The 71,885-nt window shown below is 37.3% G+C and overlaps 4 protein-coding genes and 2 long non-coding RNA genes across 11 annotated transcripts in view; 5 read left to right on the top strand and 1 right to left on the bottom strand.

The window, feature by feature from the left end:
• Positions 1 to 12,036: 12,036 nt before the first annotated feature.
• Positions 12,037 to 19,244, top strand: LOC110909778 (4-hydroxy-tetrahydrodipicolinate reductase 2, chloroplastic). Its single transcript, XM_022154544.2, has 9 exons — positions 12,037 to 12,189; positions 14,471 to 14,704; positions 15,303 to 15,540; positions 16,968 to 17,101; positions 17,535 to 17,609; positions 17,683 to 17,784; positions 18,384 to 18,493; positions 18,583 to 18,670; positions 18,936 to 19,244. The coding sequence occupies exons 2-9, from the start codon at positions 14,486 to 14,488 to the stop codon at positions 19,002 to 19,004; spliced, it is 1,035 nt and encodes a 344-aa protein (XP_022010236.1). The 5' UTR covers positions 12,037 to 12,189; positions 14,471 to 14,485; the 3' UTR covers positions 19,005 to 19,244.
• Positions 19,245 to 21,539: 2,295 nt separating this feature from the next.
• On the top strand, positions 21,540 to 26,463 carry LOC110909766. The gene is made up of 5 exons (XM_022154540.2): positions 21,540 to 21,852; positions 22,134 to 22,237; positions 24,461 to 24,605; positions 24,683 to 24,823; positions 25,713 to 26,463. The coding sequence occupies exons 1-5, from the start codon at positions 21,745 to 21,747 to the stop codon at positions 26,325 to 26,327; spliced, it is 1,113 nt and encodes a 370-aa protein (XP_022010232.2). The 5' UTR covers positions 21,540 to 21,744; the 3' UTR covers positions 26,328 to 26,463.
• A 3,848-nt stretch (positions 26,464 to 30,311) lies between these two features.
• LOC110909729 (methyltransferase-like protein 22) lies at positions 30,312 to 40,369 on the top strand. 5 transcript variants are annotated; one of them, XM_022154525.2, is made up of 9 exons: positions 30,313 to 30,538; positions 33,642 to 33,752; positions 34,613 to 34,686; positions 35,147 to 35,249; positions 35,778 to 35,828; positions 36,649 to 36,796; positions 37,546 to 37,684; positions 38,253 to 38,358; positions 39,851 to 40,369. In XM_022154525.2, exons 1-9 carry the CDS (start codon positions 30,364 to 30,366, stop codon positions 40,006 to 40,008), a joined length of 1,065 nt encoding a protein of 354 aa, XP_022010217.1. In that variant the 5' UTR covers positions 30,313 to 30,363; the 3' UTR covers positions 40,009 to 40,369. The 5 variants fall into 5 exon arrangements, with proteins under 5 accessions (XP_035834857.1, XP_022010217.1, XP_022010219.1 ...); XM_022154527.2 differs by having other exon boundaries at positions 30,314 to 30,538; positions 34,613 to 34,674; positions 39,842 to 40,369; XM_022154524.1 differs by having other exon boundaries at positions 30,315 to 30,538; positions 39,842 to 40,369.
• A 1,289-nt stretch (positions 40,370 to 41,658) lies between these two features.
• Positions 41,659 to 47,100, top strand: LOC110885441 (protein ROLLING AND ERECT LEAF 2). Its single transcript, XM_022133130.1, has 4 exons — positions 41,659 to 42,181; positions 42,685 to 42,824; positions 43,534 to 43,757; positions 46,617 to 47,100. Exons 1-4 carry the CDS (start codon positions 41,659 to 41,661, stop codon positions 47,098 to 47,100), a joined length of 1,371 nt encoding a protein of 456 aa, XP_021988822.1.
• Positions 47,101 to 52,667: 5,567 nt separating this feature from the next.
• Positions 52,668 to 55,345, top strand: LOC110901863. Its single transcript, XR_002571014.2, has 2 exons — positions 52,668 to 52,919; positions 54,775 to 55,345. It is a non-coding gene; the product is annotated as an uncharacterized LOC110901863 (long non-coding RNA).
• Positions 55,346 to 68,587: 13,242 nt separating this feature from the next.
• The window catches only part of LOC110901859, a 4,244-nt gene continuing 946 nt past the window's right edge, over positions 68,588 to 71,885 (bottom strand). For both annotated transcript variants that reach the window (XR_002571013.2, XR_004870308.1), the window contains 4 exons: positions 71,289 to 71,885; positions 70,930 to 71,021; positions 69,632 to 69,719; positions 68,588 to 68,643 (listed from right to left, as the gene is read on the bottom strand). The exon at positions 71,289 to 71,885 is cut by the window's right edge. This is a non-coding gene — a long non-coding RNA (uncharacterized LOC110901859). The remainder of the gene's footprint in view (positions 68,644 to 69,631; positions 69,720 to 70,929; positions 71,022 to 71,288) is intronic.

A 71,885-nucleotide genomic window follows, 5' to 3' on the forward strand; every position in this document is an offset into this window, starting at 1 on the left:
ATAACAACATTGTTTCAACAAATAACATAACAACAAAAGATAGATAAATTTAGGTGTGTATCTAGCCACCCTAAACTTGTTTCATCAATCATCCATACTTCAATAATCAACCTGCAACATGTATTAAAATAGAGTTTCAATGCAAAAGCAAAGAGCGAGTATACAAGTTTGTTTACATAGCATAATAGAATAAAAACTCATATCCAACATGAACATAATAAAATAGTTTCAGCCATGCTAGTTTACGCAGTCCAAGTGATAGCCCAAGTTTCCAATGCGTTAAAGTACCTAACCCAAAGTTTCACGGGAGGTTAATATGTCTCCTCCTAACAATACCCCTCGACTACAAATGGGGGAGGTGCATTACCCCTATAGCGCTACTATTGTTAAGGCGGAACTACACACAGGGATTAATCGTTCACATAGCACAAAATAGTCTCAAGTATCACAAGTTTCATGTTTCATGTTTAAATGGATAGAGCATGTTTCAAATAAGTTTCAAGTGTCAAGTGTGTTTAATATAGAATACATGTTGCACCCAAAGTGTTTAAAAGTAAAAATGGGTTCGAGTATACTCACGGTGGTTGTAAGCTTTCCCACTTGAAATCCCGCGAGCGAGTTTGGTGGATGGATTAAGTTGGAGCACCTAGTATTTCTACACAAGGAAACGTAGGTGTGTGAGTTTGGCGTATAACGGAAGATTATAAATTTGGAGTTTAACATAACATAAAGTATGATATCAAAATAATCATCTTTAACTTATACTCTTATATGACACTACGTAACCACTAGGGTTATATTGTATTTCATGTGTAGTAAGCCCATTAGAATCATATTTGGAGTGTTAAGTCTTAGATGTCATTCTACTACTTTAACATATAAACACAAGTTTAATATTAAAGGTTCGAATGTGTGTGTGTATATATTTAAGTATTACATATTATTAAGTTCAATATTTCAAGTAGGAGGTAGAAGATTAAGATCTTCGTTTAGGCACCTCGAGTCAATCATGAATGTCATGTATGGGGTAGGAAGAACATGCTCCCATTTAGGGACCCCTTGAATGTTCACCACTTCTCTTGATGTAAAGACAACCAAGGAGGGTCACGAACTAGGGTTAATACAAGTATGTAAATAATCTAAGCTAAAAGAAATCATCAAATCATGTGAGGATTTTATGTTGGAACAACCCAAGTTGTTCCACAATCACTCATTCATCAAAGTCTAAGCTTGACATGACTTGTGGGTTAAATACCCTAACAAAACAGAAAGTTTATGAGCAATTCCAGGTCTGATTTCTCCAAGGAGAAGTCAAGGAATCAAACTCCATGATTAACCAAGCAAGTAGGAAGAAGAATCAAGTAATTTCGTTAAGAAATGAGCAAGTTATACCAAGTTTAGTGCAAGAGTGTGAATCTGTCTGAAAATGCAGATTCTTGCTGGAACTTGAGAGTGTTTTTGAGAGATTTGAGTGTGATGAAAGTGTCCAAGTGCTTGGAGGACCTTGGGTACTTATAGGGAAGTGATTAGGGTTGATTAGAGGGGTTTACAAGTGCCAAAACTCGGTTTAAACAAGGAAATCCCGCTCAAACACGAAGTTGGTCGCGACTGTCCACATTTCTGCAGACCTGGGGGTCCATGCGGCCCGCCTGGGATGTCCAGGCAAGTTAACGCGGGCCGCGAGCCCTTTGGGGTTTCTGATAAGTTTCATTTTTTTTACATTATTAGCCCCTGTAGTTGTGTAATTGATGTTTTAAGGTGTTTTAAGGACCATTCTTGCCACAAAAGCATATTTTAAGGTAAACCCAAGTACGAGGAGTATAAACCAAGTATAATTATGCGTATAAGTATCAATTCAAGTGTCGTTCTCGTTCAAAACACGATCCATGCATAAGTTTAGATTAATTACAAGTTTCGCACATAGTTTCCAAGAATCACGATTAAACATATATTGATTCACCAAATCGAACATACGAGCATACATAGAATGCGTATAACATATATGTAACAAAATATAAGCTTCATTAATGATCCAAGTCTCGGTTTGACAATGATTACAAAGAAGGGAACGATTACAAGAATACGAAGTTTCCAAAAATAGAAATACGAACAAAACTTTCTATAAATGGAAAGTACAAAAGAGCCGGGCGTTACAGTCTCCCCTCCTTTAGGAAATTTCGTCCCGAAATTTAGGAAGACGCAGGGAAAAGATGAGGATACTTTGACTTCATATCCTTTTTGAGTTCCCAAGTAAATTCGACGCCACGTTTTCCTTCCCATCTAACCTTGACGATAGGAATTTTACTGCGCCTTAATAACTTGACTTCTTGCTCTACGATTTCCACCGGCTTTTCCACAAAATGCATAGTATCGTTGATTTGAAGATCTTCGAGAGGAACTTGAAGCCCTTCATCAGCGAGACATTTCTTTAGGTTAGAGACGTGGAACGTTGGATGAACGTTGTTGAGCTCTTGAGGTAAATCGAGTCGATAAGCCACTTTACCAATCCTTTCGAGTATCTTGAAAGGACCAACATAGCGAGGGGCAAGTTTTCCCTTTTTACCAAAACGAACCACTCCTTTCCAAGGAGACACCTTGAGAAGGACGTGGTCACCAACGTTGAATTCTATAGGTTTGCGTCCCTTGTCAGCGTAGCTCTTTTGACGACTTCGAGCCTTGAGTAGATTGTCACGGATTTGAAGAATCTTATCCGTTGCTTCTTGTATGATCTCAGGGCCAGTAAAATGTCTGTCACCAATCTCGTGCCAGCTTAAGGGAGATCGGCATTTGCGACCATACAATGCCTCGAAAGGAGCCATTTGGACACTGGAGTGATAGCTATTGTTGTACGAGAACTCGATCAAAGGTAAATGCACATCCCAACTACCACCAAAGTCGATGACACACGAACGGAGCATGTCCTCTAGGGTTTGGATAGTACGTTCAGTCTGTCCATCCGTTTGGGGATGAAAGGCCGTACTAAGATTCAAATGAGTACCCATAGCGGACTGAAAAGTTTGCCAGAGACGCGAAGTGAAGCGACCATCACGATCAGAAATGATGTCAAGAGGAACACCATGATGGCGTATGACTTCATTGGTATAGACACGAGCAAGTCGTTCAACCTTGAAATCCTCGCGAATGGGAATGAATTGTGCGGACTTAGTCAAACGATCAATGACTACCCAAATGCTATCGTAACCAGAAGGTGTACGTGGGAGTTTAGTTATAAAGTCCATCGCAATGCTATCCCATTTCCAAACGGGAATTTCGGGTTGTTCGAGTAGGCCAGACGGTCGTTGATGCTCGGCTTTGACTTTTGAACAGGTAAGACACTTGGAAACGTACACAGCAATGTCTCTCTTCATACCAGGCCACCAATAGGATGTACGTAGATTATGGTACATCTTGTCAGCGCCAGAGTGAATTGAGTACCTAGATTTGTGTGCTTCGTTCATGATAAGGTCACGAAGATTGTCACGATCTGGTATCCAAACGCGATCGCAACAATAGAGGAGACCATCAGGTTTTGAAACGAGTTGACTTTCAGATGCTCCACGTATTTCTACAGCCATGGAACCTTCATTGATAGAGGAGTACTGCGCTTCACGAATACGATTGTGAAGATCGCTCGAGATATGAAAACAACGGATGACATCCACATGAGCCTTACGACTAAGTGCATCGGCCACGACATTCGCCTTACCAGGATGGTAGCGAATCTCACAGTCGTAGTCGTTGAGCAATTCCACCCAACATCGCTGACGCATATTGAGTTCCTTTTGGTCAAAGATGTGTTGTAGGCTCTTATGGTCAGTGAAAACCACACACTTAGTACCATATAGGTAGTGTCGCCAAATCTTCAACGCAAAAACAACAGCGCCAAGCTCGAGGTCATGGGTAGTATAATTCTTCTCATGTATTTTGAGTGGTCGAGAGGCGTAAGCGATGACCTTGTCTCGTTGCATGAGCACACAACCAAGGCCACGATTTGAGGCATCACAATACACCACGAAATCATCATTCCCATCAGGGAGAGCGAGGATAGGAGCGTTGCAAAGCAAGTCCTTGAGAGTTTGAAAAGATTCCTCTTGCTCAGGACCCCAAGCAAAAGGTTTCTCTTTTTGAGTCAACGAAGTGAGAGGAACGGCGATCTTTGAAAAGTTTGAGATGAATCGACGGTAATAACCCGCCAATCCTAAGAAAGAACGGATTTCAGAAGGAGATTTAGGCGCGGTCCAATTCTTCACGGCTTCGATTTTTGAAGGGTCGACATGGATTCCTTTTTCACTAACAACGTGCCCAAGGAATTGAACTTCTTTGATCCAAAACTCGCATTTAGAAAACTTAGCATATAAACGTTCAACACGCAAAATTTCGAGTATAAGGCGGAGATGACGCTCATGATCGGCTCGAGATTTAGAATAAATGAGGATATCATCAATGAAGACGATCACGAAGCGATCCAAGTAAGGCTTACAAATACGATTCATGAGATCCATGAACACAGCGGGTGCGTTGGTCAAGCCAAAAGGCATGACCACGAACTCGTAATGTCCATAGCGTGTGCGAAAAGCGGTTTTGGGGACGTCCTCTTCGAGGACTCGAAGTTGGTTATAACCAGAACGAAGATCGATTTTGGAGAAACACGTAGCGCCTTGAAGTTGATCAAAGAGGTCGTCGATACGCGGAAGGGGATAACAATTCTTAACGGTGAGTTTGTTGAGCTCACGATAGTCGATACACATGCGGAAAGAACCATCTTTCTTTTTAACGAAAAGCACAGGAGCACCCCAAGGAGAGGTACTTGGACGGATGAAACCCTTATCGAGGAGTTCTTGAAGCTGAGAAGACAATTCTTGCATCTCAGAAGGTGCAAGACGATAAGGAGCCTTGGCAACAGGAGTCGCACCAGGTACGAGGTCAATACGAAAATCAACAGATCGAGGAGGAAGAGGACCGGGTAAATCTTCAGGAAAGACGTCAGGGAAGTCGCGCACCACTAGAACATCACTTAAACTTTTTCCCTTGCCCTTTTCTTCCACAACGTGGGCTAAAAAGGCAAAGTACTGTTTGCGTAAGTACTTGTTCGCTTGTGTGCAGGACATCAACTTTAGTCCCTTTGAAGGTCGGTCTCCATAAACGTGCAAAACGTCACCGGATAGAAGAGGTAAGCGAACGAATTTCTCGTGACAAGCGATTTCAGCATGATTCTTTTGAAGCCAATCTATGCCTATGATGACGTCGAAACTACCCAATTGCATGGGTATAAGATCAATAGAGAAAGCATGCTCGTTAAGAGTAAGACGACAATCGAGGAGAATGGAATCGACTAAGATAGACTTGCCATTGGCGACTTCAACGGAAAACGACTTAGGTAGCTTAGAGCGTGTGCAATTTAACAATGATTCGAATTCTAAGGACACAAAGCTTTTGTCCGCACCAGTATCAAATAGTATCGAAGCATAAAGATGGTTAATAAGAAACGTACCGTTAACGACATCATTGTCGTTGCGCGCTTGATTCGCGTTCAGATTGAAGGGGCGTCCACGAGGAGGTTGTTGCTGCTCTTGATTCCATTGTGGGCATTGAGGACGAAGATGATTAACATCCCCACATTTGAAACAAGCTCTAGCGGGTCTTGCGTTTTGAGGAGCAGGTAGGGCTTGTTGCGCTTGCTGGGCTTGCTGAGCTTGCTGAGCTGGTGGTGCTTGTTGTGCTTGTTGGCGACAAAAATTGATAGTATGACCATAACGGTTGCAATTGCCGCAACGACGGCACCTAGCATTGACGGGATGATGGTAGTTACAAGTGGCACACTTGGGGTGAATCCCAGTGTACGACCTTTGGGTGTTATCAGGAGCAACAGGGTCCGGGTTAACAGGCGGCACAATCGAGTTACAAACGGGGTTGGATTGCTTTCGCTTCTTTCCCCTATTGTTATTCGATTGTTGGGTGATTTGATGGGCTGGCTTCGAAGGAACGAGGTTTGCGGCTTGCTTATCGCGAACACGGTTGTTGTTCAAGGACGCGGCCAAATGGTAAATGTCTTCGATGCTATCGAGTTTGGCTGCCTCGATCGTATCACGCATGCTAGGGGGTAAACCATTGATGTACTTGCTTTTCTTGCGATCAGGGGTCGAGACAAGGTGAGGGACAATGAAACAGAGTTGTTTGAAACAGGTGGTGTAGGCTAGGTTGTCATCACCAATCTGCTTTAATACCCAAAATTCTTCCTCCAACTTTCGTTGCTCATGCGGAGGACAAAACTCATCCATCATCAGGGCCTTAGTCTCTTCCCATGTCAAAGCATATGCCAGCTCGTTCGAACGGATGTTTCTTTCATTCGTCCACCACTCGAGAGCTCGGGCTTGGAATACCCCAGTCGCGTTGCGCGTCTTAAGCTCATCGGGGCACTCGCTATTGATGAATGTGACCTCTATGCTGTCAAACCACTCGAGCATGGCGGTCACCCCATCATTGCCAGTGAATGGCTTTGGATTGCACGATGAAAAGTGCTTGAAGTTGAACGAGACGGGCTTGCGTGCTTCAACCTTAGAGTCGACGGAAGAGTGAGGAGTTTCAGAGGCTCGAATCTCGGAAATGACCTTTGGAATGACGCGAGCAAATTGATCGCCCATGAAAGCCATCATCTTCTTTGTGGAGCGAGACTTTGACTTCTTAGACGCGTTGGAGTGACGAGAAGACATCTAAGATTCAAAAGAACGAATAGGTGAGACTTGGTCATAATGTTTGTTTAAGAAAAAGAAATTGATCACATAGCATAAAGGTTCACATAGCATAAAAGGTTTAAGTTGATTCACATAGCATGAAAGTTTAAATTTGATTCACATAACATAAAATTTTAAACGTTTCATATAGCATAGTCATGAATTCCACATAGCATAACATGAATAAACGAAAGCATTGTAAATTTAGTTTGTTCACGAGGGATTATTATTGTTTGTGATTGCGATAACGTGCGAAATGATTAAAACGACATTTGGAAATGAATGAACGTTCAAGTATAAAATCACATGTAAATTGAGATACATAAAAGAGAGGCTCAATAAAACATTGGATTGTTTCGGGTAGAGAAACGTCGACTATTCCAAAGTGGGTCGAAAGTTCTTTCGAATTAGAGATATTGTGCTTTTGCCTATAAGTAAGATACTCTCGTCGAGAAGCGATTAACGGTATCTTACCCTTCCGGTTACTACACATCTCTAAATGATTGAAACATTCGGGACTTTGGCGAAAATAAAAATCGAGGAATGGGCCTTAATCGACGAGATGCGGGTTTCACCCCTAACTTGACGATTTCGTACCCTAAATGTGGTTGGTACTCGTCGATCAAAATAAAATTTTGACACCTTGACGAGGGTCCACTAGAGTTGAAATGGAAATTACCATTAAGTTGTAGATGTCACTCCTAGTTTAATGGTGGACTTTCGTGCAAAAATAGATTAAAGGTAGAATGAGAGTCGTTTACCAAATTGTGGGTTTCACGCCTATTTTGGTAAATTCTTCTCGTTGGTGTTACAAGAGTGTAAAAATAGCATAAGTGTATTAGTGTTAGCCTTAGGAAAGGCACATAATTTTAATAGAAAGTATAGATAGGAAGCATGCATGGTAGAGCACAAAAGTTTTAAACAACAAATAAGAGGCAAAATTCCTAGAACTATAGATTAGGGCAAAAGCATGGCAATTTTCCTAATTCCCTATAGTTATGGCTCTGATACCAATCTGTCGCACCCCAACCGATGGCGGAAACATCGGGATGAGACGAACTGTGTAAAGATTGCTAGAGACGTCATAACACTATGTGACAATATTTAATTAAATTCAAATTTCATTTCAAAACTAAATGTTATACAATATTCAAAAGGAAATAACAACATTGTTTCAACAAATAACATAACAACAAAAGATAGATAAATTTAGGTGTGTATCTAGCCACCCTAAACTTGTTTCATCAATCATCCATACTTCAATAATCAACCTGCAACATGTATTAAAATAGAGTTTCAATGCAAAAGCAAAGAGCGAGTATACAAGTTTGTTTACATAGCATAATAGAATAAAAACTCATATCCAACATGAACATAATAAAATAGTTTCAGCCATGCTAGTTTACGCAGTCCAAGTGATAGCCCAAGTTTCCAATGCGTTAAAGTACCTAACCCAAAGTTTCACGGGAGGTTAATATGTCTCCTCCTAACAATACCCCTCGACTACAAATGGGGGAGGTGCATTACCCCTATAGCGCTACTATTGTTAAGGCGGAACTACACACAGGGATTAATCGTTCACATAGCACAAAATAGTCTCAAGTATCACAAGTTTCATGTTTCATGTTTAAATGGATAGAGCATGTTTCAAATAAGTTTCAAGTGTCAAGTGTGTTTAATATAGAATACATGTTGCACCCAAAGTGTTTAAAAGTAAAAATGGGTTCGAGTATACTCACGGTGGTTGCAAGCTTTCCCACTTGAAATCCCGCGAGCGAGTTTGGTGGATGGATTAAGTTGGAGCACCTAGTATTTCTACACAAGGAAACGTAGGTGTGTGAGTTTGGCGTATAACGGAAGATTATAAATTTGGAGTTTAACATAACATAAAGTATGATATCAAAATAATCATCTTTAACTTATACTCTTATATGACACTACGTAACCACTAGGGTTATATTGTATTTCATGTGTAGTAAGCCCATTAGAATCATATTTGGAGTGTTAAGTCTTAGATGTCATTCTACTACTTTAACATATAAACACAAGTTTAATATTAAAGGTTCGAATGTGTGTGTGTATATATTTAAGTATTACATATTATTAAGTTCAATATTTCAAGTAGGAGGTAGAAGATTAAGATCTTCGTTTAGGCACCTCGAGTCAATCATGAATGTCATGTATGGGGTAGGAAGAACATGCTCCCATTTAGGGACCCCTTGAATGTTCACCACTTCTCTTGATGTAAAGACAACCAAGGAGGGTCACGAACTAGGGTTAATACAAGTATGTAAATAATCTAAGCTAAAAGAAATCATCAAATCATGTGAGGATTTTATGTTGGAACAACCCAAGTTGTTCCACAATCACTCATTCATCAAAGTCTAAGCTTGACATGACTTGTGGGTTAAATACCCTAACAAAACAGAAAGTTTATGAGGTTTAATCCTCTGATTTAAGTGTCTCAACCATGTTTTTAAGCTTAACCAACCATAAGAGGGGTGTAAGCATTAGGACATTGGTGTGAGATGTGTTAGACACAAGTTGGATGAAGTTTAAACAAGTATGTAACAAAACAGAAAGTTTTTGGTCAATTTCAGAGCAATTCCAGGTCTGATTTCTCCAAGGAGAAGTCAAGGAATCAAACTCCATGATTAACCAAGCAAGTAGGAAGAAGAATCAAGTAATTTCGTTAAGAAATGAGCAAGTTATACCAAGTTTAGTACAAGAGTGTGAATCTGTCTGAAATGCAGATTCTTGCTGGAACTTGAGAGTGTTTTTGAGAGATTTGAGTGTGATGAAAGTGTCCAAGTGCTTGGAGGACCTTGGGTACTTATAGGGAAGTGATTAGGGTTGATTAGAGGGGTTTACAAGTGCCAAAACTCGGTTTAAACAAGGAAATCCCGCTCAAACACGAAGTTGGTCGCGACTGTCCACATTTCTGCAGACCTGGGGGTCCATGCGGCCCGCCTGGGATGTCCAGGCAAGTTAACGCGGGCCGCGAGCCCTTTGGGGTTTCTGATAAGTTTCATTTTTTTTACATTATTAGCCCCTGTAGTTGTGTAATTGATGTTTTAAGGTGTTTTAAGGACCATTCTTGCCAATAAAGCATATTTTAAGGTAAACCCAAGTACGAGGAGTATAAACCAAGTATAATTATGCGTATAAGTATCAATTCAAGTGTCGTTCTCGTTCAAAACACGATCCATGCATAAGTTTAGATTAATTACAAGTTTCGCACATAGTTTCCAAGAATCACGATTAAACATATATTGATTCACCAAATCGAACATACGAGCATACATAGAATGCGTATAACATAGATGTAACAAAATATAAGCTTCATTAATGATCCAAGTCTCGGTTTGACAATGATTACAAAGAAGGGAACGATTACAAGAATACGAAGTTTCCAAAAATAGAAATACGAACAAAACTTTCTATAAATGGAAAGTACAAAAGAGCCGGGCGTTACAGTCTCCCCCCCTTTAGGAAATTTCGTCCCGAAATTTAGGAAGACGCAGGGAAAAGATGAGGATACTTTGACTTCATATCCTTTTTGAGTTCCCAAGTAAATTCGGCGCCACGTTTTCCTTCCCATCTAACCTTGACGATAGGAATTTTACTGCGCCTTAATAACTTGACTTCTTGCTCTACGATTTCCACCGGCTTTTCCACAAAATGCATAGTATCGTTGATTTGAAGATCTTCGAGAGGAACTTGAAGCCCTTCATCAGCGAGACATTTCTTTAGGTTAGAGACGTGGAACGTTGGATGAACGTTGTTGAGCTCTTGAGGTAAATCGAGTCGATAAGCCACTTTACCAATCCTTTCGAGTATCTTGAAAGGACCAACATAGCGAGGGGCAAGTTTTCCTTTTTTACCAAAACGAACCACTCCTTTCCAAGGAGACACCTTGAGAAGGACGTGGTCACCAACGTTGAATTCCATAGGTTTGCGTCCCTTGTCAGCGTAGCTCTTTTGACGACTTCGAGCCTTGAGTAGATTGTCACGGATTTGAAGAATCTTATCCGTTGCTTCTTGTATGATCTCAGGGCCAGTAAAATGTTTGTCACCAATCTCGTGCCAGCTTTAGGGAGATCGGCATTTGCGACCATACAATGCCTCGAAAGGAGCCATTTGGATACTGGAGTGATAGCTATTGTTGTACGAGAACTCGATCAAAGGTAAATGCACATCCCAACTACCACCAAAGTCGATGACACACGAACGGAGCATGTCCTCTAGGGTTTGGATAGTACGTTCAGTCTGTCCATCCGTTTGGGGATGAAAGGCCGTACTAAGATTCAAATGAGTACCCATAACGGACTGAAAAGTTTGCCAGAGACGCGAAGTGAAGCGACCATCACGATCAGAAATGATGTCAAGAGGAACACCATGATGGCGTATGACTTCATTGGTATAGACACGAGCAAGTCGTTCAACCTTGAAATCCTCGCGAATGGGAATGAATTGTGCGGACTTAGTCAAACGATCAATGACTACCCAAATGCTATCGTAACCAGAAGGTGTACGTGGGAGTTTAGTTATAAAGTCCATCGCAATGCTATCCCATTTCCAAACGGGAATTTCGGGTTGTTCGAGTAGGCCAGACGGTCGTTGATGCTCGGCTTTGACTTTTGAACAGGTAAGACACTTGGAAACGTACACAGCAATGTCTCTCTTCATACCAGGCCACCAATAGGATGTACGTAGATTATGGTACATCTTGTCAGCGCCAGGGTGAATTGAGTACCTAGATTTGTGTGCTTCGTTCATGATAAGGTCACGAATATCATTACCAGTACCGTAACGATCTGAGCTGTTCGATACCATTTGAATAACATCGTTGTCGATACCGGTGTTCATATTTTTCATTTTCAATTTATGTAAAACATCTATTGATTCTATACCGATACTGGAACTATAACAAACCTAACCTAACCGATACCGATCGAATGTTCGCGACAACGTGCCGCGGCAACGCGCCAGGAAACAAACTAGTTAATACTAGTTTAAAACAGTGATGAGCTGTTAAAAAAACCGAATCCGAATCCTAAACCGAAGTGTAGATAGTTTTGAACCAGCTCATGGCTTTATAGCCTAGTGGCATCTGGGGGTGAGATAAGGCTTTGGGACCAATAGGTCCTGAGTTTGATTCTCACAAGGGGGGTTTTCCCACATTTATTGGGTTTCCTCCTGAATTGGTGTATAGGCATTATGCCTAGTGGAGATGGATATGATCCCGGTGGTCCGTCAGTGATCCAAATTTGCCGTAAAAAAAAAAAAAATTTTGAACCAAAGTAAAACTAGAAACCCTTGCACAAACCCCAAAAGACTTCACTCTATCGTACACACTTCATCCACTATCCCGCCGGCGTCGCCTTTCCCATCTCCATTCCGCCACAACCGCCGCTCCTCGCCGCCGCCGCCGCCGTCTCCATCCACAACTCAATAGGTATTCTCAAGCTTGCTTCATGATGCATTTTCCTTTTATTGTTTTTCGTTCGAATGAATCAATTGTCACTGTTATTTGCACCTCAATAGACGTAGCTTGCATTTAAAATAATCACTTTCTGCTTGTGTGAAAAACTGCTACAAAAACTTCATCAGTTTGCCTATTGATACCTTATGTTATAAAAAATATAAACCCTAGAACTCTACTTCAAGTCAGCTCGTGGATCGGCTCAATGGCTCGACTTGTGGCTTGGCTCAATGGCTTGTATGTATGTGTGTGTATTTTTTTAGAAATGCTTGTTATAATTTTTTTTTAACTAGGAGTGCGACCCGCCGCAATGCGAAAAATTTGTGGAAAATGAAAACTATAAAGGATCAAAGTTGAAAGTAAAAAAAGTTATGAGAATAGATTACGAAAGATAAAAAGTTTTGGGATAAAAGTAAAAAAAAACAAATAGTTTTGGGTTAAAAGTAATTTATGTACTTTTGGTTGAAAAGTAAAAAAAAAAATCAATTTTTTTTGGAAAACCCCCAAAGCCAACGTTACGACAACCATATGCATAACTATTTTTTCTTTGAAACCTCCCAAAGCACACCCCGCGTTGCGGCGGGGCGTAAAACGGTGTGTCAAATAGTACTAATGTCACACAACCGTCATCGACCGCCAACACTGACTCGACCTAGGATATGCGTGTTGCGACGAACCTGTTAAACATGGAAAAATAGAGGTAAAAACGTTGAACCACACATGCACGTTGCGTCATATTAACTCGAAAAATTTAGGATTATACGTAAAACGAAAATTTGCGAAAGATGAAAAGTATAATTGACAAAAGTTGCGAAGTTAAATTGCAAATAATGAAAAGTTTTGGGTTAAAGTTAAAAAAGAAATTATGTAGGGTTAAAATTGGAAAAGGTAAATACCTTTTGGTTAAAAGTAAAAAATGATTTTTTTTTGAAAAACTCACAAAGCATAATGTACAAGTTGTTATGCATAAAAAAGTTGCAAACTTATATATGGAATAATTTTTGTTTTTTTTAATGTTACCAGTATTTGTAAAAAATATTTAAAAAAATTAACGAGCCGGATCGATTGAGCTCGAGCTGGCTCGAAGTTTTTACGAGCCAAGCTCGACTTTTCAGCTCGAAAAAATAATCGAGCCGAGATGGCTCAATTAAGTTCGAGCTTGGTAGATAAACCATTGTGCTTTGAAATTTTATTAGACAATATTTAGAACAAACTGGTGGCGTGAACCGGCCATAAGTAAAATCTAAAATGTACCTGTATAAAAGAAGTCACAACATTACAGCGAAAAATGTTTGCGTTTTCAACCCAAGTGTTGTCGACCTACCCGGAATTTTTTGTGTCCGGTTCTATCACGTACGTTGCTTTCGTTATTAAAAATACTATAATATTATTATAGATAATATTTAACTCGTTAACTTTTAAATACTAAAATATAGGGGTAAGTTAATGTACAAAGTATAAAAAGTAATTACGCATAAAAGAACTCAAAATTACGCATGAAAGAAATAACAAATGAAAATTAAGCTTCCTTTTTAAACTTTGTGCGTTAACAACCCTTTGTATGTAAACCTTTTACCTAATATATAATATGGGTTAAGTTCCCGTAAAAATAAAATAAACGTACGAATTGGGGGAAAAAGCAAAAAGTGGCGGTGGCAATATGGTAATTATCAACAACTTCAAAATTACTCTAGTAGAGTAATTTTGAGCTTCTGTAGAGTAATTTTGTAAATGTTCATGTAGAGTAATTTTGGTCGTGTAGGGTAATTATCAAAATTACACTACCCCCCCCCCCCCCCACAACTAAAAGCTAAAAACTAAACCATAAAGGTAAACCCCATAACTAAATGCTAACAAAATTACTCTACAAGACATTTTCCAAAATTACTCTACAGAAGTCAAAATTACTCTACAGATGCTCAAAATCACTCTACTAGAGGTCTAGAGTAATTTTGAAGTTGCTGATAATTACCAGATTGCCACCGCCACTTTTTTGCTTTTTCCCCCAATTCGTACGTTTATTTTATTTTTATTTGATTTTTATCCTATATAATATATACTCATCATCACTAGTCAGATTTGTTCAATTATTTCTCTAATTTCTTCAATACTCAAACCCATTGCTCAACTTGCATCATGAAATCGCATCGCTCGATACAATCTCATCGCCGCATCATGTGATGCGCGTATTTTAAAACCAAGCTTTTAGGTTATTGATTTGTGTTAACCGTTGTATATCCTGTTTTGTAAATAGGGAAAGACGAAAGGCATGGCGTTTGTTCTCGAAGTTCCAGTGACTCTACTTGAACGTCGACATAATCTTGTTTCATTTTCAAGGAGTAGACCTAGAAGAGCATCAGCATATGCTAGTTTTAGTACAACACCACAAAGGCGCGCATTTTCAATATCAGCTACACTAAACACACCGGTTCAGAGCGTTGATGACAAGCATCTAGCTCGTGCTACTGATATTGCTCTCCCGATCATGGTACAGACTTAGGGGTGCTAAATGAGTCGTGTTTGCGGGTTCAACCCGACCCGAACCAGAAAATTTTAGACAAACCCGAACCCGAAATTTGTGTCATACGTATGAACCCAAACACGACCCGATTATTCACGGGTTGACCTGAACACCACATGTTCAACCCGGGTTTTTTTTATTTTTATTTTTTCCACAAATTAATACATTAAAAATTTAAAATTAAAATTTACTACAAAAAAAAAAAAAACACAAATGTATATAATACAATTACAATTAAATTTTAAAATCTTGTCCCAATTTCTCTTTTTAAGTTATAATTATGGTATAAAATACACACCCGATTAAGTTTATGACAAAAAACATATTGTAAAAAATACAAATGGGTTAAACGGGTCAACCCGCCAACCTGACCGGGAACCCGTTTAGCTAAACGGGTTCGCGGGTTCAACCTGAAACTGACCCGAACCCGTTTAGACTAAACCCAAACCCGCGAATTTCGTGTTAGGTTCGTGTCGTGTCAGAAATTCACACCCCTAAATACAGTGTAGCATTGAATAGCTAATTTGCTATTATACTGTTGTTATTTACTTGTGAACCTGTTTAGGTGAATAGTTGTATGGGGAAAATGGGGCAAGCGGTTATTGAAGCGGGACTATCTGCAGGGCTTCATGTTGTTCCAGCATCATTCGGCATCGAAAGTGATGCGGGGAAAACAATTCAAGTCGGAGGGAAAGATATTCAAGTGTACGGTCCCTCTCAAAGAGAGACTACCCTTGCATCACTTGTTGAACAATATCCAAATTTGATCGTTGTCGACTTCACTGTACCTAATGCCGTTAATGGTAACCATGCAATCTTATAAATTATAATACATAGATGTCATATCTAACTGTGTAAATGAACCCGAACTTGCCTGTACTCGAGCTCGGCTCGCTTACGTTATTATTATTATTATTATTATTATTATTATTATTATTATCATCATCATTTCGTTATTTTTTATTTAAGTATATAATTATTTATATAAAGATTTATTGTTATTACATTATATATAATGGCAAAAGATCAAATACAAATAATCTTAACATACTAAACATACAAATTGAAGGAAAACCCAAAAAGACAAGGTGGCATTTTTGTAATTACCACCAACTATCAAAGTTACAACCAAAATACCTAAAAAAACACAATTTTTTTTTTTTAACATTTTTTATTAAAAAATCGCTACATTTCGTTAGCAAAAAAAAAAGCTACTAAAAGTAGCGATTTTTTAATAAAAAATGTTAAAAAAATAAAATAAAATAATTTGTGTGTTTTTTTTTTATTTTTTTAGATTTTTTTAGGTTTTTTGGGGGGTTTAGTTTTTAGCATTTTAGCTTGGGGGGGGGGGGGGGGTTAGGTTTTTTTTAGGTTTTTGGGGGTGTGGGGGGGGGGGGGGGGGGTTAGGTTTTTTTTAGGTTTTTGGGGGTGGGGGGGGGGGTTTAGGTTTTTTTAGGTTTTTGGGGGGTGGGTGGGGGGGGGGGGGTAGGTTTTTTTTGGGGGTGGGGGGAGTGGTTAGGTTTTTTTAGGTATATTTGTAGAGTAACTTTGATAGTTATTGATAATTACAAAAATGCCACCTTGTCTTTTTGAGTTTTCCTTCAATTTGTATGTTTAGTATGTTAAGATTATTTGTACAAGAACTTTACCCATATATGGGTAAGGTTCATGCGAGAACCACCTTTATTGCGAGAACCGTGAGAACCAATGTGAACACAACCTAAAATAGCTAAAAAAACTACCCCCCCCCCCCCAAAGCTAAAATGCTAAAAACTAAACCCCCAAAAAACCTAAAAAAATAAAAATAAAAATTATAAATTTTTTTTATGTTAAAATCCCTACTTTTAGTAGCAATTTTTTTTTTTTTTTATAAAAATATTAAAAAAAAAAATTGTGTGTTTTTTAGCTATTTTTAGGCATTTTTGGTTGTGTTTACATTGGTTCTCGCAATAAAGGGTGGTTCCAAACGGATCTTGTTAATTATTATGTAATTTTATATGTTCATTTGTTAAATAAAAGTTATTATATATGTACAAATATTAAGCTCGTTTAGGCTTGAGCTCGTATATTAAATGAGCATGAGTTTAGCCTCAAGCTCAAGTTCGTTTAAGCACAGTTCGATTCGAGCTTTTAGCGAGCCGATCTCGAGTATCTTACGAGCAACTCGGCTCATTTACATCCCTAGTCATATAATCTACACTGATTGCCTCTACAATTATTATATCTGCAGATAACGCTGATTTATATTGCAAAAGCGGAGTGCCTTTCGTGATGGGAACCACTGGTGGAGATAGAGATCTTTTGTATAAAACTGTGGAAGACGCGAAACTTTATGCTGTGATCTCTCCTCAAATGGGAAAACAGGTGAACAATATTTATGGTATTGTTTGTTTGTTATATATATATAGGGTAAGGTTCATGCGAGAACCGCGATACCCACTGTGAACACAACCTAAAATAGCTAAAAAAACTTAAACAAAAACTTAACAACCACACCCCCCCCCCCCCCCCCCCAAGAAGCTAAAATGCTAAAAACTAAACCCCCAGAAAACCTAAAACAATCTAAAAAATAAAATTTTTTTTGGCTACTAAAAGTAGCGATTTTTTTAATAAAAAAATATAAAAAAAAATGTGTGTTTTTTAGCTATTTTTAGGCATTTTTGGTTGTGTTCACATTGGTTCTCGCAATAAAGGGTGGTTCCTAACGGATCCTTCTCCTATATATATATAATTATATATTTGTCGCTTTATTTTCACGGGATAGCTACGTCATCACCTGGTCGTTTGTTTTGTTAAGGTTGTGGCGTTTCTGGCAGCCATGGAAATTATGGCGAAGCAGTTTCCTGGAGCATTCTCTGGATATACACTACAGGTACGTGTCCCATATGCTGCAACTAGCTTTAGTTGTTGGATGTGGTGATATAGTATTTTTGAAAACCTTACAGGTGATGGAGTCTCATCAAGCTACGAAATTGGACACATCTGGAACAGCAAAAGCCGTCATCTCATGTTTCCAGAAACTCGGAGTCTCCTTTGACTTAGATGAGGTATGTTAAAATTAGTCTCAAACTATCTACACACTTGGTGTGTAGACAGTCACCCCAAAAAGTGTTTTTTTTGTCCTATATGCACACCCTGCAGTGTCGAGTTGTGGCCAAAGCGCGGCGTTTTGGTCCGGTCAACCAGACAAAGACAAAGACTGACGGGTGTCTGACGGGTCTGTTGACCGGACCAAAACGCCGAGCTTTGGCTGCATTTTGGTCCTGTCAACTAGACACCCAGTCAGTCTTTTTGTCTGGTTGACAGGACCAAAACGCGGCCAAAGCTCGGCGTTTTGGTCCGGTCAACAGACACCCAGTCAGTCTTTTTGTCTGGTTGACAGGACCAAAACGCGGCCAAAGCTCAGCGTTTTGGTCCGGTCAACAGACCCGTCAGACACCTGTCAGTCTTTGTCTCCTTGACCGGACCAAAACGCCGCGCTTTGGCCACAGCTCGACACTGCAGGGTATGCATATAGGACAAAAAAACACTTTTTAGTGTGCATATAGGCGCATTGGTGTGCCAATAGGTACACCCTAAAATATAAAACACTGTTTTTCTTCATTTTTGACTAAGTCATTCATGTATTTATATCGTCATATATCAGATACAATTAATACGAGATCCGAAGCAACAGATTGAAATGGTTGGTGTTCCAGAGGAGCACATTAATGGACATGCATTCCATATGTATCATCTCACATCTCCTGACGGAACGTAAGCTTTTCACCTTTATCTTCTTTAGGTTTTGAATCTTTTTCACCGGCAGGCAACCTAATTCTGTTGTTGACTTTTCGGATTTGTAGTGTTTCTTTCGAGTTTCAGCACAATGTTTGTGGGAGATCAATCTATGCGGAAGGTGCTATTGATGCCGCACTGTTTCTCGCTAAAAAGGTATGCTAAATAACAAAAAGCAACTTTTCGACCCCTCAGGGGCGAGGCTTTGTTTTTAGTAGATTAGGGTTTTCTATCCAGAAAGGGATGGCGGCGCAGTTTGTTGCTCGTCTACCTGCTATCCTTATGTAATTTGCCCTGATGATTGGAATGAAATATATGTGATGTAAAAATAAAAAATAAAAAATAAAAAATTTCAAGATTAAAAAAAAAAATAAAATAAAAAACTCTTATCTTATGGTCTAATCTTGTGATTGAAATGCAGATCCAATCAAAAGCAGATAAGAAGATATATGACATGATTGATGTCTTGCGCGAGGGTAACATGCGTTGAGAGATGACATATGTATGCTGGCTGGCTCTTATCAGAAAACGTCGTTTTTGTATTAGCAGTTAACGTCTCTAGTTTTTAGGTTATTTTTGCAAGCATTGTCATGATTTGTGTAGGAAATTTTGCCATATTAATTTTACTTGAATGCAGGATGATGAAACCAACAAAGACTGTAACAAACCTTTTGTCAACCTATGTGACTTAGCCGCTCTTCCGTTTAGAACAAAATCCTTTTTTTTTGAACAGCTAACTGCTTTCCACGTGTAAACCCACCCTTTCGGAGCTATGTCCAAAGGCCGACTACTCGACCACCGCTAGAAAGCGTAGCACACCCCAGGTGCGCGGAAACCCCGTGGAATAGGTAAAACCGCGCCCCCCTCGGACTCGAACCTGGGTAAAACCCCGGGCCAAGCCCTCACCGAGTGTGTACAACCACTGCGGCGGCAATAATTTACAACGCGACACTCATTTTCTTCTCGTGATATATTGCATAATATGTTAGAAAGCTGACCAAATTGTTTATCGAGTAAAATGTCATTTTTGTCTTTGAGGTTTGACTAGTTTTGCAACTTTCGTCCAAAGGTTTGTTTTTTCGCATTTTGATCCAAAAGGTTGAAATCATGCCATTTCATCTGGCTCGTTAACTCCATTTAATTTTCTTTGTTAAGTTGGTGGTATTTTGGATCCAAAGTTTTGATATTTTATTAAATTTATAAATCCTTCACATTTTGAAGAAAAAAAAAATATATAATTTGAGGATGAATTAATAACCAGCTTGACCATATTTACAAGAGGAAACCTTAAATAAAGCTATAATTTCATATTCTCATATTATAAATTAGTAACATGTTGATGAAGAATAAAGCTATAATTTCATATTCTCATATTATAAATTATAAATTATTAGTAACATGTTGATGCTTCATCAAGTTGCACTCTAAGCATAGGGGGTTTTCCAAAAAAAATTTGATTTTTTCATTTCTAATTTAAAGGTTTTCATTTTTATGCATTTACCTCTTTGATTTTTTTTTTTACTTTTACCCAAACCTTTTCAACTTTTGCAAGTTAACCCCTAATACTTTTTTGTTTTCAACTTTGATCCCCCATACTTTTCATCTTTTGCAAATTTTTCGTTTTACGTTTCATTCTAAATTTGCGAGTGAATACGCCGCAAAGTGCGTTTGGGTTCAATGTTTTTTCGTCTATCTTTTTCCATTTGAGAGGCCTATCGCAATGCGTCTTTATTTCCCTGTTTGATAGGTTCGTCACAACGAGCAGGGTCCTAGATCGACTTAGTTATTCGTTTCTATGTTTTACATTTTAGTCTAATTTTTTCGCATTAACACGACACAAACGGGCATGCATGGTTCAACGATTTTGCGTATGCTTTTCGTTCGGTGTTATTTTTTCCTTTTTTGTTATTTTGTTTTACCCATTTTTTTCGGTGTTGCTAGTTGCTAGCAATGATATAGTATTGGTGCTACTTGGCACGGTTTACGACCCCCGCTGCAACGCGGAGCGGCTTAATACTAGTTATTTATTAAAATCTACATAATCTTGTCTGTTTCATAAAAAAGACATAATATAAGTTAAACTTTTATCACTAGACGATAAGAATCACCCATTGCTAAATATTAAGCCTCAAAAAGGCCTCAAAAATTATCAAAATAAAAGGTATCAAAGTTGGTTAAATCCTTATATTAACATTTAACAACCATGATATAAAACATTCTTAGAAATATGTATTTATTAATATTAGAAAGTATGCTCATACTTTCTATTTCTTGTTGTTTTAATTCATTCATTATCACCAAAAAGAAAAAAGGAAAAAGAAAAAAAAACTTATATTAAAAGCAATATGGAAGAAATTGTTGCCCCCGGTTACCGTTAGTACACCAATCATCCATACAATTTGCAGATTCTTTGCTTCATTTGATATTTGTTGCTCATTACAAACCTTCCTTTTCTTCTCCTTATGCAATGGGCACCCTTTGTTTAACTTGATTCAGATTCAAAGATCTTAAACTTTTCTTCTGACAAAAATCGACAGAAATTGGCGTTACGAACCTCAAGTTGTCGATTTAAAGACTCATGAAGTTCTTTGCAAACATGTTCGAGGCATGGTTCAAACGCAAGTTTGATACGAAATGGCAAGTAATTACGCGACTAGGCATGCTCATTATTAGAATCAATTAAATTTTGACGAACAAATTCGATTTGTTTTCAATTTTCAAAATGTTTGAATCGAAATTGAATTTGCGAACTTTTTTTTATAACATGCGATCTTTGGTTTTTTACAACATGCGAGATTTCCTTTCTGGGGTTATAACGTGCGAGCTTGCCACAGCGTACGCTCGTACGTTAAGGCATTTTGTACGATACACTTTTTCTATTTTTATGTATGCTATTTATTTTTATCACTTCGATTTATTCGAATAAACCAAATTCAAATAGGTTTTTGAATTTAATTCGAATTCAAATCAAAGTATAGTTTTAAAAAAATCAAATTCCATATACAATTTACTTGATGAGCACCCCCATATGATGGATCATTTTGGTGAATATTGGTTTTAAGAAACAACAAACCAGCCAAACAAGCTTTTCTTGCTTCGGTTGATAGGACCATTCGGTTCTATAAATTATGAACAGTTGAACATCCATACATTTATGTTGAAATTTTCACTTTTGAATTTTTTGATTATGCGTGTCGTATATCAGCAAACTAAACATCAACTTGACGTTGATGCGAATCGAGATTATAAAGAGAAGGCGAAATGCAATGCAAAAGTTTTTGAGGGGTGATATTGCCGAGCTTCTAAGACTTGGTCACGATTCTGAAGCGTATAGAAGGGTATTTATTTCTTAAGTATTTTTCTCTATCTAATTTTTATCATCTTTAATAGTTTTTTAAACTGCGGTGTAAACCATTTAAACATATAATTAAATTGAACCAAAACTAAACTAGACCAAGACCAAGACCTACTCCTGGTCCACTAGTCTGGTCCAAGACCGCTTATATGCAACCGTTTTTTTTTTAATTCTCTGAGGCTAAGACCGGTTATAACAAATCTTGACTCGGAGCTTACCTATCTATCTACCCTTTGGCTAACCCTTAGCGTTCGTTGAAAACAGGTAGGGCGGCTATATCTCGACCAGAATAGAACCCTATGCTATGATTTTGTTGGGAAATATTGTACACTCATCTCAGACCAACTAACGGTAATGAACGAACAGAGGTAAGAGAAAACGCATTTTGTAATCAGTTAATCAATTATCTAGGGGTGTGCAATGGTTCAAAAATCAAAACCATACGTCCATATCAACCAAATTGTTGAATTTAAACTGAAAATTTATCATACAATTCGGGCCGACTAAATCTCACATTGGACTCAACCTTCTGAATTAAATAGTAAAGGATGAGCCCATGGCCTAAGTTAAAACTATCCAATAATATAAAAAGGGCTTTTTGGGCCGGATCATAACTTAAACGAATAACCGAACCTTTTCATTTTCATCCCATGAAGTCAGGCCCAATCTATTATGATCTTTTTGAAAACTTAAAAAAAATAGTTCAATATATACCCTTGTAAACTTGAACCTAACTAAAACTAAAAATATCAAATAGTTAAAATACCAAATATACCTAATTTATTAAAAATAATTTAATAAATAATCATTTCACCTTTAGGGAAAAGATCAAATAGGAAGTTAATTTTCGCTAGGAAGGATAGGAAGCTATAAGATTATGACATGTGGCAAATTTTAAAATAAAGAGAAAGGGTATTTTAGTCAATCCAACTCCTTCTTCTTCCTTTTTCAAAACCCAGTAAATTCAAAAACCCACCATTTTCAAAACCCACCATCTTCAACTATTTCTTCACTTTCTATCTCAATAATCACTACATTATAGTGCGATTTTCATCACCAATCAATGATTCAGAACCCGATCAACGTGTTCTTTCAGCTTTTTTTTGAAGAAAACCCAGTTTAATTTCATAAAAAAATCTCGTTTTTCCGATGATTTTGGAGATAATCACTCGATTCGTTCGATTCGAGCGTTGATAAGTGTTTCTATCATTCAAATTTTGTCAATTGATGAAGAAATCGGCTTCGATCCATGTAAGAAATTTTTTAATTTCATTTTCATGATCTGGGTTTTTGATTTAGTCATTGCGTTTTACGATCTTTGCGGGGGTCCGGGGGCGGCAGCCCCCGGCAGCGGGGTCCCAGGGGCGGCAGCCCCTGGCGGGGTCCAAGGGGCAGAGCCCCTGGCTGGGGTTGAGGTAAAACACATCAGAAAAATTAATTTTCCATAAATTAGCTCATTTAGGTAAAACACATTTTTTAGGTGTTTTCAGTCCATTGCGTTTTAGAATGAGTCATTTTTAAGTGTTTTCTGGCAATTGCATTTTACATATAAGACATTTCTTTGTGTTTTTGGTGCATTGTGTTTTAGGTAAAACACTTTTTTATGTATTTTCTGGCCATTGCGTTTTACAAATAAGACATTTCTGTGTGTATTCTGGCCATTGCGTTTTACAAATAAGTCATTTCTTTTTGTTTTTGGTGCATTGCGTTTTAGGTAAAAATTTTATGTGTTTTCTGGCCATTGCGTTTTACAAATAAGACATTTCTGTGTGTTTTCTGGCCATTGCGTTTTACAAATAAGTCATTTCTTTGTGTTTTTGGTGCATTGCGTTTTAGAAAAATGTCATTTTTTAGGTTTTTTTTTCATTGCGTTTTACGTAACTGGTGGTTTTCTATTGCGTTTTACGCAACTGGGTTTTAAATTTTTTTTTTTAAATATAGCAATAGTATACTCGTTTTAAAGATAAAAACGCTCGTTTTTTTGGTGCAATTTTTATAAAAAAATAATGTCGTATGAAAGAGTTATTAACGTTTAAAAAATGAGGGGAATTGGAGGAGAGAGAAACTATTGGCTTGGATTGACTAGAATGCCCTTGAACAAACTCACGCGCCTCTTTTCTTCTTTTCAATTTCTCTGATTTAATCTTAGCTCTTGATTAACTTAATGGATGGTCAAGATCACTTCCTATCCTTCCTAGTCAAATAAACTTTCTATTGTATCTTCACCCCTTCACCTTTATTTTTTTAACTTCAGGTTATCATATAAGTTCATATCTTTGAGCTTAAATTTATTTTTACCAATTCTTTTCTATTTTTTTTTAATCTTTTTTTCACAAACAATAGTATTCTTCATATATATATGTACTGCTTAAGCTAAATAAATTAAGTTAGAAATGGTAAATATAATATTTAAAATTGAAGGTCATATACAAGAAATCAAAGTTTTAGAAAAATAAGGGTAAAGTTGTTATTTATTAAATTCTTTTTATTGAACTGAGTGTATATATGATATTTCAAGTACTTTGTAAGAGTGTGTATATATGAAGCTCCGCCACTGTTCTTACCACAAACCTAACTCTATTCATTCACAGCGAATGCCCGGATGAATGCAAGGAAGCCGTCTCATCTTTGATATACGCAGCGGCAAGATTTGGCGATTTGCCAGAACTACGTAAACTTAGAACCTTATTTTCCAAGAGATATGAGAATTCATTTAAATATTTCGTAAACAAAGAGGTTAGTTCATGTTAAACCTTAAAACATGGATTTTAATGTTAAACTGAAAGCAAAAATGTCTAATAATGTCTTTTCAGTTTATTGATATGTTGAATCCGGGCCGCCCAACAAAGGAAATGAAAGTTCAGTTGATGCAAGAGATAGCTCAAGAACATGGTGTCGAATGGGATCCCGAGTCATTAGATAATAGGTTACACAAATCGTATTCATCTCATCGTGTAAGTTTCTATATCGGGCTAGTCACTTAGACAAGTAGAACAATTGGTTCTATGTCTTTTACTTGTTTAAGCTTTGATGATATCTATCTTGTGATTGTAGTTTCCACTAGATATTTGAAGTAGAATATGGCTTTGTTTTTTGATGTATCATGATCCCAAACACCCTCACCTCTTTATCTATATTAACCTTTTATTTTATAGAAATTTTAATTCACATTTACTTGTATTGTTCAAAAGTTTTTTTTTTTAATTTTTTTTATGGTAGGTGTTTAGTAAGCTTGGTAATCATAAAACATCCTTCAATAGATAGGTTGATTTAGGTTAAGAAAAATTCATTTGGGTCTACATAAATTACGCAACGGGTTTAAGCTGACTCAAATTAATTAAAGGGTAAAAATATCACTCATATAACACTTAGTGAACTCAAAATGGGTCTAAATGAACGAGCAACACCCCTAACCACTTTTTGTCGCCACCACATATTGGTCATCGCCATCACCGCCATTGTTGCCACCGCCACCAACGCAACCACCACTGACACCACCAACACAATAAGCAACTTATCTATTGAAGGATGTTTTATGATCACAAGCTTACTATAAACACTTACCTTAAAAAATCTTTCGAAAAATACACGTAAATGTGAATTATTTTTTTGTAAAATATTTTGAAAAATACAAGTAAATGTGAATTATTTTTTTTTTTTTTTTGTGAAAAAAAGGTTAAAATACATGAACAAGTGAGGATGTTTGGGATCATGACACATAGAAAAACAAAGCCAGATTCTACCTATAACCCAAGCTAAGGGCCAAAGCCCATAAACAAACTAACTTCTTTTATCATGCTAACATATTTATCCGGTGTTTAACATTTAATGTTTTTCCCTTAGGACTTGTCCGAAAATGCCGGTGACGAAAAAGACAAAGAATCTCCTACAGCTGATCGCGAAAACGGGTGGATGATCAACATTCAAGAAACGATAAACAATGATAGCAATGCGCGTAAAAAAGATGAATCAAATGATGATATTGTAAAGCAAACAGAAAATATGCGTCAACGAATTTTGAATTTTTGGTCAAGAACCACTAGTCTACACTCGACGACTAGTCGAGAGACAAGCACAAGTCCGGACGAAGGTTCAACTTCTTCTGATGAATCAACCAAGTCAAGACCATTCCTCAATTTTTGGCCGCGTTACTTGAGAAATGATCCCAACAAAAAGGTAACAAATTCCGACACTGTTTTAGGTTCCCCGACAAATAATACACAAGAACATGACGACAACAAAGAGAATGGGGATGTTTCGGTTCATCCAAATGTTGAAAAGCGGGACAATGAAAAAGTTGTGGTAGCGCCGCGGGTGAAGAACAAATGGAGGAGAAAGAGGGGGGCTTCGAACCAACCAGACGTGACAGTGAAACCTCAGACGCGACATGTTCATCCTAAACTTCCTGATTATGATGATATTAAGGCTCGGTTTGCGGCTTTTAGAGCAAAAACTTAATGCTAGTGTTTCATGTTGGATTAAAGTTAACAACACTATTGTTTAAATGACCCACATGGTGTACATACTATGTCATATGGTAAGTTAAGGGCTACCAAAATATAATTCTAAGAAGAAAACCGGTCATGTTAAAGCACAAGCTTTGAGGGTTTGTAGTCAACTCTACTAAATAGCTTGATGAAGTTTTTTTTTGTCTGTTTATAAGTTTTTTAAATTTCAGATTGTTTTATTCATCAAAATTTATATTTACCTAAATCTACAAAAATAATGTGCGGCAATAGTTCTATGATTCCAATGGTGGAAAAAGGCGGTTGGCCTTTTTTTTGCCTTTTGTGTTTTTAAATTAGTATAATTAAAATGATTCCACCGGTGGAAAAAGGCGGCTGATCGTTTTTTTTATGATTCCACCGGTGGAAAAAGGCGGTTGGCCTCTTTTTTTTTTTGAGAAAAATGCCCGGATAGTCCCTGTGGTTTCGTCTTTTTTCACCTATAGTTTCCAACTTTCTAAAACTACCTGAATAGTCCCCAAGTTTTCAATTTTTGTTCCCGGATAGTCCCTGGGTCTAACTTCAGTTTGTTTTCCCTGTTAAGTGAGTGTGAAATGACCAATTTACCCTTAATGTAAAAACAAAACAATTAATATGTTAATTCAGGTGGGGCCCACATGGTTTATTATAAGCATATCCCTTCTTTCTCTCTCTCTCTCTCGTTCACTATACCCACCAGCACCCACCACTACTCTCCACCGGAGAACCACCACCACCACCGCCGCCGCAGCCAATCTAAGGTTTAAACCCGATTTGTGCACCTCTAACCTACTGGTTTTTTTCATAAAAATTCCCAACAACTTCCCTGCTATTCACAATTGTATCATCCTATACATATCAGATCCCAATCACTAACGCTCTGTTCCCGAGTTAACTTAACGAGTGATAAGAAAAGAAAGTAAAAGTGAGAAAGGAAAGGATGAGAAAGGAAAAAAAATATGTCTTTCTCACCATTTCCTCCCAAATCGGAAGGAAAGAAAAATTAAAGAATTTAGCCTAGTTTTCTTGTCATTTCCTTTCTTTTCCTTCGTTAAATGAAACTCGGGAACACGACATGTTTTATTTTCCTTTCTTTTCCTTCCTTAAATGAAACTCTGGAACACAAAATATTTTTGTTTTCCTTTTGTTTCTTTTCCTTTCCTTCCATTAGTAAACTCTTAATCCAAAATCAAAAACACTTCAAGCAAGCATAACCACAAAAACATAATAAATCAACAAACAAAACAAAACAAAACCACATAATTCAACGTTTCCAAATCATACCGAGCAGCATACGAGTGTTCAATCTTATAATAACCAGCATGATGCCCCAACTCTTCAACAGACGCACCACTCGAATCAACAAAATTCGGAAACACTAACCGCTTCTCAACCAGCTTCTTCTCACTCACCACATCAGATTCATCCTCCACAACATTAACCGATCGTTCCGGAAACAAATTGAACTCCCTGATCATCTTCTCTGCAAAAGTTGACGGAAAACTAGGGTTTTCGAAACCAACAGTCTCCGTTAAACCAATCGGTGCAAGAAGAAAGAGAATTAGAGGGAAAATGAAGATTGATTTGGCCATTGTTGAGAGAATGTTTGGAGATTGAGGAAATGTGTGGTGATTTATAAAGGATGTGAAACAGGGGAAAGGGGATGAAGGATGATGATGAAAGCAAAACGGAAAAGAAAAGAGTGAAGAAGAAGTGGAGATGAAACGGTGTCGTTTGGGTGGTTTCGTAAGAAACTGGTTTTGCTTTGTATGGCGGGAAGGGTATTGCTTGGAGTGTGTTACTGTTTTACACAGTGGGTGGTGATGGTGGAGGGTGGAGGGTGAAGGAGGGTGATGGTGGGTGGAGGTTGAAGATGAAGTGTGGTGGTGAGGCAATGATTAAGTGGTGGTTGATTAGCTGAAGAGGCAATGATTGGAGGCGGTAGGCGGCGGCAGTGGTTGTGGTTCTCCGGTGGAGTGTAGTGGTGGGTGCTGGTGGGTATAGTGAACGAGAGAGAGAAAGAAGGGATATGTTTATAATAAACCATGTGGGCCCCACCTGAATTAACATATTAATTGTTTTGTTTTTACATTAAGGGTAAATTGGTCATTTCACACTCACTTAACAGGGAAAACAAACTGAAGTTAGACCCAGGGACTATCCGGGAACAAAAATTGAAAACTTGGGGACTATTTAGGTAGTTTTAGAAAGTTGGGGACTATAGGTGAAAAAAGATGAAACCACAGGGACTATCCGAGCATTTTTCTCTCTTTTTTTTTATTTTTTCTGTCTCTTGTGTTTTTAAATTAGTACAATTAAAATGATTCCACCGGTGGAAAAAGGCGGTTGGTCTCTCTCTCTCTTTTTTTTTTTTGTGTTTTTAAATTAGTATAATTAAAATTGAACAAACATTCCAATATAAAACGTATGTGGTGGAGTGGGTTTGATGTTTGATGTATGCCTAAACATATTTAAGAAACCCGGGTTCAAGACCTGGGCAAATAATTTGTTTGCTTTTTTTAAAATAACATTTCCAATCCTTAAAGTTTACCCGCTTTTTCATTTATCCATTTTTAAGTCAGTTTATGTCGCTACTCCTGAGCTATAATAAATGTACTACCGAGTTCCTAAATAGTAATAAAAAAATACGCGTATTCTTATTTACATCTCAATGCAATTTTTGTTGAGATTGTGTTATAAGTATTATGTATAAGAAACCGAAAAAAAGCCAACATTTACCAGACGAATAAATATTCGGTTTAGTGCCTCGCAACGCGGGCGGGGCATAAAACTAGTTATATACATAGATACATGGATGGAATAATAAAATAAAAGTTACATTATATACACTACAATTTAATTTGTATTTTTTATGTAAGTTTCAATTTCACCCTTTATATTATTGTAATATACACTTTTGACGTATTTAGATTTTTAACAACTTCACTTATTTTTAAATAATTTGTGTTCGTTAACTTAATAAAAAAAAATAAATACGCAATTGTGTTTAATACTTTTGTTCTCAAGATACATTTTTCTATTCACGGAGAAGTATTCGAAATATAGTATTTTAGTATAGTAAACTTGAGTACTATACCTAATGGCTAATACTAGTATCATGACTTAACTGAAGTGAAACGGGCTGATAGAATAACATCGGTATTGGTATCGGTATAATGATAACCGGTGTTCGTATTCGATATTATAGTTTGATCGGTACCATGTCAAACTGAACCAAACTGATACGATTAAACATCGTTGGTACTGATATCAATATTAATTCAAAAAATGTATTGGTATTCGTTTTATGATTTTTGAATAACGTAAAATACACACCAATATCCTTTTGATTATATCACAACTTTATTCTTAGTGACACTAAAACGTCATATATCACGACTTTAATACCCTTTTAATTTTAGTGTGAATTTATTTTTTTAGTCACACGAAAACATCTTACACGTATGTTTAATTTTTATTTGTGTTTTTGCAGTATACATTTTCCTATGAAATCATGTAATATAAATTACTAGAATTATGTTAGTTTGTATAAAAATAAGAAATATTGAATTTTAATAATCTCAACTATAGACTATTGGTTGTGAACAATTCCAACTTTAAAAATAACTAGCAGTTCCAACTATTAACATATTGGCCTCCAATGGACCCTAACTAACAGAACCCTAACACCGTTACTCTCTGGTCGCCGGAAAAACGTTTTTGGCTAGAAAAAGATTTATAAAGGTCCGATCTAAGACTACAAAGAGGTTTGATATGAAAATGTTGAGTTTTCCGGCGAAAAAAAGTTTTCAAGTGACCTCAATAGTGCTTTTACTAGAAAAAGGTTCCTAAAGTCGGTAAAAAAGTTACAAAAAGGTTTGAGACGCAGATGTTGAGTTTTCCGGTCAAAAACGTTTTTCCAACGATCAGAAATTAATGACTTATGTCCGGTCTATCTATTAATAGTGGAGACTGCAGCCAAACCAGGAGGGTTGGTTTCACCGGTTAAAATGGAGGGCGAAACACCTCCAATTCAACCGTCACCGGCGCCGGAGACAGCGAGTTCATCGGAAGAAAGTGAACAGGAAGACGAAAACGATCATGTAATGAGCGAGATCCACTTAGGTTGTCCGCCTAAAATCTCAGGATCATTCGTTTCTCACTTCACCTTCTCACTTCCACCAGGTAGTTAGTTAACTTACAGTTGCTTTAATTACATAAATCGGTCTCTATATATGTGTGGTTATTACAACCACACTCTTCTGCAACGACTCTTATAAAACCGTTAATGTAGGGAGAATGATTATCTAGTTAGGGTGTAAACGAGCTCTTTATCAGGCTCGGCTTGTTCGAGCTTTTAGCCGAGCCAATCGCTAGTAGCTATCGAGCCTCTAGGCTTGTTTACACCCCCTAATTGAATTAAAGGAAAATCAAGGTCCAAATTGAGGTAACAGCACAGCACAGAACAGAACAGACCTCTATCTAGGATAGAGTTATGTGTCCTAAGGTTGAGCATGTTTTGCCATGTCGGTTTGGTACAGGGATGAGCATTTGGTATCAAATACCGATCCCGATCTCGAAAATACCGTACAAATTTTTTCAGTACCGGAAACGGTATCCACTTTTTGGCATTTTTGGTATCGGTATTTTCGGGATCGGTACCGGTTCGGTACGGCACCGGTAAAATACCCGAATTTTACCTTCAAATACCGTACCGTACCGTACCGACATATTTCGGTATCGGTACTCAGTTTTGGCGAAATTCGGGATCGGGACGGTATCGGGATTTGCTCATCCCTAGTTTGGTATACACCAAAACAATTTTCATAACCGACCGGTTTCGGTTACCAAGGTCTAAAAAAGGCTGAAACGGGCCTCGAGTCGAGGCGGCTTCCCTTAGCCTCACCGCCTCTTACAGCCTCGGAGGGCTGAGGCCTAGGTTTCAATTGACCCCCATGAGGCTAAGCCTTTTATGCGATTTTTCATAGCGTTGAGGCTTAAGCCTCAAGGCGAGCCTCGGAAAGCCTTTTTAAATCATGTCGGTTACAAATTGGTAGGTTTTGGGTCAAAAGTTTGATGATATATTATTATTTATAACAAAACTTGTTAATTTGTAAAGGAGAAGGAGAATGCAAGTTATATATACATATATAATTTATTAAGAAGTTATAATGAAACTTATATGTGTTAATTAAAAGAAAATTACAAGGTAACCGTTAAAACTTTAATGGATGTTCCGCTCTGTTATTTTGGTTATTTATTGACATATAACTATAACCGACCCTCAAAAGCTCAACTTTGCATGTTTTATATTTCTCTACTTTTAATCCCTTTTTCGGTATGCGATTTCAAGGAATCAATACATTTTGATAAAAAGATTCAAAAACTTGAGCGATGTGCCGCTACTCTTCTAACGGTTGCAGTAGTGGATCTTTATTCTTAAAAGGGCCATACGTCTATGTTGGGACTCCATTGAGTTGTCTGTTTGCTGGTTCACATCCCTGTTCGGACTCCAATTTATGGAACGTCACATCGTATATTATTGGTTTCGGTATAAAACTATTGGGTGGATGGATAAATGCAAGATCAGGAGATTGTGCACAATGCATTCAACTTTAAGATAAATTTGATGACACTACTTGAAAGGTAAAAGGAAATGATCAACCAATATTTATATTGAAGCAACACTTGATTGTAAACGTAAAACAAATATCGGGTCATTATCGGTTAAGCCTAGGCTGCGTGTATATACCTTGTTTAGTTGGAGCGACACCTGTATGTTATGGTGTGCCAACAAACATTTTTATAGACGGTTTGTGATTTTGTTTGGTGTTGTTTTTTTTCGGATAAAGTTGTTTGGTGTTGTTTTTGATTACTCAATTATTCACTTTCAAATAGTTCAGGTAAGAACCTAGGTATTCATACTAAAGGGCTGTTTGGCAACATCTGAATGGTTAAGTACTGAACCAGTAAGAGGTCTGAATCATTAAGTACTGAATCAGTAAGAGGTCTGAACCATTAAGAGCATGTATAATGTTTAACTGTTCAGAGGCAAATGTCTGACCAATTCAGATTAGATGTCTTAACCATTCAGACTCTGTATAAATCTTAACCATTCAGAGGCAAATGTTTGAACCATTCAGACACTGCTCGTGAAACAAACAGTCTGAACCATTAAGTGCTGAACCAGTAAGGGGTCTGAACCATTAAGAACCTCATTAAGCGGTAAACAAACAGCCCCTAAATCTTTATTGTATTGTAGACGACAATTAAAGATGGAATTAGTTATTTTAGTAAACAACTTATGAACTATGAAAGCGATAAAGAAACTTGAGGAAAACCGGGGAAGATTTATCATATAGGTGTCAAACTATTTGAAAGTGTATAGTTGAGTAATAACAAACAACACCAGACAAAATCACGAATCATCTCTACAAATATATGTTGGCACACCATAGCATACGGGTGCAGCTCCAACTAAATAGGGTAGTATACACGCTGCCTGGGCGTCACCCATAAACGACCCAATCCTTGCTCTCTGTTTACAATCAACTATTGCTTCAACAGATTTACTTGAGTGTTTCGTGTTGATCGTTTCCGTTTTCCCTCTCTGGTAGTGTCATTAAATTTATCCGAAAGTTCAGTTCATTTTGCACATTCTCGTGATCTTACATTTATCCATCCAACAGGTTTATACAAAAACCAATAATATCCGGTGTCATGTTCTATAAATTGGCGATCACTACAGGTGAACCGGCAAACAGACAATTCAATGGAGCCCCAACAAACAACCGAATGGAGAAAAATTAAATATGCAGAGCCGAACATAAACTTCAACTAGATACATTCACATTCATATTGTCCAACAAAAGTTTGGTTATACAGAAAATTATAACTGAACCATTAGTTTCTCAATTGGTTTGGTACTTTGGTTAGTTCATTTTTTTTTGGTTAATCCGGTTATCTGTTTATTTTGCTCACCGCTAGTCTGTCCTATTTACAAGTAAATATAGAAACTTATTATGATATTGCTCTTTCCCTAAACGACATGGTACAAGCAGTGGCGAAGTATAGAAGGGGCGGGGAGGGGCACCCGACCCCAGACCCCCCGAACTTTTCGCTCAGTAGTGTTATATATGTAGTTTTCGTATAGAAAATTTTGGGTATATACGTTTTCGACCCCCCTGTCATTCGGGTCAAGCTTCGCGACTGGGTACAGGTAACGCGATTTTTGTTCCCCGTTTATTATTTTGACTGGAAAATAATGTATCTTCAAAATGGAATGCAGATGTTGAGTACATTGAAGGCAAATATGAATATGAGGGCTTTGATGATTCAAAACTGCGACAGGAAGTAAGCTTGGATGATGATGGTGATCTTGCTTTACCAAGGCGCAAAAGTGAGTTTTGCTTATTGTATTGTAGCTTATGGTTCTCTTTATCTTATATATTGAGTACCTTTTATATTGGGGTGTAAACAAGCCCGAGCTCCTAGGCTTGAGCTCAGCTCGGGCTCAACTCGTTTATTATTTATTAATAATTCAAGTACTTTACATATGTGTATATATATTATTTTTGTCATAGGTTTTATACATAATAATACCTATGTAAATATGTATATTTAATATGTTGAATAAAGATTATATAAATAGTAGGCTTGTTTAGGCTTGCGAGCCTAGTAAAACTCGATATATATTTAGCTCGGGCCGGAGTTCGTTTATTAAAGAACTCAAATATAGCCTGAAGCTCATATAAGCTCATGCGCGATTCAAGCTTTTAGCGAGCCGATCTCAGGTAGCTCACGAGCGGCTCGGCTCGTTCAGAGGCGAAGTATTGTGGGTGTCCGGGGGTGCACCCGCCCACCCCAATACTTCGGTTAGAAGTGTACATGTTCCGATTTTTCGTTCGAAAATTTTTAAATTATATAGGATCGCCCCCCGATTATTTTTCCTAAATTGTATATCCTAAATATTTATAAACTTTGTATATAAATGATGGGTAGTTTGGTAAATATACACTTTGTTTTATTTGGAACTATTATTATTTGACCCGATTTGAATCGAATAGCCAACCCGACCCGACTCGAAACATAACGATAGGAAAAAAATTTTTGGGTCCCATCACTTTACGCCCCCTCGAAACTTTTGGTCAAGCTCCGCCACTGGGCTCGTTTACACTGCCTATTTACATATGTGTATGTATATGTATATTACTCACCCGCAAATAGTTATATTTTCTAAAGAAGCCTTCTTGTTTATAGAACCTCTGAAGGACACGTTTGATGTGGCTATCCAACACAATATCACCTCATCGATTCCAAAGGTCGGTTTGCAGGTAATAAATGGTTTTATACTTTTATCTAGTTTCATTTATTTAAGAGTAAACTTCCGTTTTGCTCCCTGTGGTTTGGTCATTTTAACGGTTTTGCCCCAAACCTCTAAAAATAGCCATTTTAGTCCAATAGTTTGCTATGGTTTTTCCATTTTGCTCCCCGCAGGGAGCAAAATGGAAAAACCATAGCAAACTATTGGAGGAAAATGGCTAATTTTAAAGGTTTGGGGCAAAACCGTTAAAGTGACCAAACCACAGGGAGCAAAACGAAAGTTTACTCTTTATTTAATGAAATATGTAGTTATAAGTAGCTGAATTTATTTTATTTACTACGGAATGACCAAATATGATGTTTTTAGTGTTTTAAAAGGGTACATATGATACATGAAATTTAGAAGTATGAAGGTTATATATGTATTAATGAATTTTTAGGAGTATAAACTGGATTAATCCTTTTTTTCAGGTTTGGAGAGCCGAACTAGTACTCTGTGATTTTGTTTTGCATAAGATGTATACTTCATCTGAGTTTAATGGGATCGTAGCAGTAGAACTTGGTGCTGGTACAGGTAATCTTGATTCATATACGATCAAACATAAATAAACACATTACCGAACGTTCACGAACATAAACGAATGAACGCAACCTCTGTTCATGTTTGTTTGTTTGTTTAACTTATCGAACAAAATTTTTTGTTCGTGTTTGTTCATTTATTAAAAAAACAAACATAAAAAAACTTCCCGCCGAACGGTTCTCGAATTGTTCGCTGAACGTTCAGTTCGTTTTCAGCCCTGACTCATAGATGTTCTACCATAACAAAACTTTTACGATCTCAGAAAATTGTCACTTGTACCACGGCCCAAATCCATTTGTTAATGCTAAACATGAGTACGGGTAGAAAATGCAAGTGTTTGGTATAATTTCTAATATAGTCAAGTTTTCGGTATAATTTCTAATATAGAAAGATACGATGACCGAAAAAACATTTTCTGAAAAAAAAAAAACCGAGACGTTTTGTGAAATGAGACCAAAAGGCTTTTGAATTAGGGTAAATAGGACTAAATATGTAACTTTTTTATTTCTGAATCTTTACCAGGCTTGGTCGGTATGCTGCTTGCACGGGTTGCTAAATCAGTCTATCTGACAGGTATTCATGCATACCCCCCCCCCTCCCCTATCCGGTAGAGATGGTATTTTTAATAATAATAAGTAAAATTTTTGGATTCAGATTTTGGAGGATGTATATAGGGCTGCAAACGAACCAAACGAACACGAACAAGACCATTAAGAAATATATGTGTTCACTTACAGTTCATGAGCACTTACCGAACGGGATTTTATGTTTGTTAAGGAAATGAACTTGTTCATGTTCGTTTGTGTTTGTTTGTTAATTTTAGGCAACGGACATTGATGAACACAAATGAGCACAAACTAATGTTCATGAACACAAATGGAAATAAACAAACACAAACAAGCGTTCATGAACAGAATATATAATACACTGACACTTATTAAATATTTTATCTGTGGGAATTTTGAACTATTAAAATAAAATATAAAAACGAAAAACACTAATAAACTATCGAACACAAACGGACACCTTACTGAACGCTCACAAACATAAATGAACAAACACGGCCTCTGTTCATGTTTGTTTGTTTAACTAAACGAACGGAATTTCTTGTTCGTGTATGTTTAATAAACGAACGAACACAATCAAACTTCCTGCCGCACGGTTCACGAACTGTTTGCCAAACGTTTGGTTCGTTTGCAGCCCTAGATGTATACATTAAAAGTAGATTTTCAGCACCCTTGTAGCTTTTATATTGATTATACCCGTTTGAGATAAAACACAACCATTTATAAGTATACGTGTTGACATTGCTACCTCTACTTAATGTGCTTTATGGTTATATCCTTGGGGAACATTGCAAATAAATGCTTACATTCATATTATTATTTGATAGATCACGGGATCGACATACTTGAAAACTGTGCTAGCAATGTTCATCTCAATTCTGCATTGTTACCCTCTAAAACTTCGGTTTATGTACGGGAACTTGATTGGAAGGCTTCATGGCCCCCTACACAAGACAATTGTGCATCTTGTGAAAGGTAATATTATCTTGCAGTGGGTGGGTCAGACGGGTTGTGTAACGGGTCAAAACAGGCTGGGTTGGGCTGACCCACAAACACTTTTTTGTTTTTTTTCTGTGTGAATTTTACAAAAAAATGTTGTTTCTAGCGCGATTAAGAAAAGTGGCAGACTGCTAAAAACAGTAAAAAATACCTGCTACGGAAATGACATTTTACTTAAAAAAAACAGTAAAAAATACCTGCTACGCATTAAACTGGTCATAAAACGTAAATTGGTTGCTAAAATTGGCGATAAAGTGTTTCTTTAGTCGGTTGCTAATATCACGAAAACATGTAAACTTTGTTTTTGTATCGTGCATTCCGCCCTTGAGAACGATATATTATTTAAAGGGGTAAACTAGTAAGCAAAATTTTCTAGTAATCTGACTTGGGAGTTTTTATACGTTGACTTTTGACCCACTTGACCCTTTTTTGTTTTAAGCACATTTAACTTGAGTAAGGTATAAGGATGGTCTCTGTGGTTTGCACTTTGTAATGCATTTAGTCCCTAATTTGGACCTGCTAAAGCCTTTAGATTTGTTAGCTGGGGCTAAATGCGTTACAAAGTGCAAACCACAGGACCATCTATGTACTTTTGAATAGCCAGGGACCAAATCCAAAATTTTGGTTAACCACAGGGACCATCCGTGTACTTTACTCTTTATATTTTAATAAACACCTCTACTAACCACTGGTCCGGACTCGACATATATGTTTTTATAATCTAGTTTTGCTTGGAGTCGATCAGAATTCGAAGAACTTAAAAAGGCGTCTTTGCTGGTAGCTGCTGATGTTATTTACAGTGATGACCTCACTGATGCATTGTTTCATACTTTAGAGAGATTAATGTCAAACGGTTTAAAAAAGGTAACATTAAAAACACGTTAAAATGTATTAGACTGGAGGATATGGGGGCCGGCTTAGGCCCGGCGTGGCCCGGCGCCGCACCCCCACACCGCCCCCATAGGCGCGTCCCGGCGACTCCGGCTCCCCAATGACGTGCTCGACGGGCCTGTGTTCTCTCTCCTCACACACACAGCTATACATACATACATACATATATATATATATAAAGGGGTTCATCCCCCACCCCCCTAGGCATGGGCGTAGCTTTGTGGGGGCGGCCGACCCTCCGAACTTTTCGCTCGTTAGTGGAGAGTATGTAGTTTTCGTATAGAAATTTTTGGGTATATACGTTTTTGACCCCCCGATTTTACAGAAATTTTTGGTATATACGTTTTCGACCCCCCGGTCGGAAATCTCAAGCTTCGCCACTGCCCCTAGGTCCATCCCCTTTAGGCCCCGCTTACGTGGCGGTGACGTGGCGGCCCATCCCCTTGGGGACGAGGCTCTCCATACCCTCCAGTCTTAGGGTCTCAACTTTCACCTTATTTTTTTGTTTACATCCATGGATAATATGTTGTTTTAATTTCAGGTATTATATTTGGCTCTTGAAAAAAGATACAATTTTAGCATTAATGATCTTAATGTCGTTGCAAATGGGTATTCACGTTTTCGAAGTTACGTCAGGGACGAAATAGGTAATTCTTCTTCCTGTAAAAGTGACAATCTATAATAAAAGAATGGTAGTTTCGACACAAATGTGTCGTCTAAGTCATCCGAAGTGTAATAAAAGGCTTAAAACCTCCGGCGAATTGGAAATAAATAATCCCACCTAACTCAATTTGGCTGATAATAATCCCAAGTCAGTTATTGGCCGATAATAGTCCGAACTGGTCATTTTTTTTTGTAAAATAGTCTGCCGTTAGATTAGCTTAACGTAGTTAAGTTTTTTTTTTCCGAATTACAAACCGATGTTTTAGGGCTTTTGATCAGAACGAGGATACGAGTTGATTGATGTAAAACTTACCTTGAAATTGTGCTCGAAATAGCTTGATTTTTGTTAATTGGAAGTTTAAACACCCGAATTGAAGCACCGTTTTCGTGGGTTGGGGCAGTATTTCGAGTTAAGTTTTACATCATTCGACTCGTATCCTCGTTCTAATCAAAAGCCCTAAAACATCGGTTTGTAATTCGGAAAAAAATTTAACTCCGTTCAGCTATTTTAACGGCGGACTATTTTACAAAAAAAATTGACAAGTTCGGATTATTATCGGCCAATAACTGACTTGGGATTATTATCGGCCAAATTGAGTAAGGGGGGATTATTTATTTCCAATTGTCCAAAACCTCCTAAATCACTATATTAAATAATGTTAATTATTGCAATAATATTTTTTTCTCAAAAACGTTTTTAACGCGCTAATTACAGGCAAACTACAGTAAATGTCAAAAAGGTAATTGTAGGGGTGCAAACGAGCCGAGCCAAGCCCGAGTTCGACTAGGCTCGAGCTCGGTTAAGTTATGAGAGCTCGGGTTGTTGGTAGTTTCTCGAGCTCGGCTCGACTCGTTTATTATCTATTAATTAATGTATTAACTAAAAATAATATAAACAATAGACTCGTGTAGGCTTGCGAGTTCGATAAGTGAAGCTCGGGCTCGTTTACTAAACAAGCTTATCATTAGGTTCAGGCTCGGCTCGTAAACAAGTTTAAATAAGCTCGGCTCGGCTCGTTTACTAGACAACTTAAAATAAGGGGTTAAATGTTATTAAACATTAATAAAAACTAAATTTACACTAAGGCTCGATAAGGGTAAATATTATGAAATATTAATAAGGCTCGATAAAAACTAAAAAAACTAATGCTAGGCTCGAGCTCGGGCTCGATAAATAAACGAGCTTTATTTTAGGCTCAAGCTTAGCTCAGCTTCTATAAGGCTTGGCTCGTTTCGAGCTTTTTCTCGAGCCGATCTCGAGCAGCTCGCGAGCCGCTTGGCTTGTTTGCACCCCTAGGTAATTAGTTAGTAACTTAAAAAATAAGTTCTGTAGGTCAGCCTGATTGGCCGTTTTGACCAGTAATTATACGGATTTTGACCCGGACCCCCTTTTACTAGCACTAAAAGCTTACTGATTTTGACCCGAATCCGTTTAAAACTGATTTCTGATGGTTGCTTGGCAAATAGATGATGCAGAAAACAATGAGCTTCAAAATGGATCTGCAAGTGCCTTTGTGGGAACACGCATTGATCTTACAGAGATCCCTCACTACGCCGTTAATTACAATCGAGGACATGATTTAGAGCTCTGGAAAATCAAGTATATGAAAGAAGGAAAAAGCTCTATAGTTTGAACATGAATCGGAGTCGGTTTCACTGCGTGAGTTATCGTTTTCAACTCGTTTACTTATTAACGAGTAAATGCAGACCCACAAAACTAGTATGGGCCGACAATACCAAAGAACCTGATGGTACTTGAACCGGTTGATATGTTCACTTTGGTCCTATGCAGTTAATATCGCAATATATCACTGATGATATATCGGTTATTGGTCCCCTAGTGAGATATAGGTTCAAAATATTGGTACCGAAATTATCGGCGAAATTGATCGATATTTGACCGATATTGAATCAATATCTGACTGATATATCACTGATTTTCCCGATATTAGTACATTTCTTCTTAGTTCTACCATTTGTCTTTCTTTCTTCTTATTGCTGCTATTAGTGTTTTAAGTCTTAATTGTTAAATGTTAGTGTTATAAGTCTTAATCGGTTCCTACTTGCTGGTTGCTACAATTTGTAGTGTTTTGCAAGTTGCAAAAGGTTAATTTGTTAATGGTAGGAGAGTTCACTGAATTGTTAGTGTTAAATTGCTATATATATAAATTCAACATGATATTAAAATTACCGATATCCCACTGCAGTGGCGGAACTAGCCCAAAAAGTTAGCGGTATCCTATTTTTTTTTTTAGGATCAGGGGTATCCTTTATATAACAGAAACGGAGTTGAGGGGTATTTTTACACTACGGATATGGAGTTAAGGGGTATTTTTACACTACGGAGACGGGGTTGAGGGGTAGTCCGTGCTACCCATATTAATACTCTATGTCCGCCACTGTCCCACTGGGATAGATACCGCATTAGCTACATAACTTTGGTCCAGGGGCGGGTGGTAAACAAGCCGCCCATGAGAAGTGCGTGTTTGTGAGTTTATCTTTTTCTTAAAGGAACAAGATCTTATGTTCGGTTAAGTAAATAAGCGAACATGAACAAGCTTCTCGTTTTGTTTATTTATGTTAAACTGTTCGCGTATTTATCAATATTATATATAGAGTCAGTATTTTTAAGGATGCTTTTATATATAAACGAATCCCCATCATCAACACATAAATTCGAAACCAAAATCAACATTGATTTGTAGGATTGCATGGGCCCAGAACCGGGTCGGGTCTGGTTCCGTTATGTCATAAAACTAAGTGTATACTTAAACAACTATCCCAAAGATTGGTTGAAAAATAATTAATATGTTGCATGATTATTTTATATAAACGAGCTTTTTATTATCTTTAATTTGAGTACCGTACTGCTATAGTTTTTTTTAGTTTAAAAATAATTAATATGTTACATGATTGCCGGTGTCTGAGTTCCCCAGCGGAATGTGCGGACACCCCTCTAGTGAGCCGACTTCGAGTACTCACTTGAGCTCTTTTATGTTAAAGATTCGAGTTGGGCTCGGTTTTCATTAGGTGTATATAGTTTGAAAGCTAGTGTGGTTTTATTACAACAAATTGTGCTAAGAAGTAAAAACATTCTAATTTTTGGCTATGAATGAGTCGTCCTTTTCCAACAATCAAAAACTAGAATCCCCTCACATCATTCTCTTGACATCTTTTACATACCAAAAACAGCATAAAATTTCACCCAAAATTATCGGATCAAAACATCCAATCAGATCTTACAAAACAAGAAACATTGAGATAGTTGGTAAACGGGAAACATTATGGGGTGTTCAGAATCAAAGATCAACAACGTAACAACTATTAATCAATGCAAGGAAAGAATAGCATTTATGAAACAATCAGCATTGGCCCATGCGGCATTTGTTTCAGCCCATTTTACATACGCGGCTGCCCTAAAGAACATGGGCACCGCGCTATGTGATTACGCACAATCAGAACCGCATGATCCGCCTTACCATTCCGTTTGTCCACCTCAGCAGAAGAGATCACCGGACAACAATGGTATATTAGCATGGGATTTCTTTACATTGTTAATGGAAGATGTTCGTGGGGATAGCTCGGTTGTAGCTAACGAAAAACGTGGTGGTTGGATGAAGGCGGTGAAGAGCGGGGAAGGGCGGCCGCAGTCGTCCGTCGTGGAAGATAGGGAGGATGTGAATTTGCTGAAGGTGTTTAGAGAGGTTGATGATGGTTTTGTTAAAGCCTCTGAGAGTATATGTGAAGTTTTCAAGATTCATGAGGACAATAAGTTGCATTATCACTCTAGTTTGGCTCATAATCAAGGTATGTAAATGATTGTACATAGTCTAATCGGGCCGATAAAATCGAAGAACCAAACTATGACTTGACTGTAGTGGCGGAGCTTGAACGAAAACTTAATGGGGTCTGGACTTTCAAAATCCAAATTGGTGGGACCGGACTCTTAAAAATCCTATATTTTACACTAAAAAAACTTTTCAGTAAAATTAACACTATGAGTGGAAAATCAGTGGGGGCCTGGGGGGCCAATGCTTGACTATAACGGTTATATATTGTTCGGTTCTTGGTTTTTTAGTTCTTAAAAAAAGTTGGGTTCATGATATATTCGAATAATAACGGTTCTAAGTTTGGCTCCGTTAACTTTGATCTAGTTTTCTTTAAAAAAACGCTCATTTATTGAGACTAGTCACGCAAACATGTATCTGGTTTCGTTTATACCAAATTTGATTAAAACGTGTTGGATGACAAACATGTTTTGTTTATGTTGGATCGTTTTTCACCTGATATCGATTAATGCTCGGTTTTAGGCCAAAGTAAGCATTCAACAAGAGTCAAGAACATCATTAATGGTGCAAAGGTCGATTTTTCTTGCAAAGAGAAAGAAACTCATGCTACCCTACTAGACAAGATGCTAGAATGGGAGATTAGGCTATATGATCAAGTGAAGGTATGCAACCTTTTATATATATATATATATATATATATATATTTACCTTTGTGACAATACATATAGTAACAGAGAAATGAAGAGTCAAAACCTTTTTATGGTTGAGTTCGTGTTTGTCTGGTTATGGCGGTTATGATTAATCGGTTTTGATGGTTGTAGCCGGTCGGTTGTGGGTAGTTAACCGTGTATTTAGCCTAGCTAAAAATAGCTTAATTTTTTTAACATGGAATAAATTGTTATTGCATATTTGTATATATTATTATATTACATAGTATTAAAAAATGCATATAATCTACAATACTAATACCAGCTATTATCGAATATTCAAATAAAGTATATGATATATTCCATAAATTCAAATAAACATTCACCCGAAACCACAAAACGATATGAAAAACCCATAAATACTAAAAACCTTGAATAAAAAAACATCAAATATTAAAAATATAGTGAAAAGTCCTAACTTTCAAAGATTTATTACATGTTGGTTCGGTTCGGTCATGGTGGGTATGAAAACATTGATAACCATAACCATCCGCTAGATTCGGTTTTCAAAAAAAAAAAAACCCATTAACCGATCCACCGGTTTTTTATTTGGTTCGTTTTTTTATAATAGCGATCCAATTTAACTTGTATAATTGAGTAGATATCATATGAATACACAGTTTGTTTGGTCACAATTTTGACTTAGTGTTACGATAATGAACAGGTTGGTGACAAGATGAAATCCGAATACCAGAAAAAGATGGCATTGCTAAACAAACATAGAAAACGTGGCGTTAGTAGTGACAAGTTGAAGCAAATAGAAGCAAGTGTAAATCACTTGCACACAACATATATTGTGGAGATGCAATCCATAGATTCAACCGTCTCCGAAATCAATCGCCTTCATGATCAACACTTGTATCCGAAACTCGTTCAATTCGTTCAACAGTAAGTAACAGATTCAAACAACAAACATCCAAACTAGGGTTGTAAACGAGCCAAACTGCTCGTAAGCTACTAAAAAACGACTCGTTTAGCCGAGGTTAAACGAGATAGAATTTAAAAATATGCTTGTTTAATAAATGAACCCGAGCTTGAGCTAACTTGCAAGCTTAAGCGAGTCTCTTGTTTATATAATTTTCATTTAATATTATATACACACACATATATATTATATAATATTAATTATTATATAAAACATCACGATAAAAACAACTAAATAATATATATTATGTTGCATATAAAAATATTTAAAGTATATAAAGTTTAATTAAGACAAAATTACAGAAATCAACATTTATGTTATACCCAAACTGTACTTCATACCTTTCACTATGAAATCGGCAAAAACCAACCTTTATATTCATGTTTTGTTACAGGTTCAACCTTTAACACAAACTCTGTTAATATTCTTGGTTAAGTCACCTTACATGCAAAGCATGTGAGGGCCTTTTAGTCATTTTACTTATTTTTTTAATATTAGTTTTTTTAATACACAATCAAGGGGCGAAATGAAGATTTCCCAAAGTCCAGGGGGTCTTTCTGTTTCCTTTCATTAACTTTCCTTATTCCCAAATTCACCATTAACAAACTCTACAAATCACCCGTTTAGATTGAGAACTAGTGTGAACATAAACAAAGTTCTCGCAGTTTTTTCATCCATTCTCACGGTTCTCGCAATATTTAGCGTTCTCAAATAAACTCTCCCATATATACAGATATATATATGTGTGTGTGTGTATAGGTTAAGAATCATTTAAGAACCACCATTTAGGTTGAGAACTAGTGTGAACATAAACAAAACTAACTAAAAATGCTTAAAAAACACACAATTGTTTTTAAAAAAAATCCATTAAAATCGAGACTTTTAATAAAATTTTTTGAATATTTTTATTAACAAAAAGTCTTGATTTACGGAAAAAAATAAATTTTAGAATTTAGTTTAGGGGTTTAGTTTTTCGCATTTAACTTGGATAGTAGGGGTTTAGTTTTTTTTTTTTTTTTTTTTTTTTTTTTTTTTTTTTTTTTTTGAGAGGGGAGGGGGAGGTTTAGATTTTTGGGTGGTGGTGGTGGGGGGTTCATTGTTTGTGTTTTATTTATTTATTTTTGTTTTGGGTTTATACATATAACGTATTTGTAAGATTAAATATTGTTATGTTTAATATTTAATCTATAGCCATCTTAATCATTTACATTATAGAGATCAAAATATATTAGAACCTATTATTTAATTAGTTGGTAATTGTTGATGGACCATATTACCCTTAGTAACTAATTAGGTTTCCTCCTGGGTGCTTATATAAGGAGAGTTATGTGGAGGTTTAAGGGTTACTCAGTTACACAATTCACACCCCATAAGCCATAACATCATCACGAAACCTCCTCTCCATAACCGATCCCCTTTTCGGTTTCTAAGTCACCATCATCAGTCAGCACCCTAAGGAGGAACCGAATCAAGATGACAGGCATGTCGAACTCTCTCACAGGATTCTCCTCTGCACTATCTGCGGTGACAGGTATGATTTGTATGTTTTCCATCATGAACAAACAGAACTGAAACAACATGTGGTATCAGAGCATATGTTGATTAGTCAGTTCTGTTTTCGTATCCATAATTCTGGGATTGAAACTTGGAAAACGGAATTTTGAAACCTTTAAAACCATGACAGCCGATTTCGAGTTCATCAGTTTGCGACTCGAGATCTCTGTTTTTCGATGAAAAAGGTTAATTGTTTGAACACCCATTTGCATCCTACGGGTTTGACTCCGTTGGGTAATTCTACCAAATCCCAAACGTCATTTTTCTTCATGGAATCAAGCTCATCAATCATTGCTTTATTCCATTCAGAAGACTGATCACTGCTAATGGCTTCATTGTAAGAGATAGGATCAATGAGCTTTCCGGGATCCATTTCAGTCAGGTAGGTAACATAATCATCCCAATTAGGAGGCCTTCTTTGCCTGGATGACCTCCTGAGTAGATTATCGGGTTCAGCGTTGTCTTGGTTTTGAGCGTTTGATGTGCCTTCGTCATGAGGTATAATGGGTTCTGATTGTAGAGGTGAATTTGGAGTTGGTGCAGTAGCTTCAGGTGCAATAATTGCATTGGGTACAAGAGGAGTAATCGGAGTAATGGTAAGCGACGATAAAAGATTGGTTTAGGTTGGATTGTTAATGGGTGTAAAAGGTTGTGATGAGTTGGGTTAGGTTGTGTTGTGTTGGTGGAAGAAAAATTAACTACCTTTTTATTGAAAGGTTGGTTGAGGTTGGGTTACGAATGTAGATAGTCCAAAAATTACTCAAGAGCTGAGCTCAACTCAAGTTGAACCAAGTCGAACTCGTGCTCGAGCTCTCTTTAAGCTAAACTTACCGAGCTCAAGTCTAGCCGAGCTTATGCTCGACTACTTTATTTACACCCATAAAACTTCCCAAAACAATAATTTGAAATATGTGTTTCAAAATCAATTATAACGAGATTAAAACAATCGGCTGTGACATTCATTTTTATCGTTCTGAATCGATGTAAATCCTTTGAGGCATTTAGGTTTTCTCTGCTATAACAAACAAATATTATCATTTCAACTTATTCATCTTTCCATAAAAAGTTTTACGTAATCGTCTACGACCATTTATTTTTTCTCCAGATTTAACCGTTCCGTCGCAACGCACGGGTTTGCGTCAACTCGTAATAAACAAAAGACAACACTAATCCACCAAAAATCAATTAAGCACACAATACAACACCAATATGCATAAACCAATTACAAATTAATAATATGTAAATTAGTGATCAAAACTTGTGTGCAGGTTGAGAGAAATGTGGAACAACATACAAAGGCAACACAAACAACAATTGAAGATTGTGCAAAGGCTAATCAACATCAAAACTAGAATCTCACACTTACCAAATAACAAAAGCGAATGTAATTCGAAGAACATTGAGAAAATTTACCTTCAAGTGACGAACTGGCGCTTCGAGTTTGAAAAACTCACGAATCACAAGAGCGAATACATCAAATCTCTTAACAATTGGCTAAAGCTAAACTTAGTTTGTATAGATCACAATGTAAGGTCTCAAAACTCTAATATAGAGTTGTTGTTACGTACATGGAATGATCGGATCGAGAAGCTTCCAGAAGAAGGTGTGAAAACCGCGATTAGGTCGTTGTCATGTGTAGTTGTAACAGTTGTTCAGTATCATGCAGAGGAAATGAAGTTGAAAGAAAGACGTGATGAAATTCGACAAGAAATAACGAGAAAAACACGCAAGTTTGAGGAGTGGTGCGGCTAACAAATCGCGAAGAGAATACCGAGTGATGAGATGGATGTTGATGTGATGGATGATATGAATGTGATCGCGGAACAACAAGTGGTTGTGGAGGTGTTGAAGAGACTATTGGAGGAGGCGGAGGAGGTTTACCAGCGACATAGAGTTAAGGTGAAGGAGATGGCGGTGTTGAATATGATGGCGGCGTTGCCGGAGGTTTTGACGGCGATGGCGGAGTTTTCCGGTGCTTGTACGCGTATGTACGAAAGCTTAGAGTCTCGCCAAGAGGACTTATGATGTTGTTTTGTAGACTCGGTATCGAACACATTTTGCTAGATATTGGTGTTTGGGTGGACCTCTTAAGTTTGATACTTGTTTTCTAAAATATGTTTTATTTCATAAGTTAAGCTAAGTTGATTGGGTATTTTTAGCAAAATTTGTGAAACAAAAGTTAAGTGATCATCAAATTATAAGGTGTATATGAATTTATTATACATGTATGGTGTATTCTTGCCTCTAGGTTGGAAATTTATTATTTTGAAACATTAGCTAAAGTAAACTTTCAAGTTAATGGGTATAGTGCTGAAAGAGCTTGGTATGGTGTGGACCGTGTGGTACGACCGGTACCAAATAAAAAGTACCCATCCCAAAATACACAAAAAGTATGTATCAAATTGGTACCGAAAATGACCCGGTACAATATGGTTTGGTGCCAATACTGGTATGAAACCAAATCGGTTTTAGTACAGAGTACCATTTGCTTATCCCTAGTGACAGTGTCTTTTCTTTAAAAAAACAAGAGATAGTAAAAGTCACTGCATAGTAAAATCTTAGGATTAATTTTTTTTTTAAACCGCTACACTAAAATACAAAATAATTTAGAAGAAAAAAAGGCTATTTTTTAATATCATATATAACAATTTGAAAGTGTTTAGAGCAGAAAACCGAGTGAAAAGGTTGGGGTAACTTGTATTAATAGGCAAGACACAACAAACAAGAAAATGCAAACAATAGTCTCACAATCGATCCCACGGTTGATCCAATCGACCATGGACCATCAAACAACCTTTTGACATTTATCAAGACTATAAACGACTACTACCAACTTTTTCACACCCACGTCTCTGATTTTAGACATTTCAAAGCAACCTTTTGACATCTATCAACTTAGATGTTTACTTTTCAAACATGTAGTGGTGTGATAAAAACATGGTGGTTTCTTCCCATTATGGCAACTCTTGTCGCCCAAACATCCTTACATGCCACAAATAGAAATAAACCATCTATACTCTTTCATTTTCAAAATTTAGAGTCCATCCAATTGATTACTAACTTGTTTAGTTCAATTGAGACTTTTACTTAATATAATATAGAGAAAAAATTAATTTGTTATCTTTTATTTAGTTTTACTTATTTTCTTTCTAAATCCCAATCCATTTTCTGAAGTGTCATGTTTTGATTTTTGTAGATGAGCTTGCATTTTTGAACTTGCATCTTTAATCATCACCACATGTTGCCTTGATCTTTCACTTTTATATATGACAATATGTAGCACTTGGTGGTTGTTGCACTTTATGATATGTTGATCATATGTTGAACTTGTTGATTGAGCTTGATAATAAACTACAATTCATTTGTCAAGTCTTGATTCAACATTTGATTTGATTTGATCTTTTCACTAGATGAGTATTTAACTTGATTGTTTTCATGTTTTGTAAATCATTAAGTGTTAACTCACATGTATAGAGCATATGCACATCCTTAATTGACAACCACAAACACAAGTGATAAATTCAAGACAATATCAAAATAAGGTTTCCTTGGGAATTAATATTTTCTTATCTTTCTTTATTCCTTGTTTCCCAATAGGGTATGCGTTATCAATGGGATCAGGGATACTCCCAACAAGAAATATATAGAAGAGTTAGTGTTGGGTTAGCCGAAAATCAACGTTTATCAGAAGTTTGGTCTACAATTCTTGAAAAATTAGCCTTTTATGATTACTTTATGACAAAAGGGGGATTATTCAGGGCGGGCTCAATGGATAACGGGGATGGAATAGCGGTTGGATGGTTAGGACATCATATCTTTAGAGATAAAGAAGGCCGTGAACTTTTTGTACGTTGTATGCCTACCTTTTTTCAACAGAGTCGTAACGGACTTTTTCTGATTTTCGCGACTTTCATGAATAACGTTTCTTTTCAACATTGAGACTGCTAGCCATGAAATAATAGAATTTATGTAAAATAAAACAATGAACTAGGCAAAACAAAACAAAAAATTAAGTAGACACGAGTTGCCTTTTGGGTCGAGGGATTATGTTCTCATCAACCAGGTGACTTCTTGATTCGATTGCCACTCTTTCTGTTAGGTTTCTTCCGCCCGTCGTCAAATGGCAAGGATCAATGGTAGAACTCATAAAAATTTACAATTCAGAAAGACCTACCAATCTTTTTAGTTAGTTTCTCTACTATTCTATGTATGTAATTATATTCTTTCCTTTTTGTTTATGTCTCACTTCATTTAAGAAGCACAAATACCCACAAATGCCTTGTATGCGTTTTATATGATTGCACCTTTTTGACCATAAGTAGTAAAGGGGCCAAATGGGTGCATTGGGGGGGGGGGGGGGGGGGGGGGTTGTAAGATCCAACACAGATTAGGTTAGGTTGAACAAACTCGAATATTGTTGATTTTTTTTTTTTTTATCAATAACCAACTTGTAATGTTTTGAATAAAATGATTTAGAAGGTTTTATGCGTAAAAGAATACAATCCGGTTTTAAGCTAGTATTTTTTATTTAACCCATTAGAGATAATACATAATATGAATTAACGTATTATAGGTAAATCTACCTGTGTTATTATTTTTTGTATATGAGATATTATATTTTTGTATCCATCCGATCAGTTTATAATTGTTGGATGCTTCTACGCGTATATACATCCTTTTAAGCTTTCAACATATATTTCTTTCCATGTTCATACTGGAAATTGAAGACTTGAAGACTTGTACATGTAAAATTGCATGTGTCTATGATATTGATTTGTTGTATTGTCTTTAAAGAGGTTGCAAAGTTGTAGTAATCTTAACTTATCCATTTAGCTGGTAGCCAGCCGGACGGGGAATTCGATGAAAAGGAGCGGTTGGGCCGACGAAGAGAACAAGTAGTGGATTAGATGTCGTACTGGACTGGATCTAAGAGTAGCAACAAATGTTGGTCTTGTTGGTTTTGATCCGACAAAAGAAGAAACAAAGAAAGGTCGGGATCTAAGGAATACAACCCAACCGAACATATAGTCCATTTCATCGATTTTAATAACTCACTGATGTTCAAAAAGGAGTTGGAAAGTTTAAAAGTAAACAAAGGAAGAAGAAGAAGGGTTGATAGAACATGAAAAAAAAAAAAAACAATTGAATGATAATTGATACAAGGAGACGTGTTTAGAGTAATGAGCTTTTGTATTTTCTATCTTTTATACACTAGACTATAGAGACCATTTATATGAACTTATAAATTAATTATTATTTAGAATTGACTATGTTATAGGGCTGTTCACGAGTCGAATCGAACCGATCGGATCTTTACTCGTGCTAGGTTTGTTTACAAACCGAACCAAACAGGACCGAATGTTTTTTCAACCGAGCCAAAGTCGAATGAGCGCCAGGGCCGGCTACAAGCAAGTGTAGGGTGAGACTGCGATCATGGCACAAATCAATATAGGGCCAGAAAAAATTTTAATTTTTTCATATATATATTTAAAAAAAAATTGGATGTTTTTATAAATAAGGGCCTTTATATAACAAGTTTAAAACCCAATTAAAAGTTTTATATACAAGGGCCTGCTTAAAAGGCCTAATGGCCAATTTTAAAAAATCTAGGTTTTTTTTTATATAAATAAGGGTCTGTGTGTAAGAATTTATAAACCCAATTAACAAACCCAACCCCAAGACCCAAATGACTAATAAACAAAAGTTTTTCAAAATTATAAGTAGGTTCAAGAGCTTTGTTTAAAGACGCTAGGAGAACCACATTGTTCCCTTAGTAAGTAGGTTCGATACTTTGATCATTTTTTCTACATTATTTTTGTTAATTTGTTTTATCAATTTCATAACAATTATCGTTGTATTTATATATTTAATTGAATGATTGATGAGTTTATATTATATAAAGATTTGCAAATAGGGCCCAAATTTTTTATCTCGAAAAAGGCCAATTTTTTTTTTTTTTTTTTTTTTTTTTTGAGATTTTCGGAGACGGCCCTGACGAGCGCCTTTCGATTCGAGTAATTTTCGAACGAATGTCAAGTGAGTATTGAGCGGCACATAACAAATAGAAAACTGACGTTGTGGTTGTTAGTTTTTAGAGTAAAGTATAGTTTTCGTCCCTAAGGTTTCGTCTAATTAGAACACAAGTATAAATTTACGAAATAACAAGGAATAGAAAAACACTCAATTGGTTCTACCGAGATCATCTAAGTGGAAGGATGAATCGTCGATTGATTGAAGCAGACCTTTGATCTATGAGAAGCTTGAAATCGAATGAACCGATTGAAGCAAAACCTTAGGGAGTTGGTGTCGTGGCGACGGATAATTTGAATAATGATGGTTGATGCAGGGTTTTAATTAGGATTATGTACTTCCGAATTGAAATGCAGGTTGACACTTGAGTATCAATCGACGCTTCACATTTCAGTATTTTGACATTTTGACTCAATTACTTGGATTATTAGACAATGGAAATTGGTATCAGTCTTCAATCCGATAATTAAATGGGTTCTAGTTGGATCTTCGACCAAATATTATTAATATGCGTCTCTAGTTATTTTATCAACACACGTACACACATATATATAGGGGTAAGATCAAATAAAAAGTTTATTTTGCCTAAGTAGTATGAGAAGGAATCTTAACAATTCATTTTTTAAATCAATGATTAAGATGAAAATATTGGAAAAAATATGAGTGTAAGGGTAATTTGAGTACCATAATGCTATATAAAGCGTCTTTTTATAGTTAATTTGAGTACCATAATGCTATATAAAAGATGACTACTAAAAAACCCACAACAATGTGTTGTATTTTTATGTTGTATAGGATTTTTTTGTGCTAGATTTTTGTACTACATTTTTGTGCTAAAATTTTTTGTCTTAAAATTTCTTTTGTCTTAAATTTTTTTTTCAACTTTTTATACGTTAATATTTTCTTAAAAAATACACCATAAAATGAGCATTTTATTCTCTTTAATTGAAGTATTGTATTACTATAGGTTTTTTAGTTGTAACTAATATATTATCTGATTATTACTTGCTTTATCGACTGTGTTAGTGTATTGTGTTTTTAGTCATATCATAGTCATATCATGTGGGCACCCTTCAAGTATAAGTCATACATAATTAATGAATAAATGAAAAAAAAAAATACGTAAACAAAATTATCTTATTGGTTGGCCAAAAAGAACGTTTGACTGAGTCTTAACTTCACCCATCACACTCATTCTCATAACCTCCATCTTTGACACATCTCTTTCAAGTACAATAACGACAACGACCACACACCATGAAATCCTTGATTTCCTGTCGGTCTCAACAAACCATTCCAATCTCATGTGCTAGGCATCTTATTTTAACTGAGCATTTTCACACAACATTCTCATTGCCACTCTCCCAATCTCTAAAGCGAGGAAGATGAATACGCTCAAGGTTCTTTTGAGATCCACCTCTCCTTATGTCCACCCCTCCACGGTTCCCATCACATAGAACGTCAACTAACGGTTGTAACATTTTCTCAACCATCCGATTGTAACAGCATTCTCATTGCCACTCTCCCAATCTCTAAAGCAGGTATTTGCCTTAAGTTTTTTTTTTCAAAGTAGTATTTATATTTACTACATGTGATGAGATTGTTAAATGTTATCATTTAACGTGTAATTCTAAAGTCATTAAGAAATAAATATCAGTATACTAAAACTAAAAGGTTTAGGATAGTTAACTAATAATAGGCTTTTACAATCATAAGCTTAGACTCTTGAAGACCCCAAACCAATCAATTGTAGATATTCATATAAAAAAAACACATGTCATATATTAATCTAACAAAAAAAATTATCTAATTATATGGACACATATTGATAAATTTGATAAAGAAAAAAGTTATATATATATATATATATATATATATATATATATATATATATATATATATATATATATATAATTATAATACACCACCCGTAAGAATCTTAAAATTTAAGTAATAAAACTACAATTATTGCCTAAAGTACAACACATAATGCATATGTTATAAACTAGTTTGTGGCAAACCTTTTTTTTAAACAATATTTACATCTTTGTCTCCTCAACTTTACAATTTTTTTATTTAAATAAAAAATTATACTTCTGCCCCTTTATTTTAAACCAACTACACTCAGGATTTCTAAATGGACATAACTTGTTCAAACACTAATATTTAAAAAAAACTTACACAATAAAAATGAACATTTTATCTTCTTTTATTTAAATATCCTATTGCTATAGTTTTTTTTTAGTTTGAAAAAAGTTATATGCTACATGACTAACAATGTCTAGGAGTAAACAATAACCGAACCATTAATCGAAATTGAACCGAAAACTGACAAAAATGAACCGAATCAACCGAAAAATTGTTATCATGTTTTTCTTACACCCGCGTTAGTCATTGAGTCAATTCTAATCCTAAGGAAGAGATGCAAAGCTTTAAACTTGAATCTTTGGTGCTCAACAAAATCTCTAGCTTCTTCGGCTCTTGCTTATATTTGAACTTTTAAGTCAAGAAAATTTCTCATTAGTATGTGCTTTTTTTAGTAAATGGGCATAAAATTCACCGAATCAAGTTTAATTAGCTCTAGTTAAAATTTTAAATCAAGAAAATTTCATATTAGCAAGTGCTTGTTTTAAGTAAAATTGACATAAAATTCACCAATTCAGACTTAATTACTTCCTGTTGAACTTTGAAAAGTTTAAACACATATAAGTAAGCACAATTGGCCATTTAAAGCCCATGTTATTCAATTAGAAATACAAAAGCCTTGTGTTTTGTATATATATATATATGTATGTATTGTGTGTGCATGTTGTATATAATGTATGTACTATGTGTGTGTGATATATTTGGCTCATTTATATTACTATGTCAATGAAGAAAATGAAACTTAAAAAAGATATTAGGCTAAGAGGCCCACTTCAGCAATTAGCAACATTTTGAAGGTCGGACCGGCTGACCGGATCGGGAACCAGAGCCCTAAGCGGTCCGGTTCACTGTGTTGGACGTGTTATGACAGTAGCCGGTGGTCAAACCGGGAATCCGGTGGTTTTTTTCCGGTCGGGCCGGTCGGATATCTTTGATTGAGAGTGATCTCTGTTGCAACCTTGGTTCCTACCTTGTTCAAAGACCAAGGACACATGGAGATTGATTACAATACTACTTCATCAATTCATATATGCTAAATTTTTTTTGCAAGTTGATTTGTATACTTTTATGTATTTTTCTATCTCTATCTAAATTAACTTGTAATAACTATAAAATTATCTGGTTCATAATCCGATTTGACCGGTCTGACGGGTTCGACCAGTGGACCGGTAAGATGTCTGGTTCAATATCCGGTCCTATTATAAAAACATTGTCAACTAGTATTAAACAGAAGATGTTTACTTTACGCAGACCCAAGTCAGGGCGTAAAGAGGAAAAATGATGATTTTCTTGTCTACTTTTGGATGGAGCATGATAAAGACAAGTTCAATTTTCTTCTATCAGTTGGTGATCTCTCATATGAATCAATTGAGCAAAATGTCATAGATGCGTGTGGTATAGAGAGAGGAACATTTACTCTTCATTACAAGGATAGGAAGGGGAATGAGATCAGGATTTAAAACGATCACAATCTGAACACATGAATCAAGCTTTTGGGCTTCGAGGTTGAACATCCGATTAAGAAAAAAATGAACACACATGTTTGATTGTGTAGTTTGATGTTATTTAGAGTTTTTGTTGCATTTCTCAAGTCAGAAGTATATGCAGTTGAATCACGATGATAACTCCTCGATTATGGTTTCATTTTGGTTAAGAAAATGCAAGATACTTTGTTATATATTATTTGAATTTCATCCCTTGAAACGATGAATTTGATTCTTGTATTTTCATGAGTACACAAATGCTCAAGAGTTATTTATAGCTACTGATAATGGACATGAGCTTATGTAGAACAAATGTAATAAATCAGGTTTGAGAATCATTACCTCGAACGGAGCTATGGCTAAATATATTTAGTTTAGGTTAGGTATAATAATAACAAGTAAATGGATGGGGTGGAATCATATTTGAAAAGCTTGTTTATCAGATTTTCAAGTTCAATGCGGAATTATCGTATCCTATCGGTACTTTTAATTTCAAAATTTAACAAACCGACTTCAAAATTTAACAAACTGACTTAGACCTTTTAAAAGCAATTCAAAAACCTGTTAAAGATTGCATTTTGCTTAACGTCTCTGTTCCCATTGATCATCAAACTGGCGCCCTTTGTCCCCGCAGATTTACCTCAATACCTTCGTCCGCTGTTGTGATTGGAGAACTAGCCGGATAGATAGCACCGACATACGCAACCGCTGTGACCATCACGACTTCATTACCATCGCCTTCCATCCCGAACTACCGTTTGCCATCTCCTATCATCGCTTGTTTCGTTCGTCCCATCAGAAGAGGTAAGTGACCGATCTCACTTACTCCGTTTTGTGATTTAGCACGGGATCGAGGTTGGGTTGGTGTATTCCGGTGGCAACCTACTTGAATGTGTGTTATGTGTTGTGTGCATTTTGGTTTGTGTTTGAGCAGGGCCATCTCCGAGAACACGAGAAGCCTCGAGGGCTGGGCATCCAAAAATTTTTTAACTTACATATAAAAAAACAATATTAGAAAGATAATTGTTAATTGTAATCAAGTTATAGGCTCAAAACATGGTGTTTCCATGTGCTCTTAAATCTAAATACATAATTAGTTTCTATTTGGCTTGTGTTTGAGTGTGTGTGTGTGTGTTGAAGGGTGCATGTATGGTGGGTCATGGACTCATGGGTGAGAGTATGCAATATCTTGGTGTGTTAATATATATTTCCCATGTCTTATTCCTCGATTTCATTATCCTATATTTCTGTCATTTGTTTAATATTAGAACCGTTTTCTTGACTTTCAGTGGTTTGTATATCGCCATCTCTTATTCAAACCCAACATGTAAAACATTATACCCTCAGTTGGTTGTCATATATATGTTGTTCGTTCATGAATAATAAAAGTGATTGTTAACATTTTTGCGAAACCCGATCATACTAGCACAAAAATGTATCCTAGGGTAAAATAAAAACCAACTAAAAATAAAACCGGTCAAAAGTAGCACAAAGTGTATTTTAAAGAGTTAGATTATTATTGAAATAATATAATTTTTGTATGCATATTTGACCCACACAAACAAAACAAAGTTTACGTTGGGCAGGTGGCCTTTGGGAACTATATCTAACTTATATGTTGATGTCTATAGGAAAGAGCTAGTTCAGATCATCAACAAGACGTTAAGACGTTATCTGATACTATCAGCCAATAATCTGTGGCACAAATGATGTAATTTTTTTATACCACGGTTTGTTTTGAATTGTGTTGTGTTGTGTTGTGGGTCTGTTTTATAATGACATCAAATGCTTTGCGATCTGTTTTGTAACGACTATGAATGTTTTGTAACAAGTTAAACTGTAGGTTATTGATCGGAGTGTCGCGCTCCGGTCAAAGATAATATTTATAAACCCAAATTACCCTTAACAATGTGTTAGTGGTAGTAAGGGGTCGATCCACGAAGAGTATGTGGTTTGTGTATGGATTCGAATGAATTATAAACGATTGTCACAATTTATGAAGCTTGCTAAAGTATTTTTGGGTTTTCGTTTAATTGAGAGAAATGATTTTTAACTAAATGAATTTATGAGAATGATTGACAAATACTACTTAACGATTGCGATAAAAAACGGTTGTTAGAACAATAATAATAAAAAGGACTCACACCCGGTTTCGGTAATTATTAACCTAGGATTTCTACAAGTTCTAATTTCAACTCAAATGCATTTGATTAACGGATTTAGTGTACCGTGACTTAGGTGCTACTAACTATCAACGCCCCGAAGAACGGACAAAAAGACACTTTGTAATCAACACAAGAAAATCCTAACACTGACAATGTACAATTACATATCACCGTTTCGCGAAGTCATAACTTTTAACATCGCTCGACAATTCACGAATTCGTAACAAAGGTAATACCATTGTCAAGAGTTTCAAAAACCAAATACAAATTGTCACTAAGTTAAAACAAGAACAATTCAAAACCCTAGAATTAACAACTACCTACACCGGGGTGAAACCGAGATGATTAGCCGCTCATGGTTGAAGAAGCTTGATCACCGGATGTTTGGAACGCGGAAGGATTCATCTTGAAGCTTGATTGGATGGAGAATGATGAAGGTTAGTGATGGAGGGTGATGGTGGAAAATGGTGAGTGATTCGATGAACTAGGGTTTGATGGTTGGTGGTTGTATTGTGATGATGGTGATGATTCTCGGGTGTAGAGATGATGATAGATAGAATGGTTGGTGAATGATGGTTGGTTGTGGCTCCAAGAACAAGTTCAAAACTCAAAATAATGTGTAACTTACGAATTGAATGAAGGAGAGCCAATAATATTCGAGCTTGACCCCCAATTCATCAAAATTCGCGTTTCGAAAAACCATCACCCGTCGCCGACGGGTTCCCTAAAACCCTTCTTTGGCCGACGGCCTAATTGACTGGTTACGCGAAACATGTGCCTACGGGCTTATCTGGAGGGCGTCGCCGACGGCTTGGGACCCGTCGGCGACGGGTTCTCGAAACTTCATTTTCAGATTTTGCTTGTTTCGCTCCCGTTTGATCCGTAATGCGTTCCGATGCTCCGGTTTTCGATCCGGTGATCCGTAAAGCTCCTGAAAAGCTCCTTAAACTTCATTAAACCTGCAAAACACAAATCTAATTAAAAGTAGGCTATTCAAGATTAAAAGTCAATAAAAACATCAACTTAAACATTAACGAACGCCGGTTTTCAACCACACATCACATCCCCACACTTGTCTTTTGCTTGTCCTCAAGCAAATCTGTTTTTCACTTTCACGTGGGTCGAACAACAAATGCACATCCCATTCCCGAGACAGAGGTTAAAGTCTATTGTCATACAAAAGTTCAAACTCTTTACACATTTCACATATTTACCGGTTAAGTGAATAATCACATATACTAATGGTTATCCAAGATCAACTTGCCCGTAAAACTAACAACTCATGCATATCCCTCACAATGTGCTCTCCACTCGGCTTAAAATTTGCTAACATGTATAATGTATTAGCGTTTCAACAATTAATCGCTCAAAACCGATTAGAACACGTACCCGCATAGGCTTGCAACTCAATCATTCTCCACTATCGAACACAAATACTAAGCACAAGTCAAAAGGTCTTTGAAGGGTTGTAACGGGGCTAGGCGAAGGGTAGGAAATAGGATATTTTTAAAGTGGCTAAAATGATGAAAATTCGACTTTTTATTACAAGAGACTATCTAAAACGAAAGTAAACTATAAACATCAACTATGGGCAATGATCTTTCGCCCTTTTATTCGACAACTACGAACACTTCTTTTTGTGTTTTTCTTCAACAATTTTCAATTCTTTTTCACAATTTTTTTTTTCGTAACAAATCATAACAACTATACAAACTTAAGCTCCTACAATCGAATTTTCATCACACGGGTTTAAACGAAAAGGTTTAAGGTTTATGGGCTATAGGGTGGTCAAACGAAAGGTTTTAGGCTCAAAATGGGCGACTACGAAATTTGTTCGGGTAAGGATAGAAAAATGGTTTTAAGAGAAAAAGGTTACCTAATGCCTTAATCATTCTCGTGCTTGTATTTGGTCTATAGTCTCAAACGTATCAAAAGTTGCAAGTTCTACAATACGCGACTAATGGTCCACTCAAACAAAGAAACATGTAAATGTAAATCTATGATATATAAGTGGCTCAAACCTCACGTATAAGGGTATGATATGTGATATGCATAGATTGCTAGTTCCTTAGGCGAATTATTCCCAAATAACCACCCGCTAAATACCCGTTATGCTTATTAATTTGAACTTGACCATGACAAAAGACCAAATGGTTTGTGACATCACTCGTTGACTTGGTTACTTGTGCTTTTGAGATTGCTTTGAAATCAAGACATTTTTGAAAATTTTTTGAAATTTTCCCCCATCCCCACACTTGAGATAAACATTGTCCTCAATGTGTAGTGTTTAAATGAAAGGGTCAAAATCGAAAATTTTTACTACTCCCCCATCCCCACACTTGAAGTAAACATTGTCCTCAATGTGTAAGAACTAGAGTTTTAGTAATGCACAAGGGATGTGACACGACTAACCTTCCCAACTTTTCACCTCGGAAATTAAAATACATATTACAATCCACTTATTCCTAACTAACAATCAAAGCAAAAAGAAACACATGCACCTGATTTTTATCGCTTGATGCTCATATCCTTCGTCTCTTCATAGAAATGGTTGTCTCGCGAAACCATCGTACCTACAAATTCTAATCCTTGTGTAGAAGCATGCTTCTCACAACCATCAAAATTTGTTAGTCACTTAATTCTACCCTTTTTTATGAACATATTACCAAGTCATGCATTATTTTACTTTGATTTTATGTGGAAAATATTTTACAACAACAACAAATCTAACTCACTTTCGTAGGAATCACGACGGCATTTAGCATATGCACGCAAGCCCTTTAAACCTCCCGATAGCTCGGGAGGACGAGTAGGTCTCGTGAGGGTTATATAGGGAACACACCCACAAAGTTCATTTAACTAGGCGATAATTTAAATAATCAAAATGAGAAGAACGAAAATAAACTAAAAATATACAACAACAACAACAAAAAACATACCTCGCCTCTACCGCTGATATCGCTCGTTCGGATCCATTGGCGGGTTGGGTTGGTATGGATAACCAGTGAGGGCCTCGAACATCTCCCTATAGTTATCTAAGGGGCTTTGCTCCCCTTGAGGCGGTGGTTGGTACGGGGTCGGGATGAAGCTAGACCCTACCGCTTCGGGCCAATGTGGAGTCGGGTCGGATGGGCCTTGTGGATGGGGAAGATCGGAGTAATTTGTCCACCCCGAGTGCTCGGCGTAGGGGAGGCCGGCTTGGTAGTCTCTATGGTGTCGCTCCTGATCATGCAACACTTTGGCGTTATTAATCGCCATTTGTTGAGAGACGTACATGGCACTCCAACGGCGTCTGTTCAATTCTTGTTCTTCCTGTCGCCGCGCCGCTTCCGCTTCATCCCATGCCCGTCTTCGGGCTGCCTCATCCTCCTGCATCTTTGCCAACTGTTCCATGTGTGATCTTTGCATGGCTTGGAACAGTTCTTGTTCTTCTATAAACTTGTTCATTCTTTCACGTTGGGCTTCTTGAGCCGCCCAATATTCTTGCATTGCGGATCCATGCGACCCTTCCCAAGCTTCTCTTCTTTGACTGTATTCCTGTCCTTCACCGATACACGCGGAGACATTGTCATATATCTCCTGTTGCCCCCGATCAAAATTTTTATAGGAGGGCACCCGCCTCCTGGTCACAAAACCTGCCACCTCTGCGTTAATTTCCCTATGTGGCCGCATATATCGTTGCCTCGGCCTTTGTGCACCGGAGGGTTCAGCTTCCTCCTCTTCTTCACCCATTTCCACGTCTTCTTCCATGATGGGTGGTGCTCCAGCAGTACGGATCTCATACTTGTTCCCCAAATCATCAGTCACAACGTACTTGTTTCCCGAGAACTTGACTTCTATCTTCCAATTCTTCCGCATGTAAGCCAAGTTAAATTCCTCCACCGGCTTAGAAACCCATAGTGATTCCGGGGGTAAACAATTTTGTTGCACAATCATGGCGCTAATGAGTCGTGCATACGGAATAAACCGCCTCTGGGACGACTCCCTGGTAGCCCATGTGTTCATTATCACTATGTGTCTCCACGATAGTGTCGGGGTCCCATACAGTAAGGCATGCACCACCCTACAATCACTCACTCTTACTCCTCCACGGTCACTAAACCTTGCCAAGATGTTCTCAACCGAGATCCCTTGAAGAATCTTTCCCTCAAGCGACATTTGCTTCCGTTTCATTTCTCCCCCTTGGTGGGTCGGTAAAATAACATCTGTCAACTGCTCACCATCATTGATGTTCAAATGATTATCCAAAAACTGCTCGATGGTTGGGTAGTCATATGCTTGTGCTCCCAAAGAGTCAAAACGAGCAATACGATTCATGGTCTCGAAAGACATCGTCATGCTCCCTCGAGTAGTCTTCCCCACTAACTTCCACTGTGAAGGGGATTCATTCTTGTTTACAAGCCTCAAGGTGGACAACCACTCACATACTTCCGACAAGTAAATCCTGGAAGTATTATCTTCGCACCAATCAAGAACGCTTTCCCATCCTAAACGCTCAAACATTTGCACAATCCCGATGTTACGAAATTCTTCCACATTCACCACCCTTTCACATATTACCCTTGTTGGCACTAAGGTATTCACACCGTTCACCATCTTCCACTTCCACAACTTAGCCTCTAACTTCCTGTCTTGATAATGGGACAACGGTTTGTTCTTCTCGTCATCCCAAATTTTAGCACTTTGGCTATCCCTGAACTTTGCCCACTCCCAATCCTGCCTGTACAACCTCGGATCATTCTCCTCCACGGAGCTTGGTTGCTCCCACTTCTTCGGTATTAAACCGGAAGAAGAACCAACCCCCGGATGATGAAGCTTTGCCTGTAGTCTTTTGTCTTTTTCCTCCCGCCATAACTACAATCATAAACAAGCAAACATCAATATAAATTCCTCCTTCATTAACTCCCAAACTTTGAACATGAGGTATGATGTTGACATTTAAATTAACAAGTGAATGTAAAATCGCCTATTTAAACTTCCAAAGTCGCTCACTTTAACATAAACTTATTAATTTTCTGTTAATCATACAATCTCTTATAATTTTCAACAAAAGTCAACATCATCTTCATGTTCAATCATGTTCATAACAGTGTAATCACTTCACTATGGTTATGACATGCTCAAATTCCATCCAAAACAACTAATCTTACTCAAAATCATGCTAGCATAACATACATTGTCTCAACAACCTACTCTTAAACTAAAAAGTTTAAAATTTCGGAAGAAAAACATTAACATATGATAATCAAGCATAAATTTAAGAAGAATCCATACCTTTGTTGTTGTTAAACAAGAAGAACTAAGAAAAGATGGCAAATAAGCAACTAGATGAACACCCTTTCAAAAACCTTAAAGAACACGCCCAGAAATCTCGCACAATAGCAAGAATTGATGAAAACCGTGTTGGGGGTTTTGTTCCTCTTGAAAAATTACCCAAAATGGACCCGAAAATCAGTGGATTTGGTGGAGAATTGAGAAAGTTATGGGGAGTTGAAGGTTTAGGGTTCTTGAGGGTTTGAGGAGGAAGATGAAGAGAAAGAGGTTATGTTGGGAGAGAGAAATCAGAGATTCTTGTGGTGAAAAGTGGGGTGAGATGATTGGGGACCGAATTTGTGGTCTATAGTGGGTTTGGATGAGGTTTGGTGAGGTGAAAAAGGTTTTTAAATCGATTTTTTTATGTAAAAACGTGACTGATGCGGCGCACAAATAGCAACCCGTCGCCGACGGGTCCCAGACCGTCGCCGACGGGTGAGGGAAATGATACCTGGTGCCGACGGCCTAAGTACCTGGATACGGGGAATTTTGGCCCGACGGCCTTTTCTGTTGCCCGTCCCGGACGGGACTACACCCGTCGCCGACGGGTTGTAGTTTACCCATTTTCTAATTTTTTTTAATTTTTTATTTTTTTTTTAGCCATGAAGGAAAATTATGACTTTTTTATAAAGGGCTTATGTACACTAAAAAATCCTAAAAATTATTAAAAATCTTTTTGTGAATTTTTATAAGTTAAAATTTTTCAAAACGGAAATCGTTAATGGCCCTACCACCCCCCAAAAATTCGTGTATTGTCCTCAATACACATAAACAAGTCTAAAACATACCTTGTATCTTCATGACCCGTTCGTAGTGTCTAGACTTTACACTAAGTGTTACCGGTCCTTTTCATTCGACCTCGTAAACCGGGAAACTTACCACGAAGCTTACCGATTCCTTGTTTGCATCCACTTTCTCATTACCCTCGAGAAACGGTTTTAGCCTATGACCATTTACCGTTTGCCGTACCCCGTCCTTCGGGTCCTCGATAGTAACATCACCCAATTGTCCGACCCGGGTGACAACATAGGGTCCCATCCATTTGCTTCGGAGCTTTCCGGGAAAGAATTTGAGCTTTGAATTGTAGAGCCACACCTTTTGACCCACTTCAAACTCTTTCTTCCTCAACTTGGCATCATGCGCTCTCTTCATTCCGTCCTTGTATTGAGATGCGTATTCATATGCCGTCTCCCGTAGCTCCTCCAATTCACACAACTTGAGCTTCCGTTCCTTACCTGCATCATCATATTGCACATTAACTTCTTTAATAGCCCATAACGATTTATGCACAAGTTCAACCGGTAAATGACAATTTTTACCGTAGACCAACTGGTAAGGTGTAGTGCCTATGGGTGTCTTATGCGCCGTTCGGTAGGCCCATAAAGCATCGTTCAATTTAATTGACCAATCCTTACGGTCCGCCCGCACGGTCTTTTGCAAAATCTGTTTGATTTGCCTATTTGACACCTCAACTTGCCCGCTTGTTTGCGGGTGATAGGGGGTAGCAATCCTATGGTCAACACCAAACCGTTTTAACAACTTTCCAAATCGAAAATTTTTAAAGTGGGATCCTCCATCACTTATGATGACACGAGGAATCCCAAACCTTGAGAAAATATTGGTTTGGACAAAGTTACATACTACGGAATGGTCGTTTGTCTTGGTGGCTATTGCTTCGACCCATTTTGACACATAGTCAACGGCCACCAAGATATACAAATTGCCATAGGAATTGGGGAATGGGCCCATGAAATCAATACCCCATACATCGAAAACATCGACTACAAGGATTGGTTGCATGGGCATCTCATCCCTTTTTGAGATACCCCCTAGCTTTTGACACTCTATGCAATTTCTAGCAAACTCATTTGCATCTTTGAAAATAGTAGGCCAATAAAGGCCACTATTCAACACTTTGTGACCCGTTTTGTGACCATTAAAGTGACCACCACATGCAAACGAATGTAGATGTTGCAACACGCTCGGAATCTCTTCATCATCGATGCATCTCCTTATAACTTGATCCGCACACTCCTTCCACAAATGCGGTTCTTCCAACCGATAGTACTTGATTTGGGACATGAAGTGTTGCCTTTTCCGTCTATCCCAATGTGCCGGCATATCACCTGTAACAAGATAATTGACAATGTTAGCATACCATGGCAATTTATCTAATTTCATTATATGCTCATCCGGGAAAGACTCATTGATCTCAAAGGCTCTCGGATCATCTTCTACCATCAACCGGGACAAGTGGTCCGCTACCACATTCTCAATACCCTTCTTGTCCCGTATCTCCAAATCAAACTCTTGGAGCAACAACACCCATCGGATCAATCTCGGCTTCGCATCTTTCTTCTCCATGAGGTACCTAACTGCAGTGTGATCAGAGTAAATAATCACTTTACTACCCTATATATAAGACCGAAATTTATCCAATGCATATACCACCGCAAGTAGCTCTTTTTCGGTGGTTGTGTAGTTCAATTGTGCATCCGAAAGAGTCTTACTTGCGTAATATATGGCAACGGGTTTCTTGTCAACCCGTTGTCCCAACACGACCCCCACCGCATAATCACTTGCATCGCACATAATCTCAAAAGGTAAAGACCAATTTGGCGATTGCAAGATTGGGGCCTCCACTAACTTCTCTTTTAAATTGTTAAAAGCATTTTGGCAATTTTCATTAAAATCAAACGGTTGGTCTTTTAACAACAAATTACATAAAGGCTTCGTTATATCACTAAAACCCTTAATAAACCGCCGATAAAACCCCGCATGACCTAAAAACGACCTAACACCTTTAACAGTCGTGGGTAAGGTAAAGTAGATATGACTTGTACCTTAGCACGATCAACCTCTATCCCACGACTTGACACCACGTGCCCCAACACAATTCCCTCTTGAACCATAAAATGGCTCTTTTCCCAACTTAGGACCAAACTAGTTTCAACACATCTTTTTAATACTTTATCTAGTTGGTCCAAACAAGTCTCAAACGATGATCCAAAAATTGAGAAATCATCCATGAAGATTTCCAAAGACTTTCCCACCATATCGGAGAAGATACTCATCATGCACCTTTGGAAGGTGGCGGGAGCATTACATAATCCAAACGGCATCCGCCTAAATGCGAAGGTACCGTAAGGACATGTAAATGTAGTCTTTGATTGATCTTCCGGATGGATGGCAATTTGGTTATAACCGGAATAACCATCTAGGAAGCAATAAAATTTTTGCCCCGATAACTTCTCAACTATTTGATCAATAAAAGGTAAAGGAAAATGATCTTTGGAAGTTGCGGTATTCAACTTCCTATAATCAATACAAATTCGCCACCTGGTTACCGGCCGGGTAGCTACCTCTTCACCTGCGTCATTTTTGACGACTTGTATACCGGCTTTCTTGGGAACCGTCTGTGTTGGGCTCACCCATTGGCTATCCGAGATCGGGTAAATGATACCCGCATCAAGCCACTTCAACACTTCTTTCTTCACAACCTCCCGCATGTTCGGATTTAACCGCCTTTGTGCATCTCGAACGGGAGTCACATTCTCTTCCGTGATGATTTTGTGCATCACCACCGAGGGACTAATACCCTTCAAATCCGCAATGGTCCACCCAATCGCCGCCCGATTGGTGACCAACACCTCCATCAACTTTTTCTCTTGATCTCCGGTTAAATTTGATGCAATGATAACCGGGAGAGTATTGCCCTCTCCAACATAAGCATACTTGAGATGCTTTGGCAATGCTTTCAATTCCACTTCCGGAGGCTCCACTAAAGACGGCTTCAATTTAGTATCAATGCTCTCCGGTAAGCTTTCAACTTGGTGCGTCCATGTCGGTTTTCCTTCTCTAACCGCAAGCACCTCTAAACTCCTCACTTCCTCGTCTATGCTTTGCTCCAACTCCACCTGTGACCTGTCAAACATATAACAATCCTCCATTGTGTTTTCCCCATAGACGACTGTGTCGCAAAGAGGTATACTGATGTGTGTAAAATGCAACATATAAAACACATCAATTAAGGCATAAAACTAACCCTTTTTAAGTACTAATGTTGGAAAAAGAGTGTTTTTGTCTTCCTTTTGTATTTTCAGGATGAAATGAGCTCAAAATCACAAAAGAAGCAAAAAAACCACTAATTCTACCATAAATACAAGAAAATGAACAAAAGTAGACTGCCCGGACCCTCAACGGCACCTCCCAAAGCAAAAAGGAAGAAACAGAGTCTGAACACGCCCCGTGTCCAGCGAACACGGGGGCGTGCCCAGGAAGTAGCAGAAAAGACAAACCAGTAGAAGCTTCCATTGCCCACCACGGGGCCGTGTCCAGCGAGCACGGGGGCGTGGTGAAAGTACAGCAGGCGCATTAATTGTAATTCGCAATTACAATTAATGAGGAGAGAGAGTGTCAGGCGGGCACGGGGCCGTGTCCAGCGGACACGGGGCCGTGTCCAGCGGACACGGGGCCGTGTCCAGCCTTCTGTTCAGCCTATAAATAGAGGAGCTTGGCTTCATTCTCTCTCATCCCTTGGCACACCACCTCTCTCACACTTCATCCACCACCCACCACCACCATAACACCATCATCCACCACCATCATCCATTGTCCATCATAGAGTGTGTGAGTCGTCTCGGGATCCAAGATTGATCGTAAGAGTTCTTGACAATCAAGGCCATGTTTGCCTAAGTCTCTTACATCACTTGGTGAAGACAAGTGTTTAGTATAATACTTTTTATTTTTAATCTTTTGCACTTTTTATTTGGTTTTGTATTAATGACTTTAATAACTAGTTACTTATGTTGAAGGTGATCTTTCCTTATCGTTTGTCCGTGGTGTCTTGGCATTATTTTACTGTCTATATAAAATAAAAGATTTTCACCATTCATATCTCCACGGTCTATATGGAGGTATGTTGGCTACCTGGTCGGGGGTTAAGGGAACGGTTTGGTAAGGGTCTTGCCCTTGTTCAGCGTTTAGAGGTCCTGCTTGGAACCTGGGTCAAATTTAGTAGGATCTCCTTCAATGCCCATAGGTATTGGATGGCGGGGATCCAAACTCTTTGACCCCCTCATAAGTTAACTACTATTAATACTATAACCCGGCTATTTAGGACTGTATCCCTGCTGACTCAGACTACTTAGCCGAGGGTAACGTCACCGCCAAAAGCGGGGCCTACCATAATTTGCATTAATAACTTAATTCATTATCTTTCAATAATCCGACCCTTTAGGATTGTATCCTTGCTGACTCAAACTACTGGGTTGAGGGTAACGTCGCCTTCAAAAGAGGGGCCTACTACAATAACTAAGATAATCTCTTAAACAAGTGCGAAAATAATCAAAGGTTATACTAATACACGTGTCGGATCCAAGTGATTCATCTTGTCTATCTGTTTTTATTTTATTTTATTTTTCAGCATTTAGTTAGTTTTTATTTTTCTTAGTTTAAAACATATTTCTAACTTTTTGATTTGATTAGACGTTGAGGATAAACCGGTATTAAAAGCTCTTGTGTCCTTGGACGACCTCGGTATCTTACCAACACTATACTACGTCCACGATGGGTGCACTTGCCCATATGTGTGTTTAGTGTTAGTGAATATCGTGTTTTATAAATTTAAAACTTGGCTAAAAGTGTAAAAAAGGCTTAAATATATATCTAAAAACATATATACACTGACACGCATCATATACACGTGTCAACAATGTCTGCCATAAAGCATTCATCATCAACTGGAGGGCTCATAAGTCCGGAAAAAACATACAACCTCAACCTCCGGTTTCCAAATATCATGTCAACCGTTCCCGTTCTGCAATCAATTTGAGCATTTGCAGTTGCTAAGAACGGTCGACCTAAAATCACCGTAGGTTGTTTGGTTGGGTCCTTGGCCACATAATCAAGTACAAGAAAGTCCACCGGATAGTAAAAATCCTCTATTTTCACTATCACATCCGAAACAATTCCACGGGGTAGTTTAGGTGTCAAATTTGTCACACCCCGAAATATCAGAGCTGGCGTGACTGGACCGGTATCTTCATTGCACAGCGGAAGCAAATAAGCTAAGACTTCTAGAAATTGAACGCCTGCTAAGTACTCGAATTCCCATGGGTTTTCCTATTCCAACCGTTCCATAGTTTTGAAAATGCAACCTGAGAAAGAACATGCGAAAAAGTCAACATAAAGTTGAGCGAGTTCATAGTTTGTTTTGAAAAGATTTAAAATAAATCTTTTTGATAACCGGTTTTAAAGTTGTTGAGAAAATATAGTAAAATTATTTTCTTGGCATGATATATGAAAAACTGTGAGGCTAGCCCACAATAGTCTTTGTGCATTGCACGAGAGAGAATGGGTCGAGCCCAAACAAACCTTTGTAAGCAGGATCAGCGCTTCCTCTTACTTAGGTATAACTTGAAAACCGTTACTAAAGTTGGTAAATCCATGTACTTGTGAGTTTACATCAAATGAATCTTAAAAACATTTGAAAGTTCAGTTTATAAGTAGGTATGTAATGCGTCTATGAACATGTTGATCATTAATGTGTAGCTAAGACATTAATATGTGTGCCGACATAGGAAGCACTCAACCCGGTAGACGATTTAAGTGTCGATTCACTTCGACAGGGACACAAAAGCACTCTAAGTGGCCGCACAAGGACCGTGAGTGGGGCTCGCCCGTACCCGATAGATCTACCCCCTGTTCCGTGGTCCTTAAAAGGATTAATGGTGCCTAAGTTAGCGCCTATTCGCACGTGATCCAAGAGTTCATTCCATAGCTTAATCATACCATAGTTAATATGTATTTCAAAAGAAAAAGGGGGACATAAACCCACTGGGTTGTCTCGTTGTTCGTACGCAGAACAACCCAGTCCCGTTGTAGTAACTAGGACATTCCTGTCACTAGTCATGAAAATCATGCACGTTTGTGAAAATACGCGTTTGTTATGTAAAACCGGTATGTTTAGTATAAACCTTTCGTAAACCTTTCAAGTTCGTTGAAATTCATTTGCAACATGGTTTATAAATATGTGTTTTCCTTCATTGAAATAGTGGTTGCTTTTGCAAAAAGTTGCATGTCTTTCCACCCCCGAAAACATTTATAAAAATGTAAAACCGTAAAAAGTGGGGGTTATGAACTCACCTTGACATTCCTGTGCAATGCTAGCTTAGCGTGATTCCGTAGTGCCGTTCCTAGAACGTGAAGTAGCTAGCGTGCAACTATGACATTCCTACGAAGGAATACTTATAAGTTTTCGAATTAAGTCGACGTAGTTAAACTACGTGCCCGAGCTCTACCGAATCGTTAATCATACGATTCGATGAAAGTGTTGTTATCTTTAGGGAAACGGTAATGTTATCCTCATTTAATCCCATTTAAAGCCGGTGATATTTACCAAGTCTTAGGAACACTTAGTGTTCGAGAGGTTGAGGACATATATTTATATAAAAATATATAAATATATTTATGAATCGTATTAGTCGTTATATACGTTGACGGATCATAATACAACTCATCGTAGTGTTTTATATGTATATATATGTAGGTAAACGCAAATGTATACGTATATAAACGTCGTGTCTCGTGGATAATTATCAAAAATAATTATATAGTTGTTGCTTGTTAGGCTCGGCTCCATTTGTTTGTTATCAAAACGACACGGCTAATAATGTGTTGAAGTCGTTCGGTAATGTATTATATGTTGTTTAGGCGTTCTAAATAAAAATAAATACTTATATTTATATTTATTTTATGAAAGATTTCCGAGCTCCGAGACGTTTGAAATAAATATAAATTGTTATATTTATTTAGTAGTGAGTTTTGTTAATTAGTGACCCGTGTTGTAAAACATCGCCAAAATAAGTATACTTTTATACTTATTTTATAAAAATAATCCGAACCTCAATGAACGTCGTTTTTGGAATATAAAATACATTCGTATTTTGGATTTTTATAAAAATCGGGCAGAGTTTCCTCTGTTTTTGGACGATCCCGACAATCAAGTGTAGTGTTGATATTTTTATCAAAACTCAATCAACAATTCAACAATTATTCAATCAACTCACGCAAAATATATGATAGCTTTTCATCAAATACGCCAAAATAAAATGTAAATAGTCGTTAATGGTATCGGTCGCAGTGGCGGACCCAGGATTTTTTTCCTGGGGGTGCGAAATTTTTTTAAAGATTTTAGACCCTAGCTATATAAAAGAATTTGGTTCATAGCGGGTCAGATCGGGTCGGGTCATGTAAAACAAGTAAACACACACAAACAAAGTTTCATAGCGGGTCGGATCAGATCGGGTCAGGTCAGGTCAATTTCAATTTTCAAACAATCAAACCCTAGTTCCTACCTTCCTATCACATTAATAAACAAAAAAGCATCAATGTTTAAACCCTCCCTACTTCTATTTCTCTTAATCATTAAACAAAAAACATACCTTAGGCTATAATTAGCAGAATTCGGCAAAAAAAAGTGGTACAACCACTTTCCTCTTGAGAAATTGCGCCATAACATCCCTACTCATGGTTCCTATCACAAACAAAGTGATCCATGACCATTAGTTCATCGTTCCATAACATAATGTTTCAATTTTAATTTTCAACTATTCAAGCAATCAACCCATAAAATTGTATAATCAACCCTAAAAATCATCTAAATAACATAATCATCCTAAAAATATCTAAACAACCATACGCAACGTCAAAACAAACGATTTTTCATACCTGTTTAAGTTTTTTATTACCCCTTTTCTCATATAATATCAAGAAAAATCATATAAAAAACATAAAAACTTACCGTTTTCGGTGTCCGGTTGGTTTGGAGCGGATTCCGGTCATGTTGATGTCGGATTCCGGCTGATATCGACTGCTGCAGTGTTGTTGCTGTGTTGGCTGATGAAGATCGTTGGCAGGACATGAGGCAGAGAGCACGCACAGTCGCACATAGCGGGAGAGGAATTGAAGGGTTTTTGGGCTTATTTTAACTATTTTAGTTTTAACTTAGGTGGGTTAATGGGCTAGATTATTAGTGGGCTATTGATAAGTTTATATAGTGTGTTTGGTTTGGGTTTAGGTAGTATAAGTTTATATAATATAGGTAGTTTTTTTTAATCAGACTTTACTAATTTTTTTTAATATAATCCGTAATATTTTTTACCTAAGGTGTGCGGACGAAAAATTTCAAGAGGTGTGGACGAATAAATCCAAGGGGTGCGGACGGGATTTTAATCGGATAATAACACTAAATTTTTATTTTCCTGGGGGTGCGCCCGCCCACCTTAGCATGGAGGTAGGTCCGCCCCTGATCGGTCGAGCTCGTTCACGTTATGAGTTAAAACTAAATAACGTAAATAATAAACGCGTCCTAAATATTTACCATCTCCTCGTGTCGAAA

The sequence above is a fragment of the Helianthus annuus genome, chromosome 2 (assembly GCF_002127325.2).
Source record: "Helianthus annuus cultivar XRQ/B chromosome 2, HanXRQr2.0-SUNRISE, whole genome shotgun sequence".
Taxonomy (NCBI): domain Eukaryota; kingdom Viridiplantae; phylum Streptophyta; class Magnoliopsida; order Asterales; family Asteraceae; genus Helianthus; species Helianthus annuus.

Excerpts from the sequence above, each read along its gene's own strand:
- LOC110909778 (XM_022154544.2), top strand. The coding sequence starts at position 14,486 with ATGGCGTTTGTTCTCGAAGTTCCAGTGACTCTACTTGAACGTCGACAT. Across the intron at positions 15,541-16,967 it reads TGTACCTAATGCCGTTAATG|ATAACGCTGATTTATATTGC; the intron begins GTAACCATGCAA and ends TTATATCTGCAG. Across the intron at positions 17,610-17,682 it reads TCTCTGGATATACACTACAG|GTGATGGAGTCTCATCAAGC; the intron begins GTACGTGTCCCA and ends AAAACCTTACAG.
- LOC110909766 (XM_022154540.2), top strand. The coding sequence starts at position 21,745 with ATGCGAATCGAGATTATAAAGAGAAGGCGAAATGCAATGCAAAAGTTT. Across the intron at positions 21,853-22,133 it reads ATTCTGAAGCGTATAGAAGG|GTAGGGCGGCTATATCTCGA; the intron begins GTATTTATTTCT and ends CGTTGAAAACAG. Across the intron at positions 24,606-24,682 it reads AATATTTCGTAAACAAAGAG|TTTATTGATATGTTGAATCC; the intron begins GTTAGTTCATGT and ends ATGTCTTTTCAG.
- LOC110909729 (XM_022154524.1), top strand. The coding sequence starts at position 30,364 with ATGGAGGGCGAAACACCTCCAATTCAACCGTCACCGGCGCCGGAGACA. Across the intron at positions 30,539-33,641 it reads CACCTTCTCACTTCCACCAG|ATGTTGAGTACATTGAAGGC; the intron begins GTAGTTAGTTAA and ends AATGGAATGCAG. Across the intron at positions 37,685-38,252 it reads TGTCAAACGGTTTAAAAAAG|GTATTATATTTGGCTCTTGA; the intron begins GTAACATTAAAA and ends TTTTAATTTCAG.
- LOC110885441 (XM_022133130.1), top strand. The coding sequence starts at position 41,659 with ATGGGGTGTTCAGAATCAAAGATCAACAACGTAACAACTATTAATCAA. Across the intron at positions 42,825-43,533 it reads GGCTATATGATCAAGTGAAG|GTTGGTGACAAGATGAAATC; the intron begins GTATGCAACCTT and ends GATAATGAACAG. Across the intron at positions 43,758-46,616 it reads CTCGTTCAATTCGTTCAACA|GTTGAGAGAAATGTGGAACA; the intron begins GTAAGTAACAGA and ends ACTTGTGTGCAG.